At 36.7% G+C, this 60,948-nt stretch overlaps 5 protein-coding genes and 1 long non-coding RNA gene across 6 annotated transcripts in view; 3 read left to right on the plus strand and 3 right to left on the minus strand.

Moving 5' to 3' along the window:
- LOC141612741 (uncharacterized) overlaps positions 1–92 on the plus strand; it is a 2,253-nt gene extending 2,161 nt beyond the window's left edge. Inside the window, exon 2 of the long non-coding RNA XR_012529181.1 lies at positions 1–92. This exon is cut by the window's left edge and continues 506 nt beyond it. This is a non-coding gene — a long non-coding RNA (uncharacterized LOC141612741).
- Positions 93–22,462: 22,370 nt separating this feature from the next.
- On the minus strand, positions 22,463–25,094 carry LOC141612994 (mitochondrial metalloendopeptidase OMA1-like). The gene is made up of 3 exons (XM_074431737.1): positions 24,300–25,094; positions 22,896–23,068; positions 22,463–22,688 (listed from the first exon to the last, which is right to left on the minus strand). The coding sequence occupies exons 1-3, from the start codon at positions 25,092–25,094 to the stop codon at positions 22,463–22,465; spliced, it is 1,194 nt and encodes a 397-aa protein (XP_074287838.1).
- A 1,602-nt stretch (positions 25,095–26,696) lies between these two features.
- On the plus strand, positions 26,697–31,509 carry LOC141611212 (guanine nucleotide-binding protein subunit beta-2-like). The gene is made up of 6 exons (XM_074429692.1): positions 26,697–27,180; positions 27,283–27,377; positions 28,383–28,807; positions 29,608–29,965; positions 30,429–30,542; positions 30,961–31,509. Exons 1-6 carry the CDS (start codon positions 27,045–27,047, stop codon positions 30,994–30,996), a joined length of 1,164 nt encoding a protein of 387 aa, XP_074285793.1. The 5' UTR covers positions 26,697–27,044; the 3' UTR covers positions 30,997–31,509.
- A 218-nt stretch (positions 31,510–31,727) lies between these two features.
- LOC141611214 (transcription termination factor MTEF1, chloroplastic) lies at positions 31,728–33,240 on the plus strand. Its single transcript, XM_074429694.1, has one exon. It carries the CDS (start codon positions 31,806–31,808, stop codon positions 32,640–32,642), a length of 837 nt encoding a protein of 278 aa, XP_074285795.1. The 5' UTR covers positions 31,728–31,805; the 3' UTR covers positions 32,643–33,240.
- Positions 33,241–33,374: 134 nt separating this feature from the next.
- Positions 33,375–42,124, minus strand: LOC141611213 (coatomer subunit gamma). Its single transcript, XM_074429693.1, has 18 exons — positions 41,816–42,124; positions 40,773–40,870; positions 40,634–40,684; positions 40,392–40,505; positions 40,086–40,286; positions 39,897–39,998; positions 39,153–39,260; positions 38,845–39,075; positions 37,977–38,227; positions 37,680–37,851; positions 37,413–37,568; positions 37,280–37,330; positions 36,856–36,996; positions 36,577–36,774; positions 36,346–36,477; positions 36,082–36,255; positions 35,134–35,373; positions 33,375–33,714 (listed from the first exon to the last, which is right to left on the minus strand). The coding sequence occupies exons 1-18, from the start codon at positions 41,859–41,861 to the stop codon at positions 33,520–33,522; spliced, it is 2,661 nt and encodes an 886-aa protein (XP_074285794.1). The 5' UTR covers positions 41,862–42,124; the 3' UTR covers positions 33,375–33,519.
- Positions 42,125–43,527: 1,403 nt separating this feature from the next.
- LOC141611215 (uncharacterized) lies at positions 43,528–51,275 on the minus strand. Its single transcript, XM_074429695.1, has 9 exons — positions 50,924–51,275; positions 48,906–50,494; positions 47,699–47,925; positions 47,245–47,577; positions 45,949–46,195; positions 45,349–45,477; positions 45,052–45,267; positions 44,679–44,802; positions 43,528–44,133 (listed from the first exon to the last, which is right to left on the minus strand). The coding sequence occupies exons 2-9, from the start codon at positions 50,445–50,447 to the stop codon at positions 43,898–43,900; spliced, it is 3,054 nt and encodes a 1,017-aa protein (XP_074285796.1). The 5' UTR covers positions 50,448–50,494; positions 50,924–51,275; the 3' UTR covers positions 43,528–43,897.
- Positions 51,276–60,948: the final 9,673 nt, after the last annotated feature.

The following is a 60,948-nucleotide window of genomic DNA, read 5'->3' on the forward strand; positions in this document are numbered from 1 at the left end:
GTTAGGTACTAACATGTTTGTTGATTGTCATTTAATAATTGTTGCGTTCTTAGATCAATGACCGTGAACTTATTTATAGTTAATGGAGTTATTGCCCTTATTAAAAAAAAAAATTTGAACTAAAGGTTTTGAAAATATTTTAATGTTTTTCACTGGTTTTAACGTCAATTAGTGTTAAAGCTTGTTATTGGAGACGTCTGATAATTAGTTTTAACATTTGTTGGTGTAAAAATGTATTTTTATGTCTTTGAATTGGAATATTGATGTTCTCGAGTGATCGCCAAGAGTATCTCCGTTCCATTGAAAGGACACTTATATTTTACGAAGATCAAGATTTAGTGCCTATTGCTGAGGATTGAAGATTTGTTCAACCTTTGAAGAATGCTTCTACTTCCTTGAAGACGTTTCTCGTTCTTTTTGTATCTCGCCTTATTCTTAATCTCTTGGTGCTTATCCTCCTTTTAAACTCCCTTCTGTTTTACTTTAAAAGCTACGCTTGTACTCCTAACTTGTCCTTTGTTCTTTGCTTATCCTCCCTTAACGCCATTAGATAATACTCTTTCTTTTGAGGAATGTTGACCTTGGTTGGAAAATTCGACTTTTGAGGAGATTGTTTGTGTCTGACCCTTAACCCTGGTTTTGAGAGGATGTGATGTTAGAAAGACTTAGGTAAGGTGATGAGACATACTTAGTGATTCTTATACCTAGTTCCTTGACAAAGTGAGTATAATTGATTGGTAGATTCTTTGTGTTAGGAATGAGTTGCCTAGGTGATTAAAGTTATAGAACTTGGATTTGTTGTTTATGTTTGGGATACTAGTGCTTAGTACTTGACCTAAGGTGGATAAAATTGAATGGTGAAATTGAGGATATAGGATCGACTAAGTCAAGTTTGGGATTAACTTTGGTAGTTGCCTTGGATATGAGGGTTTAATGTTTGTGTCCCCATGTGAGAAATGTTAAATGTGGGATTATTGGTTGGTTTAAGTGAGTGATATTGATTACTACTTGAAGAATGGTATGAGAGTGAGAGTAAGCTACATTGTTGGGAAGTCTTAGCACTTGTTTTGGTAACTAGAAAGGATAGAAGGGCTCGAGATTCTATTGATTTTTCAGACTTTGGGTTGGCATGCTACTACCTTATTTTGAAATGAGAACTTTGTGGAATATTTGAGGAACCTTTTCTGGGAATTTAGAGCCTGGTGTTGGGATTTTTGATTGAGGGTTTTACTTTTTGAGAAACCCATGGTTGACACTAGTTGGATATGAGTATAGCTTTGTTGGAAACCTTGACCAGTTGACCTTGATCTTGTGGAAGATGTTGGTGGATGTTTGGGGATTTGGAGTGATGAAGTCACACTTATAGTGGAGTACCATGTTTTAGGGGATAAATTAGGATGAAGTAACATAAATGATTTGAGGAAATCCTTGGAAGTGTTTTGGTCATAAGTTTTGTCGTTGGGAAGTTTTCGAAACCGTTTAGGCTGATGTTGTTATTTGAGATTCGAGTACTTGGCGTTTCCTTCTTGTCTAATTTTCTTTTCTCCTTGATCATGAGCGTTACCGTTCATACCTTCTTTCCTCGCTTCATCTTGCTCCTCCTTTAAGTTTGACACTCGTATCTGGTGAAACTCTATCTTTGACATCCTTGTAAATTTGACTTCAATTCTTATCCCTAGGATGTTCATCATACCTCTTTTGTTGGTTAAGCTTGAACCCTCTTAGCATACTTGTATCTATGATGTCTAACTTACTTTTCATTTCACACAATTTCTAAATATTTCAAACTACTATTTTTGGTTCGTTGTTAAAAATTTATGTTACCCTCACAAAATTTTCCCTACTTGTAAAGATTTGGAAAATGAAAATTCGATTTGATTCTCTAATTGTTCTTTGAGTATAGACTTCCTTATCATGGTTTTGAGTTGCTAAACCTGAGATTTTTGTAAATTTTATCCAATTTCTATTAACCTTGGTCTATTTATGACTTCTTTGTCAAAGTTTAATATTATATTTTCAGGAATTTGATTTCCCTTTGAGTTTAAAGGTGAAACCTTTATTTCCATTTTGGCTTTTGCAAAAGAAAATTTGAATGGATTTCCTTTTCTTTTGATTTTAACGTTGATCGGATGTTAGAACTCGTTATTAGAAACGTTTAATAACTTGTTCTACACTTGTCGGCGAATAATTTTTGTTTTAAATTTGTCTCTGACTTGGAAAGTTAGCGCTCTTGCGTGCACGACAAGGGCAATTTCGTTCCATGAATGAGACTTATACTTTTGAAAACTCTTCATTAATGTTTTCGAAAGTATTTTGATTTTTGATTTATACAAATGATTTGCCTTTGACCTTATCTTTGATTTGGAATGTGATGTTCTTGAATACGTAACGAGAACACTTTCGTTCCCTTGATAAGAACTGGTTCTGTCGGAAAATTTTATTTGAAACTTTTGAAAGAATTTTGATTCTTACGATAAGTGACCTTTTAAATGTTTTGGTTACCGATTCCAATTTCAGTTTTATTTTTATAACCTTTCATTTATACTTTCAAGTTTCGAGGACGAAACTTTTTAAAAGATGGGGTGATTGTAACACCCCGTATTTTATTAAGTTGGATAAAATTCTTTTAATTGCTATTTTGAATTTAATTACATCATTTAACGATTTATATATATATGCTTAGCTAATTAATTAATTTCATCATAATTCGATACGTTAATTTTAATAATCATTAATAAGTTTATTTAAAGTTAGTTCAAATTTATTGAAGTTAGTTCGGGTTTATTTATTTAATAATTCCCGTTTCTTTACGAGTCCTTATGAAAGTTGTTTTAAGTAAACCCGAGATGGATTTTGGGAACAAAACCGTCCAATTAGCTATTTTGAACTTATTTCACTAAATTAGCAATTTTTATTAATATCCGTTAGTTTCGTAAAAATCGCTAATAATTCCGATTCAAGCGGATATCGTATTATTTCCGTTAACTAGCTGAGTTTATTTTATTTTCACTCATTAAATTTATTTATTATTGATTCCGTTTTATTACTGAAACTTTTACTTAAATCGGTTAAATTTAACTCAAACGGTTTTAATAACGATCGAAGTTTCTTAACGATTTAAGAAACGTACGTATAATTAATAGCGAGGCTAGCGGTCATTGTCTCATTTATAAACAACGCACGTCTTCTTCTTTTCTTCTACTTCCTTCTTTGTTCTTCTTTTCACGTTTCATTTTTTTTTTCTTTTTCTCTGTCAATCGCAAAATCGATTTTCGGTCGTCCGTTTCTCATCCGTTTTCGACGATTTTCGTTCCATAGCATTCCTCTCGTCGTTTCCGTCAATCCGTTGTAAGTAAAATTCATTTTCGTTATGTATTTTTACAAACCCAATTTATATTTTTAGCTTTGTTTATTATAAGACGGTTGTATGTACTAAAATAGACGGTCTAGTAGAATATTTGTTAGTCATAAATGATTAGTTCAATCGGAAAAAGGTAATAATGATAGGTTACTCAAGTATTACTTGTTAAATATGTGTATTTTGAAAGTCTTGGTTAGTCTGTTTTATAATTGAGACGGTGTATAATTATATATAGGGATCCTTATGGATGTTAATTAGTCGGTTGTATAGTTGAGACGGTGTATACTGATATGTGGAGATGATTGAGACGGTGTATACTGACCTCTAGGGATCATTTGGGATGCTAGCTAGTAAGTGGTATATTTGAGACGGTGTATCTTGACATGTAGAGATCGTTTTGGGATGCTTTTGGGATCTTGTTTAGTTGTGGTATTGTGCGATAAATTAGGATCATTTTTTGAGTCCGCTTTGCAAGTACTTTGGGACATTTTTGGGACTGTTTTGACTCGGTTTAGGACTGGTTTAGGATTGATTGAACTCTGTTTTGGTACCAGTTTTGTGCGACCTTGATTGTTTTGGGACGATCGAAATGGAGGCCGTGTGGGCTGTTTTGCCTCGGTTTTGGGAGCCGTGACAGATGGTTTGGGCTCGATTTTGGGACGGATAAAATGGTGCTTTATGGGACTGTTTCTAGGGCGTAAAAGTTGTGGAAATTTTCTTGGTATGCCTGTCAGAAGGGAGGGTCATAATGGTTTATGAACATAAGACAGTAGCTAATGAATATGATTTACATGTTTTGATTTAAATTAATTTCCGTCTCATATTTTATATAAAGATAATTCGTTAATATCGTCCTATCACATAATTTTTAGGTGGCTCATATGTGGTTGAAGATGAAGAGTAATTTTGGGGTTTTAGAAGCTTTCTCAAGTTTTTACTTGTCTCTTTGCTAGCGTAAGGTAACTATTCCGAGTTACTCGACGAAGTAATGTCACATTAGTAGTTAATGTGTGCCTGTTGTTTGATAAGTGTTTAGGTGAATGAATAATGTTAGTAGTAAAGATAATAAGGATGGTAAAATTGTGCTCATATTAATAGTTATCACATGTTAGGATAGTTTACAAAATGAAATTGTAATTAATAGGCTCAAATGAATTTTATAGCGATAATTGTAATGTTTTGTTGATTGTGCCGAAAACGAGCCTTAGTCCCTTTGATCGATGCGATGTCGATTAATTGAGTGATTGGTCACCGCAATTTGACCCGTACTGTCGCAGGTCAGGGTTGCGGGTAAAAATTCGGTTGGATGAAATTTTGAATGAATTAGATAGTCGGCCTTTTTCTTGTTTTAGGCTATTCATTATATTTTTATCTCACATGTGTAATTAGTTGATTTAAGTAGCTTCTTATATTGTAAAAACGGCCCTAGATTCCCCGAAGCCTTTAATTTGGTTAATATTGTTAGAATTGGAAATTGGTATTGAGGATTCTGTTGGTTTATCTGCTTATTAGACATTTATATAGCCTTTCACATGATAGAATATTAGATTTTATGTTGGTAAGTAGGACTTTTTGCCCTCTTAAGGTTAAGTGGGTGTCTTAATTGACTTGTGTGGTGAGTCGTGTGTGGTGTGGGTTAAAATATTCAAGCTGGGACTAGGCGGGACTAGGTCCTAGGTGAGTATTTCGGCCTCCATCATAGATAGGTCTTTATAGTCTTTGACGAGTATATGTTCACTGCTTGATAGCCTTTGTGTTCCTGACTAGTGGATGTTTATCCAAGTTGGGGCATGACCTCAGGTACTTATTTTGATAGTATGGGGTCAGCTTAAGTACTAGCCAACCCTTCGGTGGTGTCCTTAGGGTACTCACTTCACTTTGTTTTAAAAAAAGTTGTGAGTCTTGGGTGCGGTGGTGTGTATCCGCATGTCTAGGTCTGCGCAGATTTTAGGCTAGGGTTGTGTTGTCTCTTGGCCATGTTTTCTTAATAGTAACCGCTGAGCCAAGATACCGGTTCGATTACCTTCCCTACCTCGTGGTATAGACTCGAGTTACAAAGTGACTATTGACCGTACTAAGAACTTATGCCTGTCTTTGATATATTGCCCTTTCTTGTATGGTGATTCTATGAATCATAGAAGGTGAGATGCAAGCCGGCTATGGTTGATAGAGTTTGGATTCCTGGATGTTATGTGATTCACATGATAGTGTAGTATGAGTCGGTCTAGTTTTCACATGCTAGGACTATGTGTTGTTATATTGTTGTTCACATGATAAGCACGATTGTCTAGCATCTATATGCTAAGGCATTGTGTGATTCGTATTCATATTCTTATGTTTACATGTTATATTAATTATGACATTTCGTGGGTCGGGAGAACTCGGAGTTACTCCCCACCGACCGTGGCTTTCGTATTTGTATAAAATGCGAATGACGAATAGGTGATGCATATATGGGGTACATGGACGAGCTAGCGAGCAAAGTAACCTTGGGACCTAGACTGGTTTTATTTCATTGTGACCCTTAAACCCTTTTTGTGTCACATACATTTTAGGGACATATGTCTCCCTCTTTTTCTTTGGTTTGTATCACTTTATTCTCATGACTTTAGTATAGTTATGTAAATTAGTCTGTTAGCATTTGCAGGTGTTGGCATCCTCCTTCTGGAAATGTTTGTGAATGGTTTAGAAAAGTTTTAAAAATGACAGGTTTTTAATTAGTTGAACCAATTACAAACATATCCTGACAGTTTTTCTGTAGAATTACGTGTTTACTTTTCCGCAATAAATGAGGGTGTCACAGCTAACCAATGTGATTCACCTGGATGCTGTTGGAATCGACTTGTCATACTCAATGCATATGCCACGTCCGGACGTGTGCATATCATGGCATACATGATTGATCCTATAGCCGAGGCATAAGGAATCCGTGTCATGCGCTCTTTCTCTTTCCGGTGTCTCTCGGTGCCTGAGACTTGCTCAAATGCACCCCTGGAGCCATAGGAAGAAACCCCTTCTTGGAGTTAGTCATGCTGAATCTCTCTAGGACTTTGTCTATGTAAGACTCCTGACTGAGAGATAAGATCCGACGTGATCTATCTCGATAGATACGGATGCCTAGAATTCTTTGTGCCTCTCCCAGATCTTTCATCCGGAAATGGTTTTTCAACCATACTTTCACCGAAGTTAAGAGAGGTATGTCATTCCCAATCAGGAGTATGTCGTCAACATACAATATTAGGAAAACAATCTTGCTCCCACTCGACTTGATATATAAACATGGTTCCTCGACTGATCGAGTGAAGCCATTTTCTTTTATCACTTGGTCGAAGCGATGATTCCAACTCCTTGATGCTTGCTTAAGTCCATAAATGGATCGCTTAAGCTTGCACACTTTCTTAGGATGTTCTGGATCGATGAAACCTTCGGGTTGTACCATGTACAACTCTTCCTCCAAAAAACCGTTTAAGAAGGCGGTTTTCACGTCCATCTGCCAAATTTCATAGTCATGAAAAGCGGCAATCGCTAAGATAATCTGAATGGAATGCAGCATGACTACGGGTGCAAAAATTTCATCGTAGTGCAAACCTGGCACTTGGGTGAAACCTTTAGCAACTAGTCGTGCTTTGTAGATATCTTGTTGACCTTCCACAGAATGCTTTATCTTGTAAAGCCATTTGCATTGAAGGGGACGAACCTTAGCAGGTAAGTCAACAAGATCCCACACGTTGTTCTCATACATAGAGTCCATCTCGGATTGCATGGCCTCAAGCCATAGCTTTGAGTCAGAACTAGTCATGGCACCTTTATAGGTTGCGGGTTCACTACTCGTTAAGAGTAGAACGTCATCTATGTCATGTTCCTCGACCATACCAATGTATCTGTCCGGAGGAATAGAGACTCTTCCCGACCTCCTAGGTTCCTCAGGAATGTTAACCGCAGCCGGGATTGAAGGAATTAGTTCCTCCAATGGTTGCTCGGTATTTGGTTCTGGAATCTCCGATAGGTCGAAGGTTCTATCACTCTTTGCATTCTCGAGAAATTCCTTCTCTAAGAATGTCGCACTAGCCGCAACAAAAACACGTTGTTCGGTTGGCGAATAAAAGTAATGACCAAGTGTTCCTTTAGGATAACCTATAAAGTATGTCTTGACCGATCGCGGGCCGAGCTTATCCTCATGTCTCCACTTGACATAAGCTTCGCAGCCCCAAACCCGTATAAAGGACAAGTTAGGGACCGTTCCCTTCCATAGTTCATATGGAGTCTTGTCAACAGCTTTAGACGGACTTCGGTTAAGTATTAGAGCAGCTGACAGAAGAGCATAACCCCATAATGAATCAGGTAATATCGTGTGACTCATCATGGATCGAACCATATCAAGTAGTGTTCGATTTCTCCGTTCGGACACACCATTCAATTGAGGTGTTCCAGGTGGAGTTAACTGTAAGGCAATCCCACAGTCCTTAAGGTGTTGATCAAACTCGTGAGAAAGATACTCGCCACCACGATCTGAACGCAGTGTTTTAATCTTTCTACCCAAAGAGGTTACTGTACCCTGTTCTGGTATTCCTTGAATTTCTCAAAGGATTCACTTTTGTGTTTTATCAAGTAGACATAGCCATATCTACTTAAATCATCCGTGAAAGTGATGAAATACCTATAGCCTTCTCGTGCGGTGATTGACATAGGTCCACATACATCCGTGTGTATGAGTCCTAATAGGTCAGCAGCACGCATTCCAACACCTTTGAAGGAAATACGAGTCATCTTACCGATGAGACATGATTCACACGTGCCAAATGATTGAAAATCAAAGGCCGAGATAGCTCCATTTTTAATGAGCTGTTTTACGCGTTTCTCATTAATGTGTCCCATACGGCAGTGCCATAGATACGTTTGATCTTTGTCACCAACCTTTAACTTTTTATTCATTACGTGTAATATTTCGGTGGTCTGATCTAAAACATAAATTCCGTTCATGGAGACTGCCTTGCCATAAATCATATCGTGTAATGAGAAAATGCAAGTATTATTCTCTATTACAAATGAAAATCCAAGTTTGTCAAGTGCAGAAATTGAAATAATGTTTTTGGAAAGACTGGGTACATAATAGCAGTCATATAATGACAACTCAAATCCGCTAGGAAGCTGGATCACATATGTCCCCTTTGAGACGGCAGCCACTCGTGCTCCATTCCCAACACGCAGGTCCACCTCACCCTTTACGAGGGGTTCGATGTTTCGGAGCCCCTGCACATGATTACACAGATGAGAACCACAACCAGTATCAAGTACCCAAGTTCCGTAACTTGCGTGGTTAATCTCAATCATATGAATAAAAGTAGAAGAAGAAGAAGAAGACATACCAACAGGTTTAACACGACCTGCCTTTAAGTCCTCATGATAAACAGGACATGTACGCCTCCAATGCCCAGTCTTGTGGCAATGATGGCATTCCATGTTTTCATTCTTGCTCTTTGTCGCGCCTGATGAGGTGCTCGACTCACCAGGTCCACTCTTACCTGAACCCGACTTCTTGAACTTCGGTTTACCTACTGCTAGGTTTGCCTGAGCTTTGCCCTTACCTTTCCCCTTGTTTGTCACAACGAGAACATCCTGTTTCAAGCTCCCACTGAACTTCATGTCCTTCTCGGTGCATGCGAGAAGGGAGTGCAATTCATGGGGACTTTTCTTCAAATCATTCATATAGTAATTCGCTCTAAATTGCGAAAAACCATCGTGGAGTGAGTGAAGCATGCGGTCGATCACAATGTTCTCGCTGATCTTACAATCAAAGGTCTCCAGCTTCTCGTCATTCTCAATCATGCTGAGAATGTGTGGGCTAACTGGTTGGCCCTTCTGGAGTCTCGCATCAAAGAAGCGAGTGGTATGCTCATAGGTCACGATTCTCGGTGCTTTCGAGAATTCCTTAGTGAGCGTGGTGAAAATCTTGTTTGCACCATGGGCTATGAAGCGTTTCTGCAAATTGGGTTCCATTGCAAAAATGAGTACGTTTTTAATCGCACCCGCTTCCATACAAAATCATTAAACTTGGTGATTTCAAAGCGGCTCTAGCCGTGGGACTGGGTTTACGGGATGGGCTCTAATAGATATTTGAGCTTCCCATCGCGGCGGCAGATTCCGTAATGCCGCCTCCCAGTCCGCGAAGTTTGATCCATCATTCTTCAGTCGAGTGGACTGATTCATCTGATTCATGAAGATCCGAAGCCAGGACTCACGGTCCAATGTGGCACTTGGCATTGGGTCGTCTGTAGAACCAGCCATTTGTTTTTAGCAGTTAAAAGTTCGTGATCTACACTGAAAAGAAAGGAAAAAAAACAAAAACGAAATAAGCAACTCATCGAGGTGATTTAAGTCTATTTTAAAATTCATTTTAACGTGTAGACTCTCGCACTTGCATAATTGATCTCCCTCAAGAATGATACAAGTGATCCCAAGACTCAATTTCTGTAAATTGATAAGCCAACTGTTTAGCTAATTCTTCCGTAAGAACTCTTGGTCGATAGATTTCCGTAAATCCTATCTATAGTCCACCACAAACACGGGATCGTATTTGAGTGACCATAGTGTTGAGATAAAATAGGTCAATCGGTTCCAACTTACCCGACGTATAAGGGGTCATATTATGCCTACCGACGAAGAAGGGACTCATTGGAGTTTGACCTATAAAGACCGTTCTCAATTTTGGTTTATACGAGGAAGATCCCATCAACTTAATTATAATTCATTTTAAGTGAACGAATAACTAGCGTCTGCGTGAATGAATTAATTTAGGTGATGGCTTAGCATTGATCGTGTGACATGAGAATGTCAAAGAAAACTAACTCGTGACCTCTAAATGTGTCAGTTTTCATGCAATAAATTTGGTGGTTTGGTTTTTAGGCGGAATATGATGCATATTATCGTTGCGATAAAATAAATAAATGAATGCAATACGTAAATAAAAATTCCTAGTGTGGCCTATCCTAATAAAATAAAACATAAAACAACTTTGGAATCCACCGTTGGACCCGAGAAGCTTGTCTTGATGTTCCATCTTGATCCGTGTAGCGGGAGTGAGCATCCGATTCTCCATCTTTGGTCTTCTCAAAAATTACAATTAAAATTTACAAAATATAAACCTATTTACATTCTAATTAAAAACTGTAATTACAAGTGAAAAATCCAAAACGGAGATACGAGATCTCAAAATACAACCAAGACCGTGTTCCATCATTACGGTAACACGTTCTACTAAGGCCACACTAAGTTACAACCGTTTGCAAAAAAAATAAATACGTAATATTAAGCATTCACGGCATTCAAAATAACGATAAAAGAAAATGCATCAACTAAAATAAATTTAATCGTGACATAATTCCGGAATTATGTTAAATTTATCCAAACCACCTTTTAACGATTAAAATTCATGTGATAAAACCGCTTCTATCAGTTTAATTTTAATCTAATACAATCCGTTACTTTAAATACGCTTTAAAATAACTCAATGGTACGTGTGTGAACCGTTTCACAATCATAGCGAGTGTACAATATCCGTATAAAGTACACATTAAGGCCAAAAGAAAATTTAAAACAAAAGAATAAATTTTCAAAGCTGCCAGAAACAAAAATCCCTCGATCCAGGGACAATAGTGCTCGATCGAGGAACAAAAGGGCTCGATCGACTGAACTGCAAGTCGATCGAGAGGATTGCCAAACAGAAAGTGCTCGATCGACTAAACTGGTGGTCGATCGAGTACTTTTATCAGCAAATCTGTTCGATCGAGTACGAGGACTTCTCGATCGAACAGATGGGGTTTTAAAGGTGGTCAATCGAGTACCGCAAGGACTCGATCGAACAAAATCAAGACAGAAAAAGCTCTCGATCGAGTAGAAAACCACTCGATCGAGACCAAACAAGTTCTGAAAACTTAAAACCCTCGTAAAAACAGTTTGACAAAGCAAAACCTATTGCAATTTTGATCAAAATCGCATCAAAACAATTTTACAATTTTGACAAAACTTGACATATTGTTATAATCTCCGTATAAAACAACAATATGCACAAAAACAAATCGAAAATAAGATGAAACAACCGTGTAAAACATGTCACGGTTTCAAAAAAAAATTCAGCCGTGTAAACAAGGCACGGTTTTCGAGACAAAAACAACCGTTTCAAAACGTTTTATGAAAAATCACAATGAAAATTTACGTGGCCTCTCTCTGATACCACTTGCAGGGTAATATCCGTATAAGACCCATTAAATTTAGGACAATAACGTAAATTTAACATGTGAAATATGGTCATAAACGAAATACAACAATGAAACGATAAAGATTAAGAATCAACCTCGGGTCCTTTGATGCACGGCGTAAAGAACAGAAATCAACAGAGATTTCCTCCTAATCGTTGCACCCAAGACCGTCTGAGACTATGCCCTTGTGCTAGAAATGCTCTCTAATTGACTTGCAATATAGAGAGAGCTATTGTGAGGTTATTCGATGTGAGATCGAGGTTTTTCAGAGAAAATTGCTCTTCAAAACCCTAATTTTCATGTAAAAATGAATGCTTAGCTCAAAAGGAGAGGGAGTCTCTCCTTTTGTTTGGTTCGGCCAAACCGAGAGCCCTAGGGGAGGGAGTGGGCTTTCACTTCCTCCTTCTTTTTAACTCGTAGTCCGACCAATTCCGCTAAAATGTATATGACGCGATTTTCATTATAAATCGTCATCGGTTATCGGCTATTAAAATATCAACTAATAATACGGGTTAGTTGAATTATTAATACATGTCCGACAAAGACGATATTGTATAATTTATTCAATATACATTAATTAAATATAATCGTTTATATTTAATTTACGAAATTAATTTTAATTCGCCTTAGCCCATAATATTTAATCCGTATTAAATATAATATCTCAACATCACATTTTGACTAATTATTAGTCAAATAACTCGGACTAACTGGTTAGTCAAAATTGGCATCTACATGACTGTATTTTCATACTGTCACATCTCTCAAACGTATCCTATAGGTGTGACTTTTAGGGACCAGTTGATCACCGCCATCTGTATGACAATAACGTCAAACTTATCTAGCAAGCCAACCGTTATTGATAAACGTGGATCAACTGATAATAATACCAAAAGTATGCCCTTTGATCCTTTTAGAGATTTATAGGTCCTTGCACTAACTGTTAAGGACCCCAACCCCAACAAAGATTGGCGGACTTATAGTTCTTAGTAGCTACTTCGATTTAGACCTTTGACTATGGTGTTTTCCTTTTTGCGTTCCGAAAACTGATGGTTCAATTTATGTACTGATCTTATGTTTCCTATTTCTATTATTTGTCATGGAAATTGATGATGTTAAAAGAAGTATTCTTGTGTTGAGGGGGAACATAAGTCTATAGGGACTTGCCATCATCAAAGGGGGAATTTGTTGAACCATATTTGTTGATGATGACAAGTCCTTAATCGTTTCTTGCCCTCTTAACTAATGCTTGTTGGCTAGACATGAAATGTGATAGGTTTGCAAGGACGGAAATCATTCATGGAAGCAGCTTGAAGCTTTGATCGAGTCTTAGTCCTTGATGTCTAGTTATTGTAAATGAGTCTTGAGTCAACTCGATTTACCTGTATTGAACAGTTCCGCAGACTGTTCAAGATAAACGATTTATAAGAGCACGACTAAAACTATTTTCTGAAAGTTTTTGAAAATATCTTTAGTTGAGAAATATTATTTTGGACGTGATATTCTGGTGAGATAAGCTTCCTTATTTTGTGGAAAATTTACTTGGAAAAGGAGGAAGTTATCTCATCAAGAATAAGTCAAATGATCTTTTATGCCAAAAGATATTCTAGTATTATCTTCAAATATTTTCTTTCCTTATTTTAGGAGATAAGATCAACAACCAACTCTCCTATAAATAAGACATTATATTTCAAAAATTATTGTCTCACTCAAGCACTAAAAACGTGAACTTTGCAAACAAGATTAAAAGTTTGATTTTTCAATTGTTTTGCAAAAACCTTTTTGAGTCGTGCCTTTTGAACTTATTTTTCGAGTCCTTAAGATCTCATATCTCTAGGCGATTATTTGTTCTCCATTGTTCTAACTTGTGAACCTTATAAGGAGACAAAAGAGTTGTAATTTTCAATTTGTGAGAGAGTATTTTATTGGGGTACGGGGTTGTACTCGAGTCGCACGATCGGGGTTGATCGTGGGGGTTTTCTTTGTAATCGGGTTTGGTTATAAAGAAAATATTAATAAGAGAGAGGGTGGACGTAGACCTTTAGAGAGTAGGTCGAACCACGTTAAAAATCTTGTGTCTCGTGCCTTTTCTCTTTATTTGTTTTATTTCTCGTTCTTTCTTATAGATCTTGTTTCACGCATACGAATCGAGTAATGAAGACAAAGACACAATTCGTATTGTTTGAACAGTCACCGAGACTGTTCAATTCGCTCGTGTACTCTTGTTTGATGTCGAACGAGAACTATCCTTTCGCTTTAAAGTTTAATTTTTAAAAGGGTACTTAATTCACTCCCTCCCCTCTTAAGTACCGGGATCGATAAACTCAACAATTGGTATCGAGCCTCGTGCTCTTGATTGCCTTACAAAGAAAGAGTTTGATCCTTTTTGAGTTTATCTTTTTATTTTTTTATTTTCTCATGAATTCCAAATTTGTCAAATGTCCTGTCTTTGATGGCACGGACTATGGCTGGTGGAAAAATCGTATGATGCATTTCATACAAGGAACAGATTACGAATGTTGGGTAATCATCGAAAATGGTCCTCTAGCTATCACTACCACCAATGCTAATGGTGTGTCTAGTGCAAAAGCGCCCAAGGACTACACATCCGATGATTACAAAAAGGCGGAGAAGAATGCTAGGGCCATATCACTCCTGCAATCCGGAATTGGCGAATCAGAAACTAGTAGGATTGCAGGATGTAAAACGGCCAAACAAATATGGGATAGTCTAGCACTAGCCTATGAGGGGACCGTGCAAGTAAAGAAACAACGTATTGATCTCTTAATGCAACAATACTAATCCTTTAGAATGCACGAGGATTAACCAATAAAAAGTATGTCTTCACGCTTTTCAGCTATAACTAACGAACTTTCAAATCTTGGTCGACAATTTGAAACTGAGGACATTGTCCGTAAAATTTTAAGAAGTCTTACCAAGAAATGGCGACAAAAGGTCACGGCCATTGAAGAGTGTAGGGATTTAACCACTCTTACCTATGAAGCTTTAATGGGATCTCTTATGGCACACGAAATAACTCTTGATAATGATGTCGATGAGAAACCCAAAGCTAAGGGACTAGCCTTGAATGCCATCTCAAGTGATAATGAAAGTGATCTTGAGGAGGAAGTTGCCTCGCTATCCAAACGAATTGCTAAAATAATTAGAAAGCAAAATCAAGGAAAGTTCGAAAGTTATAAGCCGAAAAAATCTGTTTCTTCGTCTTTTTTCACCACGACCAAAGTCTAAAATGGGCTGTTTTGGATGTGGTGATCAAGATCATCAAGTTCGAAATTGTCCCGAATGGAAAGATGAGAGTTCTAAGGATAGCCGTGAAAAATCTAAGCAAGAGTTCAAACGTGCAATGATTGCTGCAGTTTGGGGTGAGTCTGATTCAGAAGACGATGAACCCATCAAAGAATCAGAAGAAAAGCTCTGTCTCAGATCTACTTACAAACCAAGGACACAACGTAAGAAGTATGTTGACTCCTTCAAGTGCCTCATGGCTAATTCTGAAGCATCGGATTGCGAATCTGATGACGAGGTAAGTCTCTCAAATCTTAAAGTTCAAATTAGGTCTTTATCTAAAAACAAAATTTTGAGATTACTTGATGAGACCTTGGACACTAGTTATGAACAAAAAAGGCATCTTGATGCAATGCAATCTGAAATAGAAAGTATAGCGGAGGAGAATTTTCAGTTAAAACGTGATCTGAAGGACATAACTAAACGAACAGTCGACCAGACTGTTCATTCTGAACTTACTGCCAATAACGAGTCTCTTGTTAATCGGATTCATGATTTAACTAAGGAACTTGACGAGATTAAAAGAGTACATGTTACTAGTTCAACCACTTATTCCGAAACTCGTTCCAAATTTGATAGACTCAATGTTGATTATGACGCTCTCCTTGATAAGAATAAGAAATTACTTGTGAAAGTTAGAAATTTGGAGACCGATTTGAGTAATGCCCGAAATGTGGTTGCTAAATAGGAAGGTAGTGGTACTGTGCTAAACTTTCTGGTTAATCAATCTAAGAACACTAATAAACTTGGATTAGGTTATGACTCCCATTATGACTTCAAACAAAATAGTTCACCACACCGTACTGTTTGGGTCCCAGAACAGAAAGTAAACACACCACCGGACTGTTCAAAACAGAATGACTCTAGTACTGCTGGGTTTAATAGACCTGAACCCAATGAAAGAGACTTTCGAAAGCGTAAGTATGTGGATCTACCTGAGTACATCATGTGCAAATTTTGTGGTAAAACAGGACATGTATTTAATGCTTGTAAGAAGCGGTTAGGTCACTTGGAACAAAATTTTAAGATTGTCAAGAAAATGTGGATTCGAAAGGACTTATTAGCACAAGTGACTAACCAAAAGGGACCCAAATTAATTTGGGTGCCCAAGTCCAAAGTATAGTTCGTTTTGCAGGCTAAAGTGAGAGGGAGCAACATGCTTTGATCATAATAATTTTCGTTGCTCAAGGTGCATATGGGACGATATTCTTTTCTTGCCTCTCACATAGAGCCTACAAAGTGGAGGTGTGAAACATAAATTGGTAAAGTGTTTCAAGTTTATTCACACTTCAAGTAAGGATGGTAAGAACTTCTCAACTCTTAATCTTGTGTTATACATGTATCATGGGAAGTATAAAAGGGTAGTTGGTATGTATATTCTTAAACTCTTGGCTTACTACCTGTTATGTTATATTCTTCATCTTGGATATAAAGATATATCTAACATCATTAAGCATATGTGCAGATGAAGAAGAAGAAGAAGAAGAAGAAGAAGAAGAAGAAGAAGAAGAAGAAGAAGAAGAAGAAGAAGAAGAAGAAGAAGAAGAAGAAGAAGAAGAAGAAGAAGAAGAAGAAGCCTACGAGGAGTTGATGAGTAAAACCAGATCGAAGTCTGTCAGACAGTCCACTGAACTGTTCAGATAACATCGTTCTCAAGAAATTGGAAATAGAACAGACTTTTGAACTGTTTCTATCATGAAAAAGGCTCAATTCTAAACAGAAGCCGTGAACAGTTGTTATATTCATTATAGTGCTTCTATTAGAATATCCTTAAGAAAACGTCTTATGAGCTTCTTTATGGACGAAAGCCAAACATATCACATTTCCGCTGCTTTGAATCAAAATGTTTCGTTCATAATAATTTGAGAAAATTTGATCCAAGAACCGATGAGACGGTTTTTATAGGATGTTCAAAAGAAAGCAAGGATTATAAAGTTTTCAATAAGAGAACCATGAGCTTCAAGAGAGTGTGCATATAATATTTGATGAAACTAATGTTCTTAATGTTTAATTACAGGATGATGATGATTTCGAGATTGCATTTGTAGATGATGATCCCCTTGATTTAGAAGAAGAGCCTTCGTCATCATTAGAAGGAACATGCGTGAAGAGCCCACAAATTCGGGGGGAACCGAATGAGAAAAGGAACTGTGTAATCAAGAGAAACCTACGAGCACAAATGATCATTAACAGACAGACACACATACGGTTTAATGCGGTATACAAACCAGACAACCATTGGCTCGGGTGATTCAGAAACCACAAACAGGGAAGCTCGGCCAATCGAACGGACACCAAGATCTTGTTCAATCTACGTCTGAATCAGAGATATTTGTTCCTCGACGTATGAAGCATCAAAGCTCGCATCCTTTGGATAACATCTCGACCAATATCAATCAGAAGAGCTCAACCATAGCCACCAAAGGAAGTGAATGCATCTACTCATTGTGGTTCTTAAATCCTATGGGTAAGACAACAATTACGGGATTGAGGTATGATTATTAATGCGTGATTTTTCATATGATAACACGAGTGCTTTTATCTTTTTTTCAAATATCCCGTACATCACTTTTTTCATGATCATATAGAAAAAGGGAACATATGCTTAAAATTTTGGAAAAGTGAAGATCAGTTGTTCGACATTTTCACTAAACCATTGGCTAAGGAACAATTTGAGAAAATCCGATTAGAATTAGGTCTATTGAATAGTGGCTCATAGTCAATTTTGTCCTAAAATTAATTCCTCGATGATTGACTAGAATGGAGTAGTTGTGATATTGAGTTGGTAAATTCTCCTTTTCGTTATTGAGCTTGGTTGTAGTCTACTTACTCTAGTCGTTTATTTCTTTCAAATAGATTAGTAATAAGTTGACATGTCTTTTGAGTTGTTACTATGATTACATATTCATGTGCAAATTTGGCAAAATACATATAACCGCATTCCTATTACCTTACCCATATCTCCATAATCATCATATCTATTTCCACGGACCTTAATACCTATATTAAGCCTCCCTCTTCCTTTCCCAATTACCGACCCAAACTCAAACACTCCCAAAACCCAAAACCACCAACAAATCCAACACTATGACACCCTACCAAATACAACCAAACCCGACAGCTCAACCCAAAATCCATTTCCTTTACCTACACCCATCACCTAGCCAACCACCATCTATAACCCATATGCAACCATTTCCGAGCAACTGGCTACAGAAATCGAGGGGCTCTACAATCGTGACACACATTCTGATGCCTCTACTATTTGCTTATCAAAGTCATAAAGGGATTGTGAATCTTGTGATTGAGAAACTTGTGGTTGACGGAAAAAAAAAAAAAAAAAAAAAAAAAAAAAAAAAAACTAAAGCTTCGAAAAAAAAAAAGCTTCAAAAAAAAAAAAAACGAAAAGCTTCGAAAAAAAAAAAACTTGAAAAAAAAAAAAAAAAAAAAAAGCGGGAAGTGAAAAGGGTGGGCTTGAAGCTTGTGAATGGCCTTGACCCAAATGCTTGTATCATCCATTCGTTCCCGGATCCTTGACGGTACTTATCAATTTGTGTTCAATTGCATTCGTCATACCATTACTCCTCGGATGTATTCTAGTTAAGGGAAATTGCTCTATTTTTGTTGCATATTAGAGTTGTTTATTGGCTTGCATGGACAGAGTTATGATGCATCTCATGGGACTATTAACATTGTTTGTTCTCGGTTGGTTCTCTCGGAGGAAGTGGCTTGTGGCCTCGGGATGGTTGTGAAAGAAATGGTGGCTATCAACAACAAACTTGCCCAACTTACCTCCATTCACATATCCTAGCCTATTTACCTTAACCTTATCCTTACCTTGCCTTGCCCCTTTTTATTTTGCCTACATCATTATGTTGAATATGTTTTCTGTTGGTACTCTCATAGATTGTCTTGTACTTATTATGATGATGTTTATCTGACTGTGTCCGGTAGCTACTTCTTTGTCTCTTTGACAATGGATGGATGCATTGACTCTTTTTGACCTTCATTCTCCTTTGATGATGTCAAGAGGGGAAAAGATTGGCGGACTTATAGTTCTTAGTAGCTACTTCGATTTAGACCTTTGACTATGGTGTTTTCCTTTTTGCGTTCCGAAAACTGATGGTTCAATTTATGTACTGATCTTATGTTTCCTATTTCTATTATTTGTCATGGAAATTGATGATGTTAAAAGAAGTATTCTTGTGTTGAGGGGGAACATAAGTCTATAGGGACTTGCCATCATCAAAGGGGGAATTTGTTGAACCATATTTATTGATGATGACAAGTCCTTAATCGTTTCTTGCCCTCTTAACTAATGCTTGTTGGCTAGACATGAAATGTGATAGGTTTGCAAGGACGGAAATCATTCATGGAAGCAGCTTGAAGCTTTGATCGAGTCTTAGTCCTTGATGTCTAGTTATTGTAAATGAGTCTTGAGTCAACTCGATTTACCTGTATTGAACAGTTCCGCAGACTGTTCAGTACAACACAGATTATAAGAGCACGACTAAAACTATTTTCTGAAAGTTTTTGAAAATATCTTTAGTTGAGAAATATTATTTTGGACGTGATATTCTGGTGAGATAAGCTTCCTTATTTTGTGGAAAATTTACTTGGAAAAGGAGGAAGTTATCTCATCAAGAATAAGTCAAATGATCTTTTATGCCAAAAGATATTCTAGTATTATCTTCAAATATTTTCTTTCCTTATTTTAGGAGATAAGATCAACAACCAACTCTCCTATAAATAAGACATTATATTTCAAAAATTATTGTCTCACTCAAGCACTAAAAACGTGAACTTTGCAAACAAGATTAAAAGTTTGATTTTTCAATTGTTTTGCAAAAACCTTTTTGAGTCGTGCCTTTTGAACTTATTTTTTCGAGTCCTTAAGATCTCATATCTCTAGGCAGTTATTTGTTCTCCATTGTTCTAACTTGTGAACCTTATAAGGAGACAAAAGAGTTGTAATTTTCAATTTGTGAGAGAGTATTTTATTGGGGTACGAGGTTGTACTCGAGTCGCACGATCGGGGTTGATCGTGGGGGTTTTCTTTGTAATCGGGTTTGGTTATAAAGAAAATATTAATAAGAGAGAGGGTGGACGTAGACCTTTAGAGAGTAGGTCGAACCACGTTAAAAATCTTGTGTCTCGTGCCTTTTCTCTTTATTTGTTTTATTTCTCGTTCTTTCTTATAGATCTTGTTTCACGCATACGAACAGAACAGTACAGCACAATTCGTATTGTTTGAACAGTCACCGAGACTGTTCAATTCGCCTGTGTACTGTTTCAGTATCGAACGAGAACTATCCTTTCGCTTTAAAGTTTAATTTTTTAAAAGGGTACTTAATTCACCCCCTCCCCCTCATAAGTACCGGATCGATAAACTCAACATACTGCAACACCTACGCACAACCAACAACAACAAGCTACCAAAGCCCACCACCAACATAACTATGATATTATGGTTAAGCCATGAATAACGACAAATCACTATTTACGTCACGACTAAGCACACCGTACGATCATGATACACCCATGAAAAAAGAGCAAGCATATACTGCATCGTCGTCGCGACGGTAATGAAACTGCCCAAAATCGGTACCATTGTGCCACGCTTCATCAAATTAACTAGTTTTACAAGTATAGGAATCTATATCGTTTCATAAGACACACACGGCGAGTGCGAAAACTTGCCGTAACGGAGGAAAACAGAGCATATAGGATGCTCCCCTGACTGTAGATTAACACGTTGATTTTATGGTATATGACCATATTTTGAATGATTAATGAAGAAGGAATGTTTTTTGTTGAGAAACATATGTTGTATTTATGTTTTGTGTGCATTGTAGGCTTGTAGCTAAGTGTATTGGCAAGATATAAACAAAATGAGAAATTATGTAAAATTGTAGCAACTTAGTATTGAACGAGAGTTGAGATGACGGTGTGTTTTGCAGAGAATTGCATTTAGAGTATTGCGTCATTTTGTATAAGGTAATTTCGGAGGAACAAAAGTAAACACCCAAATTTTAGAGTTTGTAGAGCACATTAATTGACGGATAAAATTGCAGAGGAAAAGTAGAGAAATAGGAGATGAAGCATTAAAGGGTAGTCGCTGTCCTGGACAGCGAGAACTTATCTCATATTAAAAAAAAAAAAAAAAAAATCAAATGATGACGTGGACCCATTTTTGGTAAATAGTTTCAAAGCAACACCATTTTGGTAAATAGTTTGGGTTTAAACCCCATTTAACCAAAAACTTCGCCATTTTATCAGTGAAAAGTTGCAGGCATGCCTCCAAAGGCGGATCCAGCTACTGGGCTGTATGGGCTACATCCCAACCCATTTTCAATGTTAAAATTTTATACATCATTACATATTCAGTAAGACAGAGTAGTGTAGTTGGTTAAAGGTGTTGTCACAAGGTTGTGGGATATGATGGTAGGCGCTAGTTCCATACCTACAGTGATCAATTTGTAACACATTTTCCTATTTTTTTGTTGTTGCATTAATTAAATCGTAACAATATGGTCTTTGTAAAGAAAGCTAATGATGAATACTTGCATTATTAAGTTGAATTCCAAAAAAGTTAGTATAAGTCATTTGTAGAATTAAAAAAACACAAGTACTCCGTATTTCAGAAAGGGAGGCGGGATCGTAAGATAAGATGGTTTGTTAATTTAATTTACTAGGCAACTATTAACAAAATTGTGGGTAGCATTGAAAAATATATTTATACGAGTATATACTTTTTAAAAACTTGCTCGGATATTTTTATAAGAAAGAATTAGTATCGTGTAATTCTAATTGAACTGGTTTCGCCACTGGTCAAGGCTACAACAATAAACTACGAGGAGTTTACATACATACAACCATATAACTTCAATTCGCATAACGACTGACAACCGACTTTAAACTAGCGCTACATACTTTTAATTCCTGAATTCGACCCTGCATATCTCATCAGTTTATCTTACATGCATACCTATAGAAAGCAACAACCAACATCTTCACCAAAACTCTCAATGGACCTCACCACAATTTTATTCATAGCAAGTTGGGGATGTTTACACACCCTCCAACTCAGGAGGTATGATTGAATATAAGGAAAACAGATGAGTTTGTTAACTAACTAACTAACTAACAAGAGTTAGTTACAAACTCTGTTAGGGTTGTTAAAGCTACCCTATATATTCTTTCATTTTATATGTCAGTTTAATCCTTGTATAAAACATAGACATAACTCTTGTACTTACAATATTCACTAGACAACTTCTATTCTCTTACAATTGAATTTCTTTCTCTCTTTATCAAATTCATCTAGCAATCAAATGATTTAATCATGATGAATTTATTTGAAGTTCATCAACAACAATATGTTGTCTAATTACACCACGAATTATAAATGTCTGGAAGAGCTCGATTGATATTTCAAGAGGCAATCCACACCGATGCAATGAAACCAAAGGGCCTACGACAGGGACGGAACGACCGGAATAATCGACCGGTTTACCAGTTAAACTAAAAATTGGTCAGATTACCGTAGCTGATAATTTCTGAACAAACACATAGCTTTCTTCATTCTTTCCGGGTTCTTCAGGTACTCAATTCTATCGTGGCCACGCGGATGAATATCGTCTGAGTATGGTATGTCATTTGGGTATTCGTATTCAGCTCTGGATAGCTCAATTAGCGCTACTCGAGGGTCATATCCTGCTGAAGCCATCAACATCATTCCTATGTAATCCGCTTCAAGTTCCTGCCTGAATTAACAAATAATTTCCATATTCAGGTTCGATCAAGAGACCATCTCATAAGGGAATTAGCTATGCAAGTACCGGTATATGTCACCAAAAATATATGATTCTTAACCTGTTAACTTTATAACACAAAAGATGTAAATAATGTGTTATGTCTTACCATGACACGGTCTAATGCATAAAAGTTTGGAGCTTAGAACTTGTACATACCTTCGGGGTGAATAGTCTTTCCCAATCTTCTCAAGTTTGATCTTGTTGTTAGAGGTTACAAAATGTTGATACACAAAAGACATAATCTTATTAAATAATGCGGCTTCGAATATATATCTTGAACAATCCGCTATTACTTTATCCATTAGGTGTCGAGCTATTGCATGTCCCATCTGAAAAAGAAAAAAAAAACGAGAACAATAAAATTATTTAAAATGCTAATTATTCTCATGTATGCCGATTTTATACGCATTGTTTAAACCGTAAAATAGATCCATCTTAATAATTTTATATTCAAAAGTGGAGGGAAATAGTACTATCAACATGGCAACATCCATATTTGATTGTACTTTCCCTATATATATACCGAATTTATTTTCGCAGTACATTTTTTACTCATCATAGTACATTTTGCTCCAAATTTTCCATTTGTTTGCCCCTGACTAAATATTCCAAACCTAATTCTCTCTACTCTTTCTCTATTGTTGAATCCTTAACCTCTTTCAAACTCCATCTAATTCTTCAATTATTTGAATGATTATTCAAGTATATAGCAGTACTTAATTCATTAATCCATTATTATCAATTGAATTGACTCTCTGTTATAGATTTTTTATCTTTTCTAATTAGGGTTATGTTGAAATTAATTAAGGGCTAATTGGTGTGCAATGGTGACGGTATTAGTGTAATTGGATGTTGTCGGCGACATGAGTAAGCCCCGCCGACAAAAAGGACGATAGAGGTAATCGCCATAACCGTTCAACGGAGTCAAGTACTGCATTTAAAGAAAAATAGCACTAAATGTCGTAGTAGAGCAATTAACAATAGTCTTCAACATAGTAATGTCCACGTAATACAACAATTAAATAGCCTTCCTACCCACTTAAACCCACAATGCAACCCCACCGTCGGCAACCTAATCGGTCGGCAAACCACCTCCCTCTAACGTCGACAACAGTTATTATAGTGTGGGTGCGTAAAATAGGAGGAAAATGGGTGTGTGAAATTAAGATAATAGATTAGAGAGAAATTAGAGAGGGAAAATGGGAGGATGAAATGAGAAGGGTATTATTGTCAACAGTGTACTGTAATGAGTAAAATTTGTACTGCGAAAATCAACACCCTATATATATAGTCGATTAATAATTACTTTCTTTTAAAGTATAAATTGACTAAGCACAAACGTAATAACTTTATAACATGCACATTCCAACTAAACGAATTGCTGCAATTCATGTGAATTTTAATTCCTGTATGAACCAAACAAGGTCTATATAAGATGATGCATGGAGGGAAACGAATTGCTGCAATTCATGTGAATTTTAATTCCTGTATGAACCAAACGAGGTCTATATAAGATGATGCATGGAGGGAGTATTTAGATAGTCGAGTGTGAATACGAACCTCGTGGCCAATGTTACTGGCCAGTTCTTCATCTGAACAACTGTCAATCATTTTGGTGAGAACAAATATATGTTTACCAGAACACAAACGTGCATTATACACTGGAGAATCAATCACAGTTATTTTCCATTCAGCACCTTCCAAATGCTTAGTACTATACCTTCTCTTAAACCATGATGTCCTGCTATTCAATATATCACATGATGATTTTCTCAAGGCGTGACCCGACTGTCGTCCTACGGTCCAAACCGGGTTTGATTCATTGCCCGGTTCATACGCTACAATACTAAACTCCTTCTGTAACCCTAGCGTGTCATACATCCCTTGCCCTAATTTTCTTGCTATCGACGCAACACGTAAAGTCTTCTCGTGTGTCGATGGCAGAACTTTACTACTTTGAAATTCATATCTTAATATCACTGTCTCTACATTTAAATCCGCAATAAACCGGGTTCCAAGTAATGATAAGCGCTTAGGGAGTGACCTAAAAGCCAAGTGTCGACGATTCGAGAATGGGACACGTTCTACCTTAAGGAGCATGCACATAGCAAGTATTGCTACACAAGATACCTTACGAAACTTGGTCATGATGCTTAATGCCAATCTATGTGGCTTTGATGACGCGATTACCGTCATTGATTTCACGGTGGTTGGCGTAGGACGACCGTTCTTCGAGAAACGATGATTATTATGAGTGTTATTATCATGCTTTTTCACAAGAGATGATTGAGAAGCTTTTGTGAAATTTGAACTCAGTTGCAGAAGCTTTAGTTTAATGCAGCTAATTAAAACCATTATGCGTGTGTTTTTGTTAGGAGCTTTAAAAGTACTTAATTTAATTAGTTTGGTCCGATCCGTTTATATATATAACTGGTTGCTCTAAGAGTACACGTTAAAAAAACGTTATATAATATAATATAATAAAGATTAAGAATTACTGAATTAGGAACAACAATTAGGAATAAGGAAAGCATAAATATGGTAAGTCATGGACTCCTGATCATGATAGGAGTAGGACAAATCTGCCCTCCAAGGTTTCTCTAATTGCTTAATTAATTTGGAATTAGGAAAGCATTGATTTCACTGTGGTTGACGTAGATTTCTAGTTGATGTATTATGCGTCTGTTTATTTGTGAAGAGCTCTCTAATTGCTTAATTAATTTGGTTCGTTTATATAAGGATTAATTAAGTGCTCGTTTGGTTGCCCGTTGGAATCTAACTCCATATGAATATCGAAATCATGGGAATTAAGTTCCCACATGAAATTCATGTGATTTTAGCAAACCTGTTTGGTTGCCTATACAGGGATTTAATTCCACAGGAGTTTGCAATTACCTAGGGGGAGCTAGGTAATTGAACTCCTCCACATTGTGGAGGAGTTTCCAACTCCTTAGAAAATTAAATTCCCACATTTTGCCAAAAAATGGGAAACCAAACAAGTCCCTCTTTTTCTAATTCATGGGATTTTTCAACTCCCATGAATTTTAAGGGGTAACCAAACAAGCACTGAATAAGATAGTATGAAGTCATGAACTCCTGATCTTGATGGGAGTAGTAGTAGTTCGGAATTTAGGTGCCTTTCAAGATTTCTCAATTTGTCACGGTTATTTATTTATCTTTTGTTATTTATTCTCTCAGTTTTAAAGGTCATAAAATTTGACCATAAGTATATTTGAATAATACAATAAAACATCCAAAATATACAAATTATGTATGATGTATACGTTATTACAAGACCGTTATACATCAATACAATTTGTGTTCAAATATATTTTTCTGAAGCAATGACAATGTATGTCACCCAACCAATTCATGGTAATATGAGTTGTCAACGATAATTCTTACTCTTATCAGTTTACCGTGTGTATATCTTATGTCATTTTCCATATCCATCTTGTATCCCGTGTCTATACATTCACTTCACTCGTTATAACAAGAAGTCAATACCACACGAGATGAAAAATGAGACACGGAAATATGATAAATGAATTTACACTCAGACGATTAGATTTGATAAATATATGACTTGATCAAGGCCTGAAATGACATATTTTGATTATTATGAACTCGAATCCAAACTACCCGAATTGAACAAACCCGACTCAAAACTTAATGGATTTGATGTTGACCTAGCTCAAATCCATCCAACCATAAATTCATAGTTGATCATCAGAATTATTCCAAGTGACCTAAACAACCTAAAACAGTTAATTTTAAATCATATTAATAATACACATACGTACACAAATTAAAATAACGTCAATTATTTTACACTTCTTAGTTCTTACTAGTAGAGTACTTTTACAAAATAGCTTTCATTAATCAAAATTCTACATAATAATCCAAAATAGCTTTGTAGCGCAAATCAAGACAAAAATAACCCGATCCGATTAACCTATTTATCGTCTTTGACATTACAAGTCAGCTCAAGCAAGTAGCCAAGTAGCCAGTAGGTACCAATGTATCATCGTCCTACTATTCAAGTCAATTCTTCTATTTTCCACTTTTTTCCCTTTTCTGCTTTTTCCCTCGTTAATCATCTTCCCACAACAACTAATTTGTGTTTTAGGTATCAAACCCTACGAAATTAATCCCAATTATTCTACTACATTCATCGAAAACTCCAAAAATTAGTTAATTCCGACAAAATTAAACTTCGATTTCCAGCTTAATTTGTTGATTACCGTTGCGTAACGAAGATTCGGAGGTTTCCGAGGGGTAATTTCGGAAATTCGGAAGGTTTTGATGGCGGCGACAGGAGAAGGTAAAGAGAAACTAACAGTTGCGGAGTTGAAGGAGAAGCATAGCGTCGCAATTGAACAGGTTAATTCTCTTCGTGATCAGCTCAAGCATCGTCGTAGGCTTCTTCTTGATACCGACGGTTTGTTTTTTCGTTTATTTTTTGTGCTGATTGATTGTTTAATGTGATGTTGTTGGAGAAATTTATTGAGATTGTTGATTGATTTTGATTGATTATTGGCAGTTGCGAGTTACGCTACGGCGCAAGGGAAGGCGCCGGTGAGTTTTGGACTGACTGATCTTGTATGTTGCCGGACATTGCAAGGTCATACCGGAAAGGTGAGGTTTCGGAATTGTTAAGAAATTGTTTGATTTGGATTATAGAGTATTGTTGTCGTATTATGATACTAGTTTAGATCGTATTTATTGAGTTTTTATTTTTAGAAAAAAAAAAAATTAACTATAAAACTAATCCAAAAAAAAGAGTAATGTCATGAATGTGTATATTTTTAAACAAAATTAATGAAATTGTTTATAAATTTTTTGTTAGCATATTTTTTAGGTACGATTTAGCATACAAATAACGAATTTTTTATGACAAAAATCTTAGAGACGAATTTTAAATAAGGGATTATATCAAAATAGGAAAGTAAATAAGAGATTTTATCAAAATAGGAAATGTGCTTTAGGCGGGAAAACTTAAAGCTTTTCCTATTCTTTTAGTATATATAAGGAATGATTTAGGTTTGAGTGCAATGTAGGGGTGGGTGGTTCTAGCTCGATATTCGATAATGTTCTAGTACTTCGGCTGTGGGTTTTTTATAAAAAATAATGGGAAAGGTAGGGGAGGGGGGAAGAGGGGGGAAGAGGGGAGCAAAGGGAGGGAAGGGAAGTGGAGGGGGAATGGAGGGAATTAAATTTGCCGTGTAAGAGGGAAATGAGGGAACCGTTTTCCCTACCTTCAATAAATTCCTCCTCCTTCATTTTGCCATAACTATATAGGGACTTTTGGTATCCTTTTATGCTCATAATAACTATTACACCTAATTAGGGCCCTATTGGTATCCTTTTATGCTCATAATAACTATTACCTATATTTCGGAGCTAGGCGAGTTTTATTTATCAGTATGATGAAGGGTAAGGGGTTTAGAGAGGAAGGACACTCCTTTTGCTACGGTTACTATATGGCTCAATTGTGGGATGAGGTGCTCTAATGTCAAATTGTTGGGATTGAAGCTTATCATAGAGTTTTAGAGTAGCTAAAGAATAGAGAATTGTCATTTTTGGTGTTATGTAATTTCGTTTTCAATCATAAAGTTATTTTAATTCTAAGAATTATGGTAGGTATATTCATTGGACTGGACCCCTGAAAAAAACCGAATTGTTAGTGCATCTCAAGATGGGAGGTTAATTGTGTGGAATGCCTTAACAAGCCAGAAAACTCATGCCATCAAGCTGCCTTGTGCATGGGTGATGACATGTGCTTTCTCTCCTAGTGGTCAATCGGTTGCCTGTGGTGGTCTTGACAGTGTTTGCTCGATTTTCAACCTTAATTCTTCCGCTGATAGAGATGGAAATCTCCCTGTCTCAAAAACTCTTAGTGGGCACAAAGGGTACGTGTCTTGCTGCCAATATGTTCCAGATGACGATAACCATTTAATTACCAGTTCTGGTGATCAAACTTGCATTTTGTGGGATATATCAACTGGCTTAAGAACTTCCGTCTTTGGAGGTGAATTTCAATCTGGACATACTGCTGATGTCTTAAGGTACTTATTAGTCTTCCCTCTCCTTTTAAGCGTAACTTTATGGTTGTACTTTTCAGCTTGAGATATTCTTTGTTTACAGAATTCTGGTTACTAGTTCCCCCAGTGGTCTAGTATGTGCTGCATCCCTGCATGTCACATTGTTGCTCGACTATAGGAATCTGCATACGTTGACCACACTGAGCTGCCGTTGTTTCATAATGCTTTAACTTTGTGTATTGGTATTTCTATATTCTTGTATGAATGAAAGAATTGAATTCTGAAGAGGTAATGATTTATATTAAATCACATCGAAGTAATTAAAAATTCAAAATCTGCACCAAGTAATCAGTAATCATCTTTGGCTCACTAGATAGAGTGAAGCTGCTGACATAAAGGTAGGCTCGGGTTCAAGTATTTATAGAGCTGACTTTTTTTTTGGATTTTTGTCAAGTTGTTTTATTCTTACTTTTTCGGCCCCTACAAGTCTACAACCCATAAAATTTGCATTTTGCATCCCCAAGCCTAAAATGCTGACTTTGCCGATGGTTCCAAGTGGATCACTTATAAAGTTTATGATTTGGATTGTGCATTAGAATTTTGCCTTAGCGACTCTTTTGAGCCATGTGTTGATGTCCTCGTGTTTAAGAGTATATAAAGTGATAAACGTGTATCAGGTGAGCTTCCTTAGATCTGCTCTTATTTCTACAATTTACAGTTGTGCAAATTGCCTAGATTCTGGTATTTTGTTCATGTTTGTCAGTATATATACCCTATTCCGTCTTCTTTGCGTTGGTACCTAAAGATTTCTTTGTAATTTGCAGCATATCAATAAATAAATCAAACAGTAGGATGTTTGTCTCTGGCTCATGTGATGGGACTGCTCGACTGTGGGATACTCGCGTTGCTAGTCGTGCGTCGCGAACATTTTATGGCCATGAGGGAGATGTTAATGTTGTTAAATTCTTCCCAGATGGCAACAGATTTGGCACTGGCTCAGATGATGGCACATGCAGGTTGTTTGACATACGTACTGGACATCAACTTCAACAATACTATCAGGAGCATGCTGAAAATGAGGTTCCTCATGTGACAACCATTTCTTTCTCCGCGTCAGGAAGACTTCTTTTTGCGGGATATTCAAATGGGTCCTGTTATGTCTGGGACACATTGCTGGCAAGGGTATGCACTCTTAATGTAGTCTGTTTACATGAATAGACATTTGCAATGGTTGACTGTATTTTTGTACCTTGCTTCCTAGCACCTATTCTTCATGAAGTTGGCTTCTGTAAAAATATGAGAGGAACAACTAAAAAGGAGAGATTCAGTTCGTTTGGGTAGTATTCATAATGTTTTTCCTTTTTCTTTTTCTCTTTCTTTTTATTGTGTCAATATGTTGCTTTCATATGATGGTTTACTCTAATTATTCTGAGAATAACCCTCCCTTTCATTTCCTTCCACCCCCTCCCCTTCCCTTCCCTCCTCAAATGCTATCCAAACACACCCTTACTCTCTGGACTGGTATTGCTCGTGAAATAATTAATGAATTATAAGTGAAATCATAAAATTGAAAACCAACTTATCCAAATATAATAAATGTGTGATCTTGGTTATGGATATAACAACTAGTTTGCCGGTATTGTAGGTGGTGTTGAATTTGGGAACTCTACAGAACTCGCACACAGGGAGAATAAGCTGTTTGGGCTTATCAGCTGATGGAAGTGCTCTATGCACTGGAAGTTGGGACTCCAATCTAAAGGTTAGCCTAGCTGCCTAGCATTTATGTCTATGTTGTAAATCTCGTTTATTTTCAGCTTTTTGTAAACATTCTGGTATTCTTCATGGTCTGGTAAAGCTGCACTCATCTATACTGTAGATTGTTATCATACTATGGTGCACAGAGAAGCAATTCTGAAACTGTTTAATTTAATTGAGTCATCCCGCCTTAACATTCACAAATGATTGAGCCTTTTACCTCACGCGTCTTCCTGGATGTCTTTTTCTACAAGCTCATTATGTAAATTGTAATCCCTCTGGATGCTGCTCCAATTCGTAACAGCTAGGGAGCACAAATTTTAGACCGGAGAGTCCTGTTTTTTAACTTGCATAAAAACAATTCACCTTGATCACCAGAAGTCGAATCGTTGCTAATATATTTTTGGTTTTTTGGCACACAGATCTGGGCTTTTGGAGGACATCGTCGGGTAATCTAACTCCAAATGACAGATAGCAGTCTTTCAGTCTTCCTGTACGCCAAACATGTGCCATTGTGCTTAAGATCCATTGTAAATTGCGCGCCTGAGTTGTGTTATTGTAAACCTGATTTGCAACTGCTAATGAGAGTTCCTTAAAGCTTCCCTTGTTCGCCGGATATGTCGGAGGCTTTTCATTGCGAATTTGTGTTTGAATTTTGTATGTGAATTTGTAGAATGCTCCAAAATGGCATTTGCTGGGGATAACATTGTTTCTGACCGCTTGCATATCCAGCACCTTGCCACTTTGATGCGGCTGTTATCGATCCCTGATTATTAACGCCATATGGCATTTCTCCATTTCATACGAGTCCAAGACTCGCTATGCAGTCTATGCTATCAGTTTTAGTCTATGAGCCTCTTGTATTATAGAAAGAGGAGTTGAATTATGTAATTTGTATGTACCCTTTGTGTATTCCGGTGTATCGACATCTGTTCTGGCAATTTATTTACATTTTTCGTATTTGGGTGTTTTCGTCATTTTTTTTTTTTAGTGTGTAAAAGTTGCTTTTTCACTTTTTTCGTATTTCTTAAAATAAACATTTCCCCTGTGACAGTCTTTGTGCAAGAGTAAACGTATAGAATTGATTTGTACGGTTGGACTAAAAACGTTGCTTCCGTTAAAGTCCAAGGGCGCTCGAGTTTTTCTCTCGAGTTTAGGGGCAATTTTGGTACCCTGTTCTTAATTGCCAACCATTTCTTATCATATCTTATCACATCCCTGTAAATAAATACCTGAATCATTATTCTTTTCCTCCCAAAATCCAGAAATGCTCATCTCCCTCCATACTATAACAGCCACACATTACTGCTCTCGTATTCGGGTATTAACCCGCTGCTCTCTCTCCCCTACGCCTCTCACGACTATCCGTTTTCACACAGATTACCACGAAAAACTATCGTACTTGAGGAATCTCGGATTGGTCGATTCAAACCCAAGAAACCCCAATGTGCCATCCCGAAAATGTTTGGATCAAATACTTGTCATAATAAACTACCTCAAATCCAAAGGTTTTTCCGAGAATGACTTCCAAAAACTCGCTTCCACATGCCCTAAACTCTTTTCATCTGGCCTTGAACCAGCCGACATTGAACCCGTGTTCATTTTTTTGGCTAAAGATGTTTCCGCGACATCCACAGAATCACGCGGACTGATTCTTTGTTGCCCCGGCATCTTGTTCTCTAACGTCGAGTTTTGCTTAAGGCCGACATTTGCCTTTCTCAAAGACATTGGACTAAAGAAGTTAAACTCTCCCACTAATCTTAATGCTCATCTTCTAAACACGCGCATTGGTAAGCTTGAGACAAAGCTTGCATTCTTAAACAGTATCGGATTTACATATGAAGAGTCATTAAAAGCGTGTGCTCGCTTGCCTGCGATTTTTGGTTATAGCATTGAAAATAATTTGCAGCCGAAGGTCGAGTTCCTGATAGGAGGAATGCAAAGGAGTATTGATGAACTGAAAGAGTTTCCACAGTACTTCGCCTTTAGCTTGACGAAGAGAATAGTGCCGCGGCACATGCATTTGAAGCAAAGGGGTGTTCATATCGCTTTGAAGCGAATGTTGATGCCTTGTGACGAGAAATTTTATGCGAAATGGAGATGATCTCATTCTAGAGCAACTTTACTTCTGGTAAGAGATCGTTGGCCGCGTCCAAAAAATATTTAGTTTTGAGATGATTTTTCAATACCATACTTGTAGCCTGTAGGCTCTACCAGCGGTGGCCGGTGGTTAGTTGCCGTTCTGCAAGCCATATATCAAAACATGGGAGTTGTCAGTTGTGTATTCCACTTTGCTCAGGATCAAGGATCTCGTTGGTTTCCAGATGACGTGTATCACAGCCAAGGGGATAAATCTCCGAGACACATTTTTGTGTCTTGTTATAGGTATTTTTTCGCAACTCAGTCGATTAAGATGACTAGATGAGTAAAGATTTATTCGATCATTTGGCCAACTTTGATCGTCCCTTCAAGAATGTAGTGGAGGTTGAAGTTAATTTTCGTGTTCAGCCGTCTGTACGCCTTCCACACACATTTGTTACCTGATGTAGTTACTTTGTTGTCTTAGTTTATTTTATTACTAAAATAAGTGCATTTGACCATATGAGTCAAATGTCATCTGTATAAGAATTTTTTTTTTTTTACGGCTAGCCAAAAAAAAATTAAGTTTATTTAATGGAATTATTATATGTTTAAGATCGTACAGACTACAGAGTATATTTAGCTAAAAAAATTACAAACTCGCGCTAAAATACACAGTACGTAGCCTTCTGCTTGACAAGGAGAATTGTGTTTACTACCTAGATTAAGTGCTTACATTATAAGAATTAGACATGTCGAAAATTTCCATAAACTCGAAAAGAAATAATGAGAAATATTGGCAAAATTGATTTGCACAAGAAAGTCGCATCTCTATAAACATCATATTCTGGATCCGCCACACAATTCGACATTCAACCAAAAACCCAACGAACCACCATTCATCAGCCGCTTGCAACTATTTCGTGAATGGTGTCGCTAACAGTTTCATCTTCTGATCTAACAGTCAGCTTCATTGCTACTTCTCTGCTTGAATCAAGACCAAACTGCAAACGAACAAGTACTTTCGCGCTGCCCATATACACTCCAGATAGTAGGCATGAGTGTGACCTTGAATTTTTTGGGACAACCTCGGTACCCTGTCAAACCACAACAGGAATCGAAATCAAAATCACTAGCATTAATATCTTTTCTGACATGGATTCTCAATAATTCACCGTCCATACAAGCGCGGCAACGTCAACGTATATAAATGACCAATGAGGTCTATCCACAAAGTAAGTTGGCCTTTATTTCTAAAAGGCTAATGATATGAAGTGAAGAAAGTCTAGACCTGTCAAACCGGTCGGGCGGGTCGGTCCCGGGTCGGGTTAGAAAACGGGTTGGGTCATGCGGGTCACGGGTCAAGTTAGGGTTGGAATACGGGTCAAGAAATAATTTATGACGCCCTTTTTTAACGATTTTTTTAATTAAAAAAAATATTTTTTAGAAATGTAAAACATATTTAAAATTAATATTTTAATCATATTCAATGTTTACATTAATTGAATCCATTTTTGAAATAATGGTCAAAAATAAAATATTTGTCGTTTTGGGTCGGTTTTGAAAATATTTGTCAAAATGGTGTCCACGTAGGCTCGGGATTTCTGGACCTAAAACACGCCACTACAAATGGCGTGTTTATAATGAGTAGGGAAAGAAACTTCATTAAAAAATGGACTAAAACAAACACGCCATTGGGAATGGCGGGTTTCGGAGGGGAAACACGCCATCCCCTATGGCGTGTCTTGTGTAAATTTTTTTTTTTTTTTTTTTTTTTTTTTTTTTTTTTTTAAGTTTAGTCCGTTGAGTTAAAAAATTGTTGTAAAGACACGCCATTACTAATGGCGTGTTTCCTTCACAAAACACGCCATTAGTAGTGGCGTGTTTCAGGTCTAGAAATCCCGAGCCTACGTGGACACCATTTTGACAAATATTTTCAAAACCGATCCAAAACGACAAATATTTTATTTTTGACCATTATTTCAAAAATGGACTCACATTAATTATATTGACATAATTATTAAAATAAATTTTTTTAATAATTATTTTATTATTAAATATTATAAAAGTTATATAAAATTGACTTTTTAATTGTGTTTGAAATTTTAAGTAATAAAAATAATTAATTTTGCAAATTTAATATATAAATATTAATATTTTAATAAAAATTTTGATTTACCTCTGACCCAACGGGTCGACCTGTTCGCGTCGGGTCACAACCCTAAAATAACGGTCGTTTCGGGTTCGGGTCAAACAGGCCGCCGGGTCGCAATTTTCGGGTCTTGGCCCAGAAAATCGGGTGGGTCGGGTTTTCAGGTCGGGTCAGAATTTGGCAGGTCTAGAAGAAACAAAGGTGCCATCTAGAGAGTGGGGAGTAGAGAGCCGACAAACAGGATAAATCCCATGAATCTTCACCCTTTTTAGTTTTTCTCAAACACTGAGCAATTGATGCTGTCAAATAATCTATCCAACAAATCCGACATATTAGTACTTCTACTGTTCTACATATAGCTTACCTCACAAGGTTGCATTCCCAGTAAGGTGATGACAGCATATACTGCTTCTGCCAAATTCTCCCTTGGGCCAAGACCATATTCATCAACCTTTTCGAAATCATCGCCTATGCTTTCCCAAGCATTTCTAAAATTAGAAACACCAACTCTCAACATGTAATCAGCTGCCACAACTTCCATGTCTTCCAGTTGATATTCATCCTCCACACCATCATCTTCTGCCTCACCAGTAGATGGATCAACCTGAAATATCGAACATATCATAATTTCACAAATCTGAAACCTTACTGTAATCTACCTACACTAGACAAAAAGAGAAGAAAGCAGCAGCACTCTGGACCAAATGACCAATTATGATTATCGATCAACATAAAATACTGACGCATCAAAGGCTTCCGCCAATGGCAAGGTAAGGAGGGATCTCTTGAAGCAGCCTTACCCTTAGGGTGTGTTTGGATGGAGGTATTTGGAGGGAAAGGGAGGGGAGGCATTTGGAGGGATGAGAAATCCATTGTTTGTTTAGCAAAATGGAGGTGGAGGGATTTGGAGGGGAGGGAAAATGGATCCGTCCATTTCCTTCCTCAAAGCCAAATTATTTCCCCTCCAACAAATGCAAGATTTCTAGGGAAAATCACCTCCTTCATTCTTCCTCCCCTTCCCTCCCTTTCCCTTCCTCCTTCCCCCTCCCCTCCCTTTCTCTCCTTTTTTGGTATCCAAACCAGGCCTTAGTGTTAATAACACAAAGAAGACGTTTATGGATGAACCATAATGACAATTGCATCAAATGATTGCTACTTTATACAATAAAAAGAAACACATCCAGTTTACCGAGTCATCTTACTTCATTCCAATATTCCATCATAGCACACATCAAAAGAATAGTGAGTGTTGGGTCCGTTGATAATGCAAAATACACAATGTAGAAATCAAATTCTATGTTATCATACATACCTCCTTGACAAAAAATCTTAGGACATTTGTAAATTTCCCTACAGCAGGCACCCCCTCAGGCTTCTGGAAAGCCACAAATGTCTGTCCAGGTGAGTCATATGGAAGAGACTTTAGAGGCTTGGATGTTACTTCACCAAATTCCTCTGCTTCAGAAGCATCTACGATAACAGTAACCTGGCAGCAAGTCGAAAATAGTTTAAATTTTTTTGATGAATAGGAGGGAAGAAAAGAAACATCAGTTTGTCTAAAGTTGATGGATCATACATTCTCTAGTAGTTGCTCAGGGATCGTATTAGTGCAGTTGTACTGGAACACAATGTGTCCATCAAATATGTGTTTGACAACATTCACTGAATACTCTGTCTCAGGTTCAGTAAGCTCCACAGGAGACGAAGACTGGTGGGTAAGAGATGGAATAATAAAAAATAATTAAATTAAATAACAAGCAGTTAAATCAATAACACAAAATATAAGATACACAAAAAGTGCAGGAACCTTGAAAAGCTTGCCAAAGGAAGAAAACTCTGCAATCGACGAAAGTAATTTTTCATAAGCATCGACAGCAGAAGAAGGTTCTGTTGGAGGAGCACCCAATCCAGTTGGCTTTTTGTTTGTTGCTTTCTTCTCAGCAAGGGGTTGGGACTTGATCTCCCTGGAAACCGAGTTAATATCAAAGGGTTCCTCAGAGGGCTCCTGCAAGAATTTGCAAGAAGTTTAATACTGAAATAATCATCTCCAAACAATAGCAGATTATGAAATAGGACTGTTACTAACATAATTTTTTAGGCTGTTCTCCAGATTGGATAACGGAACATCCAGTGAACCAAAAAGGAATTCCTTTGCATCTTTGTCAGTTTCAACGACAGCACCATCACCTCCCAACATGTTCAGATAAAGGGTTGCCCTATCACGAACCTGTGAATACCACAACAAATGGTCCAAGGAAAAAAATACAGTCAGATTTATATAGAAGTCGTATTACCTTGTATATACCTTTCAGTTACCATTAAATGTTAAGACATGTAACTTGATTATGAATTTAAGATTTTCCTGTAATGCAAAGTTTTTCTAAAAAAAAAAAAAAATTACTTCGTATATCTGAATTGGAATGTGGCATGTTATTAGGAGCAAACTATCCACAGGTAACATATCAAATAACATTAAGAATGTCAAATTAACAATCAGTCAATCACATTACCTCATCATCACTGTCAAAAAGGCAGCGCCTCAACAGAGTGAAAACACGAGGCTGTGAAAGAAAGATTCCACATTAGTGAACCACTGAAATGGCACATATCTTATTTAATGACGATAAGACAGCCATGTGATACCTTTAATGAATCAACCATCGCACCAAACTTAGCCAGCGTGCTCACAGCACTGGCTCTAACAGTAGCATTCTCAAGAATTACTCTGTTATAAATATAACGTATGTATTTGCTGGGATCTGAAGTCTTTGGCCCCTCCACACCCAAGAAATGCAGAATCTATATGAAAAATTATTAGTATCATGATAAAAAGATCGTAAACAAAGCACAAATTAATTTTTGGAGCAGATATCACAAAAATCACCTCATTAGGAAAAGAAGAATAGTAACCTGAGTGGAAAGATAGGTGAATTCACAGTCCTCAATAAATTCACAAAGATGCAGAAGTCCGTTTTCTTTGGCATCTGGGATATCTCTGATAAGAATGACGATAGAATCAACAATTGCTTTCTTGTACTCAAAACCACCTTCTTCCCTAAGGATGTTACTAAGGAAATTCATCCTGAAATATAGCACATGTAGCAAAAATCAATCACCACTAACTGTTAACAGGAAGCTCCATACACGAATTTAATAGTTAGAGATTAAATCATAGATTATTACACAGCACCAATAGTGGTAACTTACAATGATCTGAATTTCAGAGGGAACTTCAGACATAGAGATCTAATGGCATCAACAACAACGATCTTAAACTCATCAGCAATGTCTGACATGAAGTTCGTGATTTGTTTCATGAGGCGGTCTACACTAGACTCATTTCCAGTTTTCAGAAGTGTTGTAATAGCAAGAGTGGCAATGCTTCTATTCTGGTCAGATATCAAGCTCTCCATGTCAATGTTACAGTTTGTAACTGCCATAGGATGTGTCATAGCGACCTGCACATCAGCATAGTTATCAGTTATGCAGACATACAAAAAGAAAAGAAACTTCCAAAGTTCACATAATTTTCTCTCTCGATGCTTACGTTTTTCGTGTTGGCAGTTCAACTTTTAAATTTTACAGAAAAGTACTTTGTTAAAAATATTTAAAACATACAGTAAATAATAGTCCATAGTAAGAATCATACAAAAATGCTATCAAAAGAGGTCATTTCATACTATACACTTATATTTGACAGATATTAAAGATTAAAGTGAGTATCTGGAAATAAGAATAAATACTCACTTCTAAATAAATAAAATAAAAAATAGATGGAGTACATTTCTACTGATCAACAACTCTATGAAATATTTAGTGACTGCTTTAAAAAGTACCACGGAGACAGCTTTCCCTTCCTTCTTTTTCCCCGAACATGTACTCAGTAAAAGCAAAAAAAAAGGGCCTCAACACATCCTATTCATTTCTAAACTGAAGAATATATTACTGCTTTATGAGAACAGAACCGACAATCTTACGCCTGTTACAAACAATAGCCAACAAATGTACTTGGAATAAAAAAAAAAGTCCGCACATGTAAAGCATGCAAGAGACTATATTTCACGGTAAATATTACCTTATTCAAAGTACGAACAGCTGCAAAACGTAAAACAGGCTTTGAAGAGCTTAGAAACAGCTGTAGGACTGTTATTGCTGGGGTCAGTTCTCGACTTGTAACACCACTGAGCTCAGTAATTGCTCTTGCAGACTCGAAAATAACCATTTCTGCCTTGTGACGAAGGCAACTTTCAAGGTAGTCATAAAATGGACGGTCACCAGTTTGGGAAGTTCCGGACTCTTGAATAACCTGAAAAGTAACCATTGTAAAAGGTAAACCAGGAGAAATAACGCATTCTGCAGACATAAAGGTAAAAAGATATGCACCTGGCTTATGTATCTGATCAAGAGGCATTGTGCCAAAGGTGAGCGGACAGATCCTCGGGTCAAATTTGACACAAGCTTACTCACAGCTAAACGGTCATTCTGCCTAATCTGCAAGTACCAAAACATGAAGTTTCTCATCACTTCAGTAAGCTAAGAAACAGGCATAGAGCCATAGAGTGCCCAAAGAAGTCCAAAAAGGAAGGTATACTCTGTAAGAGATGAGGTGGGTAGAAGTCTAAAAGTTGAAGATTTTTCCGCTGAAAAACATAAATGCAGCCATGCAGGGCTAAAACTCAGCTGAAAAGACTAATATGCAGAGAAAAGAGAAAGATAGGAACAGTCACTTAAGCTGGTTATCAAGTAACTACTGAATCCCCCACCCCCACCGACAACTACATTACCTCAGTACCTTATAGGCTCCAGCAAATTGCTAGGTAAAAGGGCGGTGGCACAAAACAAAATGGCGTTAAGTGACAATCAAGAGCACAAAACAAAACGTATACACGCAGCTACATAGGATGAATTCGATGGAAACACCCAAAAAAATGCAGTAGAATTGGACGGATGGAATAGGCAATTTAGAATTCGGCTGGTGATGCTTTGTATCTTGCACCAAAACGTTAAAAAAAGTCCTTATGTTTTGCGCAAAAACATGCGCCTACAGTATCCGACTCAAAACGTTCCTATGCAAGATGTAAAAAGAAAAGACAAAGATAGGAGATGTAAAAAGAAAAGACAAAGAACCTGCTGCAACAAAGCTAAAGCATGAAATTGTACAAGAGCAGCACGTGATTGGACAGCTTCTTGGACCTCATTACTCCATCGTTTCACTATCTCAGGGTTTGTCTGGTAAATCATCGGAAGTATTAAGACTTTAGACATGTCAACAAAATTAAGAACAGTAAAATACACTGTAATGGTTCACGTAAGCACCTGGAGCAAATGAATGCCACTAACTAGAGCAGCACTAGCAACAACAGGGTTCTTATCAACAATAGCTTGTTTCAAATATCTTTCTATCTGTGTGAGAAGTGTACCATCCGTAATCCGACAAAGCACCCTTATAGCATTCGCCCTGTACATGTCAGTCTTGCCGTTCATGTCCTTCATCAAGGAGCTGGTGACAATGATGACCTGCATAACCGAAGAAAGAAAAGGTTCAAAATTAAAACCCTCAACAATAGCACAATTTATTCAACTAACACAAAGAAGATCAAAATAGAAGTTACATAAACAAACCTCATCAGAAGAAGGCGAGAGTTCCTTAATTATCAAATACACCATTCTTCTTAAACCAGAGTCTTTTGACTGGAACAGTTTGGTGACAGAAAAGAACACTTCCGTAGCTTCAGTCTATTTAACATAACATCACAAAATAACACATTTAGTTCATCAAATGCTAAAAAACACACCAAACAATCAAAAGTACTTGTCGAAAACTTCAAATTCCAAACATTACAAGACGAAAATCAAGTCTTAACCTTTGTAAATATCTCTCCTTGGTTCAGTAAGTACAGAAGCTTAGTAATGACCTAAACAATATACAAAGCATATAAATTAACAAAATGCAAAACAAAAATAAGTAGCGAAAAAAAAATAAGATCTCTGGTAAAATTAAACCTGAGAACATCGTCGAGGATCAAGCTGAGGATCATTAAAAACCCTAGCTTCCTGTAAAACGGCCCCCTTTTCGATCCCCAAAAAGGGAGAGTATTCAGCTGCAACAAAAAATTTCAGATCACAAATTACATTACAGTTCATATAAATCATAAATTACATATAAAAAAAAAAACCCTAGCTTCCTCTCAAACGTCTCCCTTTTCGATCCCTAAAAAGGAGAATACACAGCTACAACAACATTTCGAGATCAGATAATCAAAAATCACAGTAAAACTCTAGCTTCCTGTAAAAGGCTCCCTTTTTATCCCCAAAAAGAGTTAATACACAGTTGCAAACATTTTCCTGAATCACAATTGCATCTGATCTCACACAAAAATCACAAATTACATCAAAAAAAACCTAGCTTCATGTAAAGCTGCCTCTATTCGATCCCTAAAAGGGGAGAATGCTCAGTTGCAACAACATTTTCCGGATCACAAATTATATTCCTGTTCACATAAATCATAAATTACATTTTAAAAAAAATAGCTTCCTGTAAAACGGCTCTCTTTTCAATCCTGAAAACGGAGGATACTCAGCTGCAACAAAACATTTCAGATCACAAATTACATTACTAGTTACATAAATCATACTCCAGCTGCTGTATCGGAGAGTATTCAACTGCAACAACATTTTCCAGAATCACAAAATTACATCGCAGTGCACATGAATCAAATACGGAGTACTATATTAAAGATGTCCGCGTTTTCGATCACGAAAAAAGGAGAATACTCAGCTGCAACAACATTTTCGAGAATCGAAAATTACATTACAGTGTACATGAATCATAAATCAAATTCGCAAGATCTTAACTAAGAATTGGATCATAACACATTCAATTACGCAATTGGCGCGAATATCTAGCAATCGGAGAATCAAAATTGATCGTATAACAGTAATGTCATATGCAGAAATCATAAAAATATAATATAATTACAGATTTAGAACAGTCAAAAATCAATTAAAAAGGAAAGAGAATGAGAGAGTGAGTGAGTGAGTGTTACCTTCATCGTCGCGATCGTCATCTTTCTTAATGGGAGGTTGCGCCATTGTTGATTGAATTGAATGAATGAATGAATGTGTGAAGTTGATGTTGATGATGATTCTGATTTTATGTTTTTGCGCAGACAGTTATGTCGTGAAATTATTCAAGATCTGTGACACTACCAACAAGGCAACAACATATATTTTATTTTTTATTTTTTATTTTTTTGTACGAAAGAGGGGCTAAGCAACGAAAATTAATTGTTCGCTATTATACGGGGAATAGCAACTCCAAAAATGTCCTCCCGAAGAAGAGGACGCAGCTCATTAAAAGGTATATCTAAATGCGTAGTAATAGTACTAGAGGTCACTCCTTTGTTAGCTAATAAATCTGCTCTGTTGGCTTCTCTATAAGTATGCTCCAGCTTAACGGTCCAATGATCTTCATTAATCAAGGCAACAACATATATAACTATATAAGATTATAAACTCGGTTTTCATTGGTTCGATGACTCATAGTTTGTTTCAATTATTTGTTTTATCTTTTTTTAGTGAGATTTTTTTAAATTATTTTTTAGTTTTTTTCTTAATTTTTTGTTAATGATATTTTGATCTAAGGTAAACAAATGATTAGAACGTAAATTAATTTTATTTGCACCTACTAGATATACAATCACTTTATTAAAATGAACAGGTGAATATCTGAGGTAAATTAATGAAAATTGGGGGATCGGTAAATCGGAATCTAGATGAATTGTGGATCAAGTGAGGCTTCGTCTAACTCGTCATACAACAATCACCCAGAAAGTATACATCGCTCCGGTTTAGATATGGAAACAGGCATGCGAGCCGCTGGACCGGTACACCCCGGCTAGACCAATGGCCCATTTTAGCACAACCGGGGATTGGCACAGCATGGCACGCCATGCACCGTGGGCCGTGCCTGGCACGAAGTTTGAAAAAAATGACATGCCTAGCTCAGGCACGACATGACACGCTTTAGCACTCATGTCGTAGACCGTGCTTGGGCCGTCTTTTCCATCCAGAGGCATGACACGACACGAATCTCACCTTTCCTCGCCTGCGCCGTGCCATTTTCTTTTCCTAACACAGTGGGCCGGCACGAGAAACGGACCAATTCTATCTCTACTCCAACTTTGACACAGCCTAAAATTAATTCACTTGGGTGAATATAGTTTTCACTGTTTTCTTTGAAATGGAAATACAATTGAGTAATTAGTCTAATTACTCGTTTACTAAATCGATTCACCGGTTTCCTTCGTAGATGATGAATTGGTTGATTACAAATGGCAAGTTGTTGTCACACTAATAACCGTGAGATTCAAGTTTTTGAAGTGGTGAGAGATTGTCGATGAAGTTTCACCTCACGCAAAACTAATACATTTCCAATCGTGTATTGTAGATAAGTAAATAAGATCAGAAAATTTATCGCCTTTAATTATGTCGCGATGGGTTCAATACTTCAATACATACCTATGGAAATGGAGCAAAAATTTTAGCCACTTTTCACCTCTTCGTAAGAGCAGCGAGGAGATTGCGTACTTTTATCATCTAGTACCGAGTATATAAATATGACAGAAAATCCATCACATTGCAAAAGTCCCTCTTTAAAATCTGACGTTTTTGATGCAATCAATTTTTGTAGGAAAAGAGCAAACAAAAAAAAAATTGTAGGAAAAGATGATGCAACATACTTGTGACACAGTAGAGATGAAGGTAATTGCGTCAACATGCTACGTTTGCGCCTTTTTCAGCGTTTAAACCTATCTTAGTACTCAATACAAACTCACACATGAGAACTTATGATAAAGTTTCACCTGAGAATATCAGGATAGGTATTACGGTGGCCTTTCCACGTACAGAAGCTACGACAAGGGGTTTATGAATGTCTCAACAATGAGTCAAAGTTCTGCCGGTCATTATTGTTAACGTAGCGGAAAAAACGTTTAGGTCGCCCAAAACTAGACTTGGTTCCAGCCTTTTACGATGTGCCAAACCCAGAAAATAAGGGAAAAGTGGCAACAGTCGAACACAACTCTATAGAAAAGCTCAAAATTGGTCAGGTTGATACGATAAAGTCCTCAAGGAAATTGGATAGGTTGAGGCTGTAAAGCCTTGTGAACGAGCTCAGTTTGCTCTTTACCATGGACCATAAGAAAGCCGGTGGCAGTGGCAGCTGATGGAGGGCGGCCCACGTATTTGATGTCATCAATATTTCCTCTACCTACAGATTTCATTGCTGTGCACAAACGAGGTGCGATGTAACTGTAGGCACCCATGTTCATCGGCTCCTCCTGGCACCAAACTATCTCGGCATCTGCAACACCAGCACAAGTGATCAAAATTTATGGTGAGTCTTGTGTGACACTCACATGAAAGACAAACCATAATAGAAGTGTTTTTTCATTTAATTATTGGGTTCGGTCACTCTCTCCCTCGTACGAGAGTCCACTCAGTCAGTCCTCTCCCCAATACCTTTCCCTTTAATTCATTTTCTGCATAGCTCCTGTCCGTTTACGACTACGGATGCTACACTGCGTTCACTCCTTAATTCTCAATCGATTTTGTCCAACCGGATAGGCCAAAACTACGACGTTGAGTACACTCGGAGGCCTCCTTCCCTCAAGTCTTGCAGGGCCGCTATTGGGAAAATGGGTTAAAGGTCCAGGTGTTGTGTCTCGTCCAGGGTTGGTCAAACACACAAAAAAAACTGAACAGTTACAAACATGCACCATTCCCAACTTGTATTTGAACTTTCTCTCACACCGGAAAAGGTGGATGAAATCCAAATAAAAGTCGTCATTCCAAGGATCCACCATAATGTAAATATATAAATAAACTTAATATAGACTTTGAACTTACTCGGATATCGGTTCAACTCTCGCTGTATAAGATTGTAAGGGAATGGACAAAGCTGCTCAACTCTACAGATAGCTACATCACTGCCATTCACCTTTTTCCTTTCATCGTCAAGCTCATAGTAAACCTACACCAATAATTAATGTGAGAAATCAGAACCTCAGACATAAGCGCACCATTTTGTAGTCAAACAAATTCAAATGAGACAACTAGTAAGATGATAGCCAACAAGAAGCTCTACTAAGCAGCAAAACACACATTTAAAAACACATTTTGGAATCCACCTAGACAGCGAAAGTGATAACAAAGCATAGTCTAAGTACTTGTAGCTACGTTTTGGACCATGATAACACAGAAAATGATAAAACAAACGTACTTTTCCAGAGCACAGAACCAGACGTCTAATACCCTCCTCACGATCTGAGTGCATATTCTGGTCTTTTATGAGACGCTTGAATCTTGTTCCTTGCTTATCAAACCCTGGATGGCCTTCAACATCATCAAACTCAGACAAATTTGACTTGCATTCTTTGTGTCGAAGCAAATTCTTGGGAGCCATAACAATTAGAGGCTTGCGGAATTCCCTGTGTAACTGGATTCGGTAGCAAGCAAGTATAAGCAAATAGAAGTTCAATATCTGAAAGGAGTGGGTAAAAAAACTAGCAACACCAACCTGACGACGCAAGACGTGGAAATAATTAGCTGGCGTTGTCACATTCACAACTTGCCAGTTACATTCTTGGATCTGTTTCCTAAGTGTTGAATCCATATCAGGTATGACGTAGGGATTGTCATCACTCATCTGCAAAAAAAAAAAAAAAGGTAACACAGAAGCATTGTTTTGTCAGTACTTAGAATCATAAGGCACTATGGCAGTAAGAACAAGGTATCAGACTATCAGGTGCCCCAAAAAGCAATTAAATACAGCCGTCAAAGCCTAGCTAAAGAAATAAGTGTGCTCTTTAACTTGACTAATGCACCAAGAAAATGATCTTCACACAAAGAGATTGATGCCTTCACAGGCTTACAGCCCGCATACAGCAGCAACATCATCAAATTGAATCAAAACCCTCTGCCTCAAGCTAGATAAGGGAGGCATACTAATATGAGTAACTGCGCAGAAGTTGAGGATCAGAATCCCTTCACAAGCATACATATGTATTCAAACAAAAGACATTCCAGAACATTTCACCTCAGATACTACACCTCAATATCTCACTGGCGATAATATAACTTAAAGTTACATTCAATATTACTTCATAGATCAAAATACCTGAAGGAATCGTTCCAATCTTGCACTTGAATGTTCAGGTCCCTGACCATCATATCCATGAGGAAGTAGCACCGTCAGACCAGTTTGGCGCAACCATTTTGCCTCTCCACTGCTCAAGAACTGATCAAAAATCACTTGTGCTCCATTAGAGAAGTCTCCAAACTGAGCCTCCCAGAGAACCAGGGAATTAGGGTTCTCCATAGAATATCCCAATTCAAATCCAAGAACCCCAAACTCGGAGAGAGAGCTGCATCGAGAATCAACAAGTACAGAATTAAATATGGAACAAGTTTAAAGAAGGGTACACACAGGAGTATGTAAGTAGAGAATCAGTACGTTCTAGAAGAAAATGTTCCAAATGCTTAAAAGGAAAGTAGGAAACTCAACCAAAACACGAAAAAATGACAGCTGGTCAATAGTCAAAAGGAAATTAGCAAGCAATCACAAACAGAATCTTATTCAACGGACTACTGAAGGAACATATACAACACATAAACTATCGGGTCCTTTAACAAACTACAGTAACTATCATGACTTCCCATGAACTTTATGAACAACTAATTAAAAAGGCAGACAATATTATATCTGAGAATATGGACTTCACCATGAACTGAGCAGGCCGTGGAAGTTTTTACCACTATTTTACACTCAGACGACCATCAAAGGGGATCTCCAAGACATCCTAAATTATGTTTAAAACTTTTAAACAAAGAGGACTATAATAGCAAACAAGCCCACTAAAGCTACCAAAACGCTGTATTACACTAAAACGAGGTAGGAAAAAAAAACCTCCCAAATCCCTCATCGACTCATTAGCAATTAAAATTCGGATGCGAAGTCACATATTTTCATTCCCATTGGAGTGACAGATGCACTATTCTTTGGTTTTGCAATTTAATTGAATGAAAGAAGAAGGCTCAATCAACTATCTGGGCTTTTTATTTTGTGAAGTTGCAGTCAGCCTCTGCATTTTGCCTAGCAATTTTACTTGGGTATTTGGAAATAGCCCCTCTACATTTCAACACAGGGTAAATTGTGGTTGTGCCCATCAGATCCCTTTTACCCCCCATGTCCCCATAGGTGTGAATAGTGGTGTCACTAGGTAATGTTGTGTAACTAGATAATTATGAAATAAAGCAAGAATTCTATATTTTAAAGGGTGGTACCCGATAAGCTTCATATGCTGAATGCATCAGTCTTGCCATATTGAAGCAGAAATCCACAATTAATTAAAAAGGCGTGCAATACGAAGAATAAAGCATCAATGACAGCTAACGAGCCAAAAAAGGAACTCACCTGTTACTGACTGTAAACAATTCTTCATTTTGGTTTATCATAACATGGTCCAGTGGACAATACTGTTCTCCAGTTTCTTGGTCATGGATTACAGAATGCCTATGACTGAATGTACCTCTTTCCACATCTTGACCACTCAACCTAACGTGATTTCCTTCCACTAATAATGTAGCAAATGCCAGTGCTTCTCCAACAGCCCAATCAATGCCCTCCCCTGTTTCAATCATTTGTGCACGTTGGTCATAGATCCTTTTAACTGCTTTGTGTGGCTTGAAAGTCTCAGGAATGGTGGTAATTGCCTTGCCAACATTTGTCAAGATCTCTGGTTTAACCCTGTAAAATACAATTGATTGCAACAGGGATTAAAACATTGATTGCAACAGGGATTAAAACAGAGTGCCATATATCTGCGATGAGGGAGTCAGAAAATTCAACGCCTTAATAGACAATATACCCAGTGTTACGGATTCTAGAAAGTTGCTCAGGAGACTTGAATCCTAGCCAGTAAGCTGAAAGCCAGTCCCTCTTACTTGTGACATGATCCTTACTAGCTTCAAACTCCTCGTTGAGGATTGTCATCACCTTTTTCTGGATCACATCAATTTCGTCCTTCGACAATTCTCCGGCTTCAAGGACTTTCTTTTTGTAAATTTCTAGAGCTGAAGGATGGTTACGGATGACCTATTACAAACCAATTAGAGATATGAATATTGACATTTGACATCTCCCTCACCCCTTGAAGTGATAATGTGATTACAATTATGACTACTTTCACAATCACAACTAGGTCAACCACAGAAATCAATGCTACTACAACATCAAAGCCTCCCAAATCAATTCTAGAAATATGCATCATACTACAAAACATCATATCATCATTTGGTGTAAAAACAAAAAGAGAACACAGAATGAGCAAATCTTCTGAATGAGAGTCAGGTAATGATTTAAATAGGAGAACAATTGGAAAGAAAACAATCAAACCAACGTAACTGAAAACATAGGGAAAGATTAAAAAAATAAGAGATTCAAGCGAAAAGCGAAAGGAATCAAGTAAGATGATAAATAAAAGTTTAATGTCATCATCCACGTGAATTCTACCATTCTTCGCCCTCTCCAACGCCAAGTTTTCATTGAGTATACTTGTATCACTATAAGCTACACATACCTTTATCAATATTAGGGTTTTCCCCTACCCCTCACAATCTCATCACTCTCGCTCTCCTGGTCTCCTGACTCATCACTAGATATTTTTCCCACATGGCCAAACTATTCTTCAGGCCTCATCCTATCTCCATAATATGACGTACTAGTTTCTATGGAATAACTTCATCCCTCAAACTGATACTTTCTTATCTGCAAATGCATTATACATGCTTACACATCTTCGTCGCATTCAAAAGTCATATTATGATATTAACACAAATAGAGTGTGCTGACTGCTGAGTTACACAAACAATAGGATATCCTTTCACTATGCATATATTGTCGCACCTTCAGGCTTCATTCAATTCTTGGTTGTGTGAAAGAGAGAGAGAAGCCTAGACAATTCTCAGCCCAATGGATGGTCTACAAGTACTTAAGACACTCTAAGGAAGCCGAGCTTAATTAACATCAACAACATTATACCTAGAAAGCAGGAAAATGAAAGCAGCCAGAAATACCTTGTACATTTTTGGTTGTGTGAAAGATGGCTCATCAATCTCATTGTGACCGAACCGACGATAGCAGACTATGTCAATCACAACATCTGAATGGAATGTCTGGCGCCACTCTGCTGCGAGCTCACAAACATGAACAACCGCCTCCAAATCATCCCCATTAACATGGAAAATTGGGACATCTAGAGCTTTAGCAACATCAGTACAGTACTGGGAAGATCTTCCTGAGCTTGGATCAGTTGTGAAAGCCACTTGATTGTTCACCACAATGTGAATAGTGCCTCCCGTAGTGTAATTTGGAAGAGCACTGAGATGGAATGTCTCATAAACTACACCTTGTCCAGCAAAGCTACCATCGCCATGAATCAAAATACCCAAGTTCTTTGTCCTGTCCTCATCACTAGAATAGTACTGTTTTGCTCTAGTTTTTCCAAGCACGACAGGATTCACAGCTTCCAAGTGACTTGGATTTGCAACCAGTGAAAGATGAATCCGCTTTCCACCTCTAGTAGGTCTATCATAAGACGTACCTAAATGATATTTGACATCTCCAGTTCCGGTGTAAAGTCCAACTTCATCTGTAGGTTTAGTGCCACCACTAAACTCACTGAATATCTGTCGAAGTGGTTTGCGTACAACATTACCCAGCACATTTAACCTACCCCTATGAGACATCCCAATGACTATATTTTCGACTCCTAGATCAGCTGACCTGTCAAACATCTCCTTCATGCCAGGAATTAGGGTCTCACAACCCTCGAGACCAAACCTTTTAGCAGTAGTCCACTTAGTAGCCAAGAAACTTTCAAACTGGGTGCTCCATATAAGTCTGTCCAGCATCACTTGTCGCCTTTCCTTGTTATATTCCGTAGGAGTAGGAGTCTCAATTCTTTCTCGCAACCAATTACACTTCTCCCGATCAGAAATATGCATGTACTCATACCCAATCCTCCCACAATAAGCCTGCTCAAGACGAGTAAGGATACTTCTAAGGGTTTGCACAGGACGATTCTCCGACAAAAATCCAGCCATCCTCCACACTCCTAGAAAAAACTCCCGATCAAGGTCAGCTTCACTGAAGCCATACATATCTAGATTTAAATCATCGGGAACTGGCCTATGCTCAAGACCCAAAGGATCTAGTTTAGCCTTAAAATGACCGTTGACTTGGTAAGCCCTCACAAGCAGCAGCAAACGCATGCTCTCTTGAATAGTCTGTCCAGAAATCCCAGGCGAAGTTGACGCTTGGCCAACAAAGTTCTTGAAGAAATTATCCCACGACTCATCGACACTACTAGGGTCAGCTTCCCAATCCCTCTGTAGGGCCTCTAAGTAAACACTACTCGTCCCATCTAGGAAACTATCAGTAAGTTTAGACAGGGGTACAGCCCTAGGAACAGGCGCAGCTCTTTTAAATGGTGTGCTATGAAAAGCTCGCCTCTGCGTATCAATGAGCTGTGTTCGGGTCACATAAGTTCTTCCTTGCGATAATGTTCTCCTAACAGCGAGATTTGCCAACCTCGATCCAGCTCTAAACCAAACCATAGCTACAGCCAACTGATCACAAATTCAAACTCGAAACAACGTCTAACCTGATATACAACATCAAACACTATAATCAACCAAAACCGAAACAATCCTAAATCATAACAGTAAAAATGTACTCCCTCCATCTCAATCATTTGTTTACCTTTGATTAAAATACCTCTCTCAAATAATATACTCCATAAAAGGTAACAAATGATCGAGACGGATGAAATAACTCGTAACGAATCGATTTTGCAGTACTAAAAGAGAGATTAATAAACTTCTAATCCAATTAACAACAATGAATTGGAAATCGCAAATGAAGAACAATGCGCTTTAATCTTCATGCTCGAATTAAGAATATAAGTTTTCGATACGACGAAACAATTCAAACAATCAATTGTACAATAAAAACGCGTACGATTTAGGGTTTGATAACGATTTCATAATTAAAACTGTATGAAAATCTGCATCAAGTATAAACAAAAGTTAACCTGAATTGAGATTTCTTGCGGATGAATTCGATTTAGAAATGTTGATTAGCGAGATCTACAACTTAGAATCTTCCATTTTTGCGTTTAATTTTCAAGGGTTTTGCCGAAACTTGTCGTCCAATTTATGAATGGAGAATATGGAGGTAGAAAGGACTAAAGGAGGCGCGAGAGCGAAGAGCGGTTTTCAACGAGTTAAAATTAGGTAAAGGAGACTCTAGTCATCTAGTGTTACCAAATGCGTTTAGGGGCTGTTTGGTTCAAAAACAAAGTAACGAGGGAGGTATGGGTTTGGAATGAGTCAAATTCATATTAAGGGGGTGTTTGATTGGTTCTCTTGGAATGGATTGAAATGGATCTGCTCCATTCCAATGTTCGGTTGAAGTCTTTTGGAATGGAGTTAGATACCCAATGGATTCTAACTCCATTCCACCCTTTTACAATTTTAAGATGAACCAAACAAGTTTATAAGGGAATGGATTTAGAACCCCATATCATTATGGATTCATATTTCAATCCATTTCATTCCATGCTATTGAACCAAACGCCCCCTAAATGTTTGTTTGACAAATTTGGGGGTTTTATACCCATATCTCAAACCCATGAGATATGAGTTTCTCATACCCGAGAAGAGGGATGGGTATAAGATTGATACCCATGGGTATCAAATTATAATAAACAAAAATGTGAAAATAAATATTACTCGTATGACATATTGTAAATGCAACATTTTATATAATTATTTGATTAAATTTTTATTTTCATGATTTTATATGTTAAAATCATTATTTAAAGTAATGGATTTTACATAACTTAGTTTCAATCTCATACCGCTTATAATTGAAACAAACACAAGGTATGAGAAATGGAATTCCAACCCCATACAACCCAGGTATAATTCCTGATTCCAAACTCATACCCATACGCGAAACAAACGCCCCCTTAGTGGTTACAAACTTACAACTAAAGTTGGTAAATGGGTTAATCGGTCGGGTTCAGGCTGGGTAAGTCCAGGTCGAATTAATTTTGGGTTTGTTGGGTTGGGGTCGGAATCGGGTTATTTCGAGCTCAGGTTATTTTCGGGACAACTATTATTAAATTATTTATGGATAATAATCCGGTTATAACAATAAACATTCAGGCCGGGTTATAGTGGTCTGGGACAATTCGGATTTTGGGTCAAGCTCGAGTCTTGAGTTCAGGTGTGAAGTCGGGTCATTCGGTTGGATCAATTTTGTCACATCTACTTACGACAGAGGTAACTTAAGAAAATACATCGTACAACATAATATTGTTAAGATTCCTTCGTTAAAAATCGTAATTCATGAACACGCGGTAAAAAGTTATATATAAGGCAATATTTTTAGATTTTAACATTAAAAACTAGTTTCGTGGCCTGTGAATTTCACGGGATATTTTGTTTTTAGTGTGATGTTAAATGTTAATAGTGTTTCTAGTAATTGAGACTTTATAAAATATCAAATCACATAGTAAGATTACCTCATGAATAATTCATGATAAATCGTGTACTAAAAATACGGGCATTGACATGTTAAAATAAAGATCAAAGTCGATAAATTAAAGAGTGCTATTTTTTCAAAGGTAAAATGATGAAAAAAAAATCAACAAATACCAAAATAAAAAATACAGTTGAAAAAAAAAACTAAAAAACTATTACTCATTCACGTTGATGTCGTCAATCTTATACTTAGTTTTAAATATATAGTTCCTTAAGCAATCCTAATATTTTACTTTTCCATATAGCCTTCTTTCTCCAATGAATCGTCCCTATAAAAAAGTAATTTAGTCATTTGTGAATTAACCAACAAAACACTGGAATTTGTATTATACAATATTATCGTTATTAACTTAAACTTCCTCTTAAATAGAGAAAGAAAGAGAGAATAGGAATGAATTCTTAGTTATGTAAGTATTTTAACCTTTGAATAGGTCAACACCACAAATCTTGGTAGACTCTAAATGAGAACAAAATAATACATACGATGAAGTAGAAAAATGTGATCAAAACTTCATACCAATGGAACTTGCACTAAAAAGGAAATACATTAGCTAATAATCTTAAACCTTAATACATTTACCTTAATTGGAATAGAATCATATGAAGATTAATGACACATTTATTTCTACTAACAATAGGGATGAGAACAAATTTGGTTTATAAATTTTGCCTTCCAACAAAAATATATAAACAATTGAGGATGCGTTTATGACTTTTGAGCATCATTTTTTCATTATTATCAAATTTAATATAAGTATAAATATGAATCAAGGTTCATGACTTTTGAGTTTTGAGCATCATTTTTTTCATTATTATGAAATTTAATATAAACATAAATAAGAAGTAAGGAGAAATGGAATGTAGAAGGTTTGCTTGATTACTAATAATTATAATTTTTATTTTTTTTTACAAAATCTACTTTATACAAGAGTGGCTTAAGATATTATCGTATGTAATTATATTAAATATGACATATAGATTATGGTAGATAGTTTGGCTCGCCTTTTAATTAGATTTATAGATTATAGATTTTTTATTTAGATTATAGAGTTATAGATTTTTCTGAGCATTATGAAGTCTAATATAGACATAAATATGGCATAAGGAGAAATAGAACGTGAAAGGTTTGCTTTATTATTATTATTATTATTATTATTATTATTATTATTATTATTATTATTATTATTATTATTATTATTATTATTATTATTATTATTATTATTATTATTATTATTATTATTGTTGTTGTTGTTGTTGTTGTTGTTATTATTATTTTTTTTACGCAATCTACTTTGCATGAGAATGGTATAGAAATTATCTTCCGAAATTAAAATATGACATGCAGAATAATAATGGTAGATAGTATCGCTCGCTTTTTAATTATCTTATGGAATTAAAGTTAAATAAATAGTTAGATTAATAACCAAATTTATGAGAGAAAAATAAAGAGTTTATATTAGTTTTTTAGTGATTGCAAATACTATTTTTTTTTAATTTTTTTTGGTACTTATAAGCATGTGACAATTTTGAAGATAATTAACTTTTTAATACATAGTTTTGCCGTTTTATAATATTGTATAATAATAAATAATTAAGTAATTAATATAGATGATTTAGTATTAACCTCTATAAAAATGCCGCGTGAATTAAAATTAAATGTTGTAAGTAGCTAGCCTTTTAATTTATTGTATATATAGATTTTACCTCAGTTTTGTGCCTTTTGTATTTTTCCCCTCTTCAAATTACCCACGTGATGCTTTGTCTTATCTGCATTCACATACGTTTCACTATGCTTTAAAATTCATATAAAAAATATATTGACCAAAAGGTAAAACATCAATATGGCAAAAACTTCACAAACGAATCAACATTGTCACATGTAAATCATTGAAATTAAACCAAATGGAAAATATGAATTTAAATATAAATCAAAGGATTTATAAAACCAATAAGATAACAAATTAAAATATACTTTATTGGATATAACAACAACAATACTCAATAATGTTATGACGTATTTGTTGATGATGACATGCCCAATTTAATCATGTTTCTAAGTGTACCATTTCAGGAATAATGCAACCTCCTCAAGCAAGAATTAATCAATATCAAAGTCAAGAATGGTTAAAAATTTGTTAACAAATATTTATATTCAATTGTGTCATCTAATGTACAAGTTAGGGAGTAGAGTATTTAAATGCAATAACAATAGTAAAGACTACTGCTACTCTTGCAAATAACAATAGCCTGGACTGTTACCTTGGTCTGTAACACTTGAAACTCGGTTTCATTTTTCGAAAATCCTTTTTATCACTTTAAATGGCTTGGATTTAAATGACAACTTTCAGATTCTTTTTTAAAGAGTTGGGTTTCTAGAAAAAGATTTAGCTAATTATCAATTCAAATTGTTTCCTCCTTTGTACCAAATTGTATCCATGGTTTTTTATAAAACAAAGTTTGCTTTATGATATTATTGTCCAAACTTGTCATGTTGTGACTTGTTTTCTATTGTTTGTTTTTTGAAAAACCAAAGGCTTATTTTGGATAATTACAAACCTACTTTTCTTCTTTTGTTTCTTAAAACAGTGCTCTCTTTTGTGCAAGTTTGGGAAAGAGTTAGTCTTCATCACATGTAAAGACTTTTGATTTACGTACAAAACCCTAGCTTGCTTCCCTTGCTTACCCTCTCTATAAAAGGAGTGTCTCTTCTCACTTCTTCCTCAAGACTTTTCTGAGAATTTAATTGAGTTTGCAAAATTGCTTTCAAGTTTAAAAACCGTTTTAATATTTTGCAAAGCTTTCAAAGTCTTCAAGTTTTACAGTCATAACAACCGTTGCTTTAAATATTAAACTCTCTCACTTATGAACCGTTTGATCTTGTAAGTTGTCCATATCAATTCTTGTTAAGAATCAGTCCGTGGAAACTTGATCCTTATAAACGTTCTAAGTTAGAGTGTAGAGTTCATAGACGGAGTAGTCTTAGAACTCGTGTCGCAACCGGAGTAGGTTGCTGGTCCTTTTGTTGTTAGTGTTTCAAAGTAGTCGGAGTAGATTACATCACTTATCAATAAAAGAAGATTGGACGTAGGCCTTTAGAGTGTCGGCTGAACCAATTCAAAATCGTTGTGTTGTTTATTTCTTCACTTTTAACTCCGCTGCAACTTATTTACTCGTTTTTCCTTTTACGATTTTGTTAGTAACAGTCCTGGATACTGTCACTCCTGGTCTTCTGTTTCACTTCATAAACTAAGACCATTGTGTAACAGTCAGAACAACTGTTACCTTCAAACGTAATTTGTTTCTTCGAGCTTCCGTGATATACACTTAATCATTTCATTTAATTGATGTATCCATTTGCTCTTAACATTGTTCATCAACTTATTTTAAACAATAGAGATTTAAGTTGAAATTTTCAATTAAACTCATTCATCGTTTTTTAATATAACATTTGCAAAGCCTTCATGTGGACAATGGGCCACGGGGGCGCTTGGAAAACAAGCGTTTGCATTTTTGTATGGAGTCGCCACCAATTTTTATAGGAAATTGGAACCGTTCGAATACCTCGTGTCATGTCAAGACACAAAGTAAAGACATGAACACTAAGCAATCGTTACCCTTAGCATTCTATGTCTAGAATGACTCTCGTGGATGCCAATGAACACGGGTGTTCACAGATATCTGGAGTAAGGGGTGATGATACGTATTAGGAAGCTCTTTTGATCGAACACCTAATCCCGCCCGCCTCGATAGCGGCCTCTACTAATGATTAGGGAAATTATTCATACTCGATATATCGTCGATTATATGCATGCAATGCAACATCCAAGTTTTAATCCTAGCATGTGAGAATTAACTAAGTCGGTGGACAATTAGTTTAACATACAATTGGGCCGAAGTAGGAGTTAATGTTCAATTACATGTGAAAACATACAAATGATACAAAATACAAGGATAAATACAATAAGAAAATTACAATAATGAAAATTACAATAATTACATTGGATTAGGCGATTTATGTCGAAAATACCTTTAAAACGGATGTTTGAGGAAACGAAATAATAAAAGAATAAACTAACAGATCAGAAGGTGATAATACGATTAATAGTTAATTATACATGAGCTAATTAAACTAAGTCAAGGCAGAAAACGGAGTTCAGGGACAGAATTCAACCCGGAACAGGCGCAGCAGAGCTGCGTCCTTTGGAATAGGCGCAGCAGACGCTGCGTCTGTTCCTGGCCTGAATTCTGGCTGTGAAGCCGGAATTGCGTGTTGTTAATACTCATTGGTGAATTTAACGATGGATTAATTTATTTACTCGGATGGAAGTGATTAGTGGATTAATTACATACGATTAATGGTCATGAAAACGATAAACATGGATGAGACGGAGATAAGATGGATTAACTACATGATTAATGATTGATTAGTGACATAGGTGAACTAAATAGGTTAAATATGACAAATTAATAACGAATTAATGATGAACATGTGATGAATATGACAAAAGACAGATTAAAATATGGAAAAATTACAATTTACCACCTAATATGTTCCATTTTTTACAATTTACCACCTAATATGTTCTACTTTACAAATAACCACCTAATTTTGAACAAATTCCACACCAATCTAACTTATTTTACATTCCTGTGACGTTTTTGCGTAATTATCGACTCGATTTCATTTTTACGACTTCCGAACATTTTTATGACCAAACTACCCTTACTAATTAATTACCTAGACTCCCTATTTATCACACTCACGCATTTCCCAATCATTCAATTCAAACAAAATCCCAAATTCTCAAACAAACCCATAAGTGTTTACAATATTAATCTAGGGTTCTTCCTCATTTCCTCAATTTCTGGGCAATTTCAGGTTTGTTTCCCCATCTATTTCTTCAATCTCAATTTTTTTTGTGAGTGAATACAGGTAATGAGATGAATTCTATTCATTCTACCTATTCATTCTATTGTAAATTATTACTTTCTCGCGAAAGTGCTGTCTACGTGAAGCCTCACGAAATGAAGGCGGTGGATCTTCGAATTGGAATCCAACAACCTAAAACCTAGCTTCGATCTTGTTTTTTGAGTGAAGAACTTTCTTGTGCTTTGTTAAGGAAGTAACTGTTCATTTTGCATACGGTTGACAATTCTTTTGTAGAGATTAGCCAAAAGATTTCATTTATGATGGAGAAGAACAATAAGATACTTGCTGAAAAAGAAGCTCTAAAATTGAAGAACAATCAATTGGTCGAGGAATGCAAATGGGTAAAAAGAGATGAAGAACAAGTGAAGGCGATAATACTGTTATATTGTGCAATTGTATGCGAGTGTCTGTGTTTATGCATTAGTAAGTTTATGAAGATCATTATGCAATGTAATGGCGACTCTGATGTTTATATACTAGCAAGTTTATGATGTTTGAGGAACTTTGAATGCTTTGTATCATGCTTTGATCAGTAGCTCAATAGCATTCCTATTTTTAGCAAATGGCTTTACAAATCAATTCAGGAATTCCATGAACAAATTGAGTAGAATGAATTCAATAAAATTGCCTGAAATAGATAGATGAGTAGAGTAGAATCAAAATCAGTCAAATTATATTTGACAAAACAATTCATAAATTCCATGTTGCATCAACGTTTTTCACAAAAACAAAATAAAATGACTTCAACTTCCAAATTCCAAATTGATAGTTGACTTCAAGTTTGACTATCAATGGCTTCATCATAGGTTCTTGTTGCTCTTTTATGTTGAGCTCTACCCTTACTTGCATTGACCCAGGAACTGTTCGTAGGAGGTCTACCACCTTTGTTTCTTTGCTTGGGTGACGATGGGGAGTTCTTACAAGTCTTCTTGTTATGCCCTAGACCACCACATCTTCCACACTTATTAGATTTTTTGGTTCTCTTCACTTGAGTGGATTCATCAACCTCTTTTCTTCTTTTCTTCTTAGACGGTCTCCCAGGCATCCTTCTTAAGACTGGAGGTAATGGTTCATCTAGGCCTGTTTGATTCCATTGACTAACACCCGGCATGGGTTTGACCGCAGGTGAATATGCCATAAGATACTTCTCCCTAGAATATGCTTCGTTGACAAAATCTTCAGGGGTTAGTCTTTGTTGCAGAATACATGCCATGGCATGGACGCAAGGTATACCAGTTAACTCCCAATGAAAGCAATTACATTTATGTTCCACCAAGTTTACAGTAAAAGCCCCTCCTTTATAGTCAACCTCAAAATCTGTAGACACACTTGGGTGGACTTTGGCATACCTAGATTCAGTAAACAATCTTTTGAAGCACTTCTGGATGTATGGCATGCACTTTCCCTCATACTTATCTGCTCCTTCTCTTTTCTCAAAGTTCCTCTTCATAACATATCTACGCATCCATTCCATGTGTGTAAGTATGGGTTTGTCTCTTGCATCTTTTAAGACAGAATTGAAAGTCTCACAAAGATTGTTGACGATCATGCTACTTTTACAATTGGTGGAGAAGGCATGTCTGCTCCAATGCCTTGGTGCTATTCTACTGAGATAGTTGTAGGCACTCTCTGAAAGATATCTGATTTCTTCCATTTCTGATTTGAAGTCAACCTGTGTAACAATTTACAAAGGTCAAAATATGCAGGTATGCGTAACAATTTAGTAAGGTCAATCTATAGCAATTCAATAGCAGACAAGTAGTAGTTTATAGGGGAAGAGTAGCATATCAATTGCATACATGCTTTGTGCATTTTAATGGTAGAATCAGGTTCTATTTCAAAGAACAGTTGCTTGGTATTTACCTCTGTCGTTGCCCAAGCAGCCCTCCAAAAGCTATCTTTGAAGGCTTGACCAGTGAATTGTAGCTTGAAGTTGGCCCATATGTGCCTAACACAGTACCTAATCTCAGCTCTAGGAACAACAACATTCATAGCTTCAATCAATCCCTAACACACAAAGAATTTATTAGTTAACATAGGTTTATTACATAGTACTTAGACGTAGTAATTGTATAAGTATTGTACAAAGGTCATACCTTTTGCCTATCTGACATAAAGGTCAGGCCATCCCCTTCATCCGAGCCAATATCTCTGACCAACAAATCCAAAAACCACTCCCACGTCTCGGCATTTTCCACCTCTACTACACCCCATGCAACTGGGAAGATATTATTATTCCCATCCATTGCCACAGCCACCAAACACATTCCAGGATACATCCCTTTCAAATGGCAGCCATCAACACCAAGGAGGGGTCTACACCCTTTCACAAACCCTTCTTTACAAGCTGCCAAGCATATGTACATTCTTTGGAAAATAGGAGGGGGTCTGTCAATCCTATCTACCTTCACACAAGCCGAGGAACCTGTATTATACTCCCTAATTGCAAACACATAGTCCCATACTCTTTTATATTGGTCATCTGAATTACCTTCTATCATCATTTTTGCCCTTGCTCTAGCTACCCAACACATATGGTATCCTACATCAACACCATAATCCAACTTAACCCTACTCTGAACACCCTTTAAAGTCCAATGAGGGTCTGACCTCCACACCTCCAGGTACCTGGAGGCTATCCACTCTGATGTGACCATTCCATTCTTTGTTGTATATACACATACATGATCCAAGTATAATGTTTTAATTTGAAATGTTAGGGTATCACCATCTAATTTAGTTGCATACAACCTAAACTTACACTTTCTCTTGACACCACAAGTACATTTAGGCAACCTGCTCCTTTTAGCATTCCAAGGACACTCACATCTATGTCGGCAGTAAATTGTTACTCTGGTACTGTCATTGTGTTGAAAATATGGTTCATAGCCATTCTCAATAGCATGTTGCCTAACTGCTTTCCTATAAACCTCAACAGAAGGGAATTTTAAACCTTTCTTTAGAACAATAGGTCTCCCAAAGTCAACAGCAGGGTCAAAAGTATCATATAAACCTGCCACATTATTGTCCTCATCCCCTGAACCTGCAAGACTATTGTCCTCATCAGAATTCATATTAACTTCTTCGCCAACCCTTACATCCAAGTCATCGACATTAATCAACTTTGTTTTCCCCTTGCCTGTGACCCTTGAACAAGACTGATTAATGTTCTTGTTAACCACATTAACCATGTCTTCAAGAGACCCATCACTAAACAACTCCTCCTGTTCAACTAAATCACCGTCAACTTCAGTCTCCCCTATATCCAATTGACTAAATTGACTGTCTTCACTCCAATACTCCTCATCATTTACCTCCTCAGCATAAACAAGTTGCTCTTCTTGAGCACAAACAGGTTGTTGTTCTTGGACAAAAAGTGTTGACAACTCCCTCCTTACTTGGAGCTTCTCAAGTCTTTTCACAGGTGACACAGTAGGCATATTAGGGATCTGTCCTGCTAATCTCGGGCTTCTTCTAACTGACCCTATTATTCTCCAATTATCATCAAGGCAATCATGATTATCACTAGAGTTCAGAATTTCTACCATATCCATTTGACTCTCTAATTGCAATCAGGAA

This window comes from Silene latifolia, chromosome 11 (assembly GCF_048544455.1).
Source record: "Silene latifolia isolate original U9 population chromosome 11, ASM4854445v1, whole genome shotgun sequence".
In the NCBI taxonomy this organism is placed as follows: Eukaryota; Viridiplantae; Streptophyta; class Magnoliopsida; order Caryophyllales; family Caryophyllaceae; genus Silene; species Silene latifolia.

Bases quoted from the DNA above. Each gene is read 5' to 3' on its own strand.
- LOC141612994 (XM_074431737.1), bottom strand. From the start codon at position 25,094: ATGGTTTTAATTAGCTGCATTAAACTAAAGCTTCTGCAACTGAGTTCA. The intron at 23,069-24,299 runs GTTCGTATTCAC...TTTCTTTTTCAG, and splicing joins CCAGTAACATTGGCCACGAG to ATGGGACATGCAATAGCTCG. The intron at 22,689-22,895 runs GTATGTACAAGT...TTGTTAATTCAG, and splicing joins AAAGACTATTCACCCCGAAG to GCAGGAACTTGAAGCGGATT.
- LOC141611212 (XM_074429692.1), top strand. From the start codon at position 27,045: ATGGCGGCGACAGGAGAAGGTAAAGAGAAACTAACAGTTGCGGAGTTG. The intron at 27,181-27,282 runs GTTTGTTTTTTC...GATTATTGGCAG, and splicing joins GCTTCTTCTTGATACCGACG to TTGCGAGTTACGCTACGGCG. The intron at 28,808-29,607 runs GTACTTATTAGT...TGTAATTTGCAG, and splicing joins CATACTGCTGATGTCTTAAG to CATATCAATAAATAAATCAA.
- LOC141611214 (XM_074429694.1), top strand. From the start codon at position 31,806: ATGCTCATCTCCCTCCATACTATAACAGCCACACATTACTGCTCTCGT.
- LOC141611213 (XM_074429693.1), bottom strand. From the start codon at position 41,861: ATGGCGCAACCTCCCATTAAGAAAGATGACGATCGCGACGATGAAG. The intron at 39,999-40,085 runs GTGCTTACGTGA...ATGATTTACCAG, and splicing joins GTGGCATTCATTTGCTCCAG to ACAAACCCTGAGATAGTGAA. The intron at 36,478-36,576 runs GTTCCTGCACTT...CTTACCCACCAG, and splicing joins CCTTTGGCAAGCTTTTCAAG to TCTTCGTCTCCTGTGGAGCT.
- LOC141611215 (XM_074429695.1), bottom strand. From the start codon at position 50,447: ATGGTTTGGTTTAGAGCTGGATCGAGGTTGGCAAATCTCGCTGTTAGG. The intron at 46,196-47,244 runs GTGAGTTCCTTT...TTCTCGATGCAG, and splicing joins TTGTTTACAGTCAGTAACAG to CTCTCTCTCCGAGTTTGGGG. The intron at 44,134-44,678 runs GTAAGTTCAAAG...CTGGTGTTGCAG, and splicing joins AGAGTTGAACCGATATCCGA to ATGCCGAGATAGTTTGGTGC.